The sequence below is a fragment of the Arvicola amphibius genome, chromosome 3 (assembly GCF_903992535.2).
Source record: "Arvicola amphibius chromosome 3, mArvAmp1.2, whole genome shotgun sequence".
Lineage (NCBI taxonomy): Eukaryota > Metazoa > Chordata > Mammalia > Rodentia > Cricetidae > Arvicola > Arvicola amphibius.
In genome coordinates, this window is record NC_052049.1 from 161,829,919 (window position 1) to 161,902,007 (window position 72,089).

General features: G+C 38.4%; 1 protein-coding gene across 7 annotated transcripts; it reads right to left on the reverse strand.

Moving 5' to 3' along the window:
- Positions 1-4,086: 4,086 nt before the first annotated feature.
- LOC119809031 (U2 snRNP associated SURP domain containing) lies at positions 4,087-59,342 on the reverse strand. 7 transcript variants are annotated; one of them, XM_038321694.1, is made up of 29 exons: positions 59,228-59,299; positions 54,748-54,877; positions 50,555-50,599; positions 48,413-48,544; positions 43,285-43,383; positions 41,095-41,209; positions 40,535-40,668; positions 39,531-39,598; positions 38,937-39,031; positions 38,823-38,858; positions 38,650-38,732; positions 37,531-37,696; positions 37,145-37,356; positions 36,166-36,209; positions 33,087-33,191; positions 31,559-31,625; positions 31,319-31,482; positions 29,318-29,480; positions 28,715-28,794; positions 26,448-26,535; positions 24,133-24,255; positions 20,870-21,026; positions 19,697-19,792; positions 18,884-18,950; positions 16,196-16,355; positions 10,090-10,200; positions 7,776-7,894; positions 6,336-6,512; positions 4,087-5,210 (listed from the first exon to the last, which is right to left on the reverse strand). In XM_038321694.1, exons 4-29 carry the CDS (start codon positions 48,542-48,544, stop codon positions 5,072-5,074), a joined length of 3,000 nt encoding a protein of 999 aa, XP_038177622.1. In that variant the 5' UTR covers positions 50,555-50,599; positions 54,748-54,877; positions 59,228-59,299; the 3' UTR covers positions 4,087-5,071. The 7 variants fall into 7 exon arrangements, with proteins under 7 accessions (XP_038177622.1, XP_038177620.1, XP_038177621.1 ...); XM_038321692.2 differs by lacking the exon at positions 54,748-54,877 and having other exon boundaries at positions 59,228-59,342; XM_038321693.2 differs by lacking the exon at positions 54,748-54,877 and having other exon boundaries at positions 38,826-38,858; positions 59,228-59,341.
- Positions 59,343-72,089: the final 12,747 nt, after the last annotated feature.

Below are 72,089 nucleotides of genomic sequence, written 5' to 3' on the forward strand. Positions count from 1 at the left end.
AGAACAAAATGTTATCCTGGGTTAATAGATTAAGAAGTGACCGATACTGTGCAACACACACCAAGAGACCACAGAGGTTAAGAAATGTTAACCAAATGTAGTGAATTTTTTTTTTAATTTTTAAAAACTGTTTAAGTGGTTTTGTTTTTGTTTTGTTTTACTTAAGCACAGGATGCTTCCACCATCACTTCCCAGGAATACTGACTATTCCTTTAGTACCACTACAGAGTCAGTCAGTCCTATGCCTCTGTGTAGATGTGACTGCACCACCAGCTCCCAGGGGACAATAAGGCACCACACACACCCTGACCTGACCCCACAGCCCAGGCTCTTCCTCCTCTTCTACTATGCTATCACGCCACACCAAGTTTTAAAGCCCCCAAATGAGGTTCTTTATTCTAAAACAATCTGACAACACTGTTAACTAAGATGAGGAAAACAACATTCAAAAACCAAATCAGCAATTCATCACCCCCCTGCTCTGTAGCAAAGTGAGTATCAAAGCAAGCTCTAAGCTTAGCAAGTTCTGAAAAGTTCCACTCCTTTCCACGAGCCAATAAACAGAACCAGAAAAGCATCTGAGCATGGTCATTAATATTAATCTACTGCAGTTTCAAAACAGTTTGCTTCCCAAGTACATTTTGCCAGGCTATGACGTATTGGTGTGAAATTACATCATACAAACCATTAGAGAGACCACAGAGCACACCACGTAGTACAAATGGTAAAGAATTTTAATTAAATGTTTTATATTTCACTTTCTAGATTAGTCAAACAGCAACAAAGCAGACTGTGGCTGTAAGGGGCAGGGCAGGGGGAGAGGGGAACTCAGTGGGTACAGAGTTTCAGTTTTGCCATGAAGGAGTTATATAGGTTGGTAGTACAACAATGTGAATATACCCAACACCAGCAACCTGTACATTTAAAAATGCTTAAGATGTCAAATATTGTCAAGAGCATTATCATAACTAAAACCTGAAAAAGGAACCAGTGAGTTTTCAGTGTGACGAAACCATGTTGATCTTAAAAATCAAAGCACATCAATAATTAACAAGTTGATATTTACAGTTTGGTGAATAGATGGCCATTATTTTATGCTGAAGTCTGATGTTTTCCTTGGTGAAATAAACAGAACTTTAACATAGAGAATAAGTGTATGAAATTTCCTAGTTAATAGGGAATCAGCTATCATGAAACTATCTGGTGAGAATGTAAGAGCATAAACGTCGCAGCTGTGTAGCTACAATGGACAGACATGGCTCCTCGCATCACCGTCTGCATGGGAGAAAGCTGATGAAAGCTAGGTTACCCTATAGGGCTCCCAGTAGAAAACTGTATGCAGAAAATTACATCAACAGTCTAAATTTACCACTGAAAACAATGTATTTTATTTAAGTAATTAAAAGTAAAAAAAAAAAGCAGTAAAAGTGAATTCCACGAGCTTTGTTTGCGACTGATCTTCCTGTGGCCGTCCATGGAGTCTGCCCCACTCAGGGCATCCCGCGGAGCCGCTTTCCTAGGTCACTCCACCTCTAGAAAACCGTCTTTTCTGCTATTTCAAATCACAGAGACACAACTTAGAAGACCCTGCTCAAGTTAGAAGAATAACAACTCTAAGCACAATTACATATGAAAGTGAGGACATTTTATCTACAAAACTATACAAATTACCATTATACACATAATTCATTTACATTGGAGATCCATGAGGTGGTACTGAATCAACAGAGGCATTGAAATTAACAATGGAACAAGGCTCACTTGGAACAGCAGCACATTCCCATCTCCTCGCCTATCATTACACTCCCCTGGGATTTATAGTCATGTATTAGCTAAATCCTAGAAAGTTGATACCAAAAACATGAAACAGCTGAAAAGATAAGAAACACTCCCTAAAATCTATCCCAAAACTGCACGAGATGTGGAAACACCAAACTTTGTTACTAATCACAAGACTCTTTAAACTTGCAGTCTTCACAATATCTGCGCTGAATTCTCTGCGGTAGAGCTTGTCCACAAAAAATCAAACAGGGAAACAAGAGCAAAAGGCTTATTTCTAAAAAGTATAAGTGGTACTGTTTATTTTTAAAAACAACTTTCTCTGCTAAAGAAATCACACTGCTGTGGTCATCAGAATAGGTTAAAGCACTTTGGCAGAGGTTTATCTGCCCTCATTTTTAACCATGACAAACTATTATCGTTCTGTAATTCTTCAGAACTTATACCACCATACAGCAAAAATGTATAGGATATTTCTAATAAACCTAAATTTGATCATGAACAAAATTTATTTAAAGTATTTTTAAGTACTCAAGAATATTAAAGAAGGGGGGATACATAGGTCAGAAGGAAGTATGTCCTCTGACACTCTTTAAATGGAATACAATTCTCAGGTTAAGACCACAGGAATGGTCTGCAATAAAGAAAATTGGGTCAGCATAGAGCAATTTCTACAAAATTTAGAAAAAAAAAAAAAAAAGCCAAAAATATTGTGAGCCAAATAAAAGGATCCTTTGGGATGAGGGCTTTCTGTCTGCCCCAGTACTTTAATCTCCAACTCCCTAGAGACAGAAACCCCCACATGCTGACTCACAGCAATACTGAAATACAATGCCAAAGAAAACCAAACACAATCCTTTTAAGTCACAGGTCTCTTTGGTAAGAAATCGACCACCATGTGACTTTCCACCTGCGTGCAGAGAAAAGTGAGACAGCATCGCCTTGGTAAGGGACCCGTTTTAGGTCCTTTGAAGGGATAGACCACAGAGGCTCTGCTCACACATGCAATTTAGTAGAGGACAACAGCTTTGTGCTACATAGCGGAACCATCTTTCCTGTAACTCAGATCGTTGTGAACATTTGAAGTCAGCTCACAGCAATTATGCTGTATGTTCTTTAGATATGAAAACTAAGCTATTAGGAAAAAATGTGCAGAACAGCTTACTTCTTGTAAGAACGTACCAGTTCCTAATCCCATGACACTTACAAGGAACATGTTTTTGAGATAGGCTCTGTGTCTTTTGCCCAAGCTGATATCAATTCCTGAGCTTATGATCATTGCGCCTCTATGCTGGGAACAGCTATGTGCCACCCAAATCCATTGTGAATTTTAACAGCTTATTCTAGATGTTTCCTCATAAAGTAAAACTGGAAATAACCTAGTTAATGCTATTTACAATTCAAGAAAACACAACTTAATATTTACATTTAAAAACTCCAGAAAATATTCTGTCAGGTCTAAGTAATTTCCCATCTACCCAAAAGGAAGTCAAGTCTATCTGCAGCAAAATTTAACTATAATAGCGATGGATGGCTCCATTGCAGTAGAAAACACTACAAATGAACACCCAAAACCAAGCTCAGGTTTTTTACTCAAAAAAGTAACTACCCATCATAACTTGCCTGAAAAAAAAAAGAAAACTACTTTCTGACCAATTATTTCTTGGCTTATCCAAAGACCCAGAGAAGAAAAATGTGTGCCTTCTCTAACAGCTGTATTTATTTATAAAGGTCTTTTAAGTATCAGCACCAAATGCTCACATAAATTATTCTAAGCAACTTTAAGGATTTAATATTTTCTAATAAAGTAGGTAAACAAAGGACTGAACAGTATTTTCATGCTAAGAACCACTAATGTCTAACAAGATGATTGGCTCGTTTCTAAAGCTGCTGTAGATGTGCTGGGAGAGGAAAACATGCCTTACTGCACAGCTGACCCAACTACTCCCCATCACGGGTCAGAAAGCCTTATTCTGTGATTAGGCAAAATTAAGTAAACAAGGTGAAAGGATTTTTAAAAGTAGGTTAAATAAAACAACCTGTTATTAGAGGAAAAACAAAACAACTAGCCACATAAATTCATAAATGAAACACTGAAAGCAAGACTGACAACTACAGTGTCCGTCTGAGTCCACGTCACCCTTTATTACGTTATAGTCACTGCAGTATTTGATCAACATTCACAAGTTTTCCTGTTTCTCCCTCAGACTGCAGCAAGTTCTTTCCTGTTTATAACAGAATTCAACTCTGCAAATGGTTTAAGTCAACTTTTTGCACCTTGAATTTACAAACCACTGAGTGTTAAAATTGCCTGAAAACCATTTAATTTTTATTGAAAGCTGTACTCCAAACCCAAACCTTCAAAACAGAAAAGCTGTTTCAAACAAATTTGTACAAATATCATGATACCAGTGTTTTAAAGATAACCCACAGACAATTATAAAAAGGCAACTATTATACAAAAGAATTGTATGGCAAATCTTTTTTATAAAATCTTTTATAAATAAACTTGCTTCATGATAGAAGATAAAAATTAAATCTACCCTAAAAATACATAATTGCTCAGAAGACGGGTCGAGTGCTTTTGAAATCATGTTGCTTCTTTGAAAAATGAAATTTTAATTGGGCAACAAATACCACATCATACCCACTCACTCAAGCCTTCTCACCTCTGGGTATGGAAACCTTCTTACGGGTTTTACTTTTGGTAACCACCTTAGTAAACATAAAACACTAGCTGCTTCAACACTGGACTTGTAAAGTGCACTAGGTGTAAGACAGCAATAGTGCCAAATTCACTTAGCAGGTCTTTAAGGGACTTGGTGTCACCAACTGGGCAAAAAAACAACATTATAGTTTTCTGTTCAGATTTTATTTGAAATCTAATTCAAATTGTCAAAGCTACAAAAGAGGGGAAGACATCTGTATTATGTGTCTAAGTCACAACATCCTAAAACAAAATACTACTACTGCCAGCAGATCCATTGTACACATTTCTGATGAAATTCATTAGCACAATAAAAATTTCATCTTGAGAAACAGCCACAACAAAAGTAATTTATACAATATAAAACAATGACAGGTCTACAGATGCAGTTACTCATGAGTTTACACATGCATTCACAAACAAACAAACAAACAAACAAACCCAGGAATGCTCTTTCATTAGAATTTTGTTTTTGTGTGTGTGGTTTTTTTTTTTTATTAAAAAAACAAACAAAAAACAAACAGACCATTCAGGCACAAAACAAACTTGCATTTCCAATAAGTGACAGTATCTTAAAAATATATGTCAGTGTTTGTTTTTCTTTGACTTTTTATGAGACCTGTGTGGAGACCGGGACTGGGATCTGGATTTCTTTCCTGATTTCTTAGGCGACCTAGACCGAGACCGCCTAGACCTTTTAGGCGTCCTTGAACCAGATGGCGACCTGAAGAAACAAACAAATAAGAACATTTGAGTACTTGCCTTCCAAAACTGCTTACATTCTTATATGGCTTAAAATAAACTTCAAGTGGGCATATAAGCCACTAATAAAAGAGCAAACTCAAATTTACTCTTACTGTAAACACACACAGATTTATTTTGCACTTACCATTCATGTGTAAATCACACATGATATAAAAAGTCAGATTTCTGAACTTTACTACCGCTCTACTCCGCTCTACTGAGAGTGTGTATCTTTAATAAGCTCCCTAAGTAACTAATACCCCCAAAATTTGAACCTGTAATCCACAAGATAAAGTTCAAGGTGGGAACTAAGGCATTCACACAACTTTAAAAGCACAGAAGCTGTGCATTCTGTAATTTTGTGTGTGGGGGGATTTCTTACTCAAGGTCATTTAAAACAACATAATTTGTTGTTTTTGAGACAGGGTCTCCCAGGTAGTGGGCTTAATGGCACCTGCCACCACATCTCACCCCAGTAATTTTGCTAAGTTTTGTTCATGAAGATTTTCCAAATAAAAAAATATATACACACACATACATATGAGTATGTGTAGTCTTGAAGAGGAGAAAGTCATCTATTACATAAAGACTGCAAAGAAAATGGTTACAATAATGAAATATTAGCATATATATTCAGGTGCAGCTCAAGAAAATTTCCCTCTGTAATATCAAATATATTTATGAACTACTTTTGTGGAATTAAAAGGCTTAAATAAAAGTATGAAAGTGTGTATTGAAGAGATGATCTAAATAGTATTCTATTTCCTTACCCACATACTTACTTCTGTGGGGAAGAGGTATTCCTTCTCTTCAGCTTTGACAAAATCTAAGGCTATTTATTACCCAGAAACAAAGATCAGAATGGAAAGTAACACCCCATCCCCAACAGTGGACATGAAAATCCTCGGCCAGCCTCTAACTGCTAGACTTCTTCTATACCTGAACTATGACAAAAACTGGAGTAGGAGCAAAAGAGATAATCCAAAACAATAATTTCTCTGGTTTTTTTGAAATCTTAACAAAAAGGGTAGGGGGCAACCACATCCTCTCCAAAGCTTGTAGAACACTGGTGACTGACCTGTAGCTAAGGGTGAGTTGCTCTTACCTTTTGGCTTTCTTGCTAGCATCTCTAGGAGAGTCTTTGTGAGATGACCTGGACCGGGAGCTTTCTTTATGAGATCTTTCTGACCGTTCTGAACGTTCTGATTTTGGAGACGGGGACTTCACTCGCCTGCCACTGCTACTCCGAGACGGGCTGGGAGAAGCACTGTGCCGTCTTTTCCTACAAGACACAGCACATAAACTCCATAAGTGACAACAAAGACTTAAGTATTCATTTTCATTTTTTACTGAATTAGCTACAAATGTTTCCCAGCTTACAATAACTTAACTCTCACTATTCATGCTAGTACTATTTTCCAGCAATAGTCAATGTCCTTTATTTTATAAACAAGTAAGTTTATGGGCAAAAGACAGTTTGCCCCCCCCCCCCAAAAATGAATTCAATTCATTTTTTTTCTGTAAAAAAGAGATCACTAGGAAGATGAAGAAAGTCTGGATAACAATGAAGTTTTTTTTTATGCTAACTTCTTAATGTGGTACTTTTACTGAACTTAGATGACCAATTAACTGGCTGTAGGTGAAGTAGAAGGGAAGAACTGAGAAGTAGAAGTGTTTTAACAGGTGGAGCAATTGGGTGAAAGATACATGGGGATTATTTGAACTATTCTTATAACTTTTGTGAAACCGAAATTGCATCAAAATAATAAGACAAAAAGGAGGCATTTCTTTGTTAACCAACCTGTACAATTTTGCTTTTAACAAGTATGGACAGAGTGATTGTGACAGGTTTCTCATTTGCAACCATTGGTTTTTACAACGTGGAAAACTTTGATCCTATTCACTGAAGCAACTGCTTCGCTACACTAGACATTTAAGAACTATAGAAGTAAGAACCTGGTCCAGGGAGGTGGTTCAGCAAGTAAGAACTCTTAACCTAAGTTTGACCCTTTGGAACCTACATGGCAGGAGAACCAACTCCCACAGTTCTCTTCTGACCTCCACAAGATGAGGGCAGATATATGCCCTAAAGAATAACACACACACTAAACAAATAAAATAAAAAGTAAATAAAAACTCAAAGAGGAAAAACTGGAACCAAGAACTTAACATGATGAGCAAGCCACTATGGCTTCTATACAATCTTCTTTCATGACGGGAAAAGATGCTTCCAGTGGAGTCGAGAGGCAAATAGAACAAGTTGTTTTGTAAGCCGTGGGGTTGATACCCAATAGTGTAATTGAATTCCTGCAATGAATTAATGCTAAGGATACCATATGAACCAAGTAAAGAGATGATGTCCTAATTAGTTAAGCCAAAAGGCAACTGCCACTCTCTCAGTTAATTCTGCCTCCTACAGGCAGAAGCCAAGTATGTTTACTATGAAAAGGCACTTCCAATTTGTGGCTACTTATGACAGAAACACTTTAAAACCTAACAGCACTCCCAATCTGAAACAAAGCAGAGTAACTACGACACGCCATACCTTTCTTTTCTTGTTGGAGTACATTCATCTTTCTCCTTCTTGTCTTTGGATCGGGATTCCAATTTTTCTTTATCTTTTTTGTCTCTTTCTCGTTCTCTTTCTAACTCTTTCTCCTTTTCCTGTTTTGTTTTTTAAAAGAAAATAATTATTTTTAAAAAATGTCAGTCTAGGCTATTCTATGTATCTAATCAGTTTCTCTAAATAGTAAGATATGATTTTCATTTTCGGAAAATATCTAGCCATTTCTTATATACCACATCATCATCATCGTCCCTGTTAGCAGCAAAATATTTCCTGAGTGCTCATCTCAGCCCAGACAAGAGTGACAATCTTCCGAATACTGAGTCACTCTGTGACCCTTCACCACACCGTCACTCTCAGTCTAGACACGGAAGCACAATGACCATGCCACACCATTAAGTCAGGAACTCAGTCTAAGAGCTGCTATCCCTTCATCCCTACCACATTAAAATAAGGGAAGGAGGTAGAGAGGGAGGGAGAGAGAAGTAGAAGGGGAGGGAGGGAGAGGAAGCAGAAGGGAGGGAGATGGGGAGGGTAAGGAAGGAAGAAATGAATCAGGAAAAGCTAGCAAGCAACATAACTGACCTTCCCATCACAGATTTCAAGAACCTAGTTATAAAAGCAATTCTGCCTGTATACAGCAGGTTCACTTAATAAAACACTCTTGCCAAAGACTTTATTATAAGTAATGATAAAAGGAAATTTAATCCTTACTTATAAACTAATTATATAATGATATAAACCAGAAAAATAACTTTATTCCTAACTGTCCTAACTGTCATTTCTCAATAAAATTCTAATTTCTATTAATAACAGAATAGTTAAAGTAGTGGCTAAAGATACTGAACCAACTTAGTTCTTTAGTAGCAGAAATAGAATTTATTTATAATCGGCATGCATCAAAAATGTTATATAACTGCTGCTTCCTATTTTTAAAAAGAAATTCTTATAACTAACCACTGGCAAACCCTTTCACAGAGGCAGACCAAAATTACTTTGTCTTGTGGGTATAAATAACCCTTGTAACAATGGCTCAACTGCACTGCTGCAATAAGAGGACCACACGGACAATACCTAGGTCAAGATACATAGCTGTGTTCTAGTAAACTTTATTTACAAACTGACAGAGATCATAGTTAACTGACCTTCAGCATATGCCTTCTAAAACCACAATCTTGTCTCCAATTAACACTCGTGGGATATAGAAGACTAAACTAGCAACTGACATATCTTTTAGTTTGTAGTCACTGAGATTCAGTGACTTCATGTAATCTTCAATGCAGACTATAACCAGTTACCATCACCAAAGGGACTCAAAAGGGTACAGACAACTAGTACCATTTTAAAAATAATCTCATTTATCCTTTTCCCAAGTACATCACAGAATATAAATCCAAAGAGATACAAAGGAGACCAACTTCTTAATGATACTCAGTATACACTTACATGAATGAAGATAAAATTATTTCTTGATTGACTATCCATTTTATAGAAACAATACTACAATTAATCTATTTTAAACATTCTGATTTAAAACTACAGAGCAACAATGATTGACTATACATTTTATAAAAACTATACTACAATTAATCTATTTTAAACATTCTGATTTAAAACTTACAGAGCAACAATAATAGCAATCCTACCTATGACCCATCAAGAGAAAACTCCAGTGGCACACAGCAGCGATGGCATAGGATTCCAGTCAGCACAGCTGTCCAGTCACTTCACTAGGCAGCTCCCTCCCACCATTTCTGTACCTATAAGCTCCTAGGGATGCCTTTTTCTTGTTTGATACTGTTACTATCACTGTAATGATGGCCAAGGTACAGGACAAAAAAATAGCAATTCCAAAGGAAGTCCTGGGCATTTCCATAGTTACCACATGGGGTTCTAGTTCTAGTGCTCTGTACACCCCTAATTCACTGAACCTAAAAAGCCCAGCACTCCCTGATGCCATAAGTATTCTACCCCTTACTACACCTTCCCAACAGCAGGACTTTCCAGCCCTCATCTTCACCTTCATTCATGTTACTTCCTAGGACTCCCGGTTCTTACTAGCATCAATGCAATGTCTTCCCATAGGATTTTCCAGTTAAGAAAGCACATTCTTAGCAAGATTAGATAGTTCATGGGTAGTGCCCAGAATAAAATATTTCTAACCATCATTCAATATTTAGACATTAAAGACTATTGTTTGCAATGTACTTCCCTTTAGTATGCTATGACCCTAATAGTCTACAGATAGGTAGGTAACTGTGGAAACGCTATTACTGAATAACATATTCCTTACTCGTTGCAACAATTTATCTCTGTAGTGCTCGACTTGTTCCTGGAAGCTCTGGCCTGGTTTTTTAGGTCTCTTTCCAGATTCCAATTCATCTTGAAACTTCATAACTTTGAGCTGTAAGATAAGACATTTTTAATAAGAATTTTCTAGAACACTTTCTCAAGTACTGCTTTTCTCCTACAGCAAAGCAGTGACCGGTTAGGACTCAGTCAAACTATAACCACAATAGAAAGTCTGTTAAACAAACCCTCTACACAAAATTCAAGCCATCAAACACAAACACAATATTCTCAACCTGGAGAGGATTAAACCATAGACTGTTCTACATCCTTAAGAACATACCTGTTAACCTAACCGTACCAGTGAATTTGATATCTAGTTCTCCAAATCAGAAAAAAAAAGTGAGTACAGGCAAGCACACTTGGAGCAAGATTTAAGAGTCAGCAAGACATAAACAGAAAACAGGTTAAAAGCAACAAGAAAAACAATGGTGGTGTTCTAGTTACAGCTCCTTAGAACAACATACACAGCTGCATGATATGAAAGCTCCACTCTATTTACAGCAGTGTAACCACGGACCATCAAAACACAGGTTAAACCATATTCAGATTGTACCTTTCAAGAAGAGTAAATACTGTTTTAAGATCAGAATTTCTTGCTCCATTTCTTAAAATGTATCCCTTGGAATATCCATTGTCTGTATTCTGTCAACTACATTTTAAATAAACGCTGATTGGCCAGTAGCCAGGCAAGAAGTATAGATGGGACAACCAGACAGGAAGTAGAGGTGGGTTAAGGAGAACAGGAGAATTCTGGGAAGAGGAAAGCCTATTTCTCTGCAGTTGTGAGCCCGCCACAGAAGAAGCAAGATGTGAATGCCTCGCTAAAAAAGGTATTCTTGTCTATGACTAGCATAGACAAGAATAATGGGCTAATATAAGTTATAAGAGTTAATAAGAAGCCTGAGCTAATGGGCTAATCAATTTATAGTTCATGTAGACCTCTGTGTGATTTCTTTGGGACTTAACGATCGCGGGAACGGGGCAGGACAGAAACTTCAGACAACAATACCCTAAGCTATTTTTATGATGTTTCCTGTAGCATGCTAGTAGACCACTTACATATTCATTCTAATATTTCTGGCTAATTCTATGCAAAAAAATCACAGATTCATACACACTTGCAATGGGTAGCAATCTGAAAGCCTACACCCACCATCACAACTCCCCTCAGAAAAATCCAAATATGTAAAATCAGTAACAGAAAAAGACAATATAAGAAAAAATGAGACTAATGTCACATTTTATTCTGAAGATTTAAATATTTTGACCAACCCTTACTCTCAGAGACAAAGTCTTACAATCTATTCCAGGCTGGTCTCAAACTGGTGACCCTGACCTTCCCGGTGCTGTGATTATAGGTATGCATCACCTTGCCTGAGTAAAACTTTTACAATTCTGTAAAAACTACTAAAAAAGATAAACGTGTGCCAGCGAGATGGCTCAGTGGGTAAAGGTGCCTGCTGCCACATCTGATGACCTGTTCCATCCCAGGGACCCACATGCTGAAAAGAGAGATCCAGTTGTTTTGACTTCCATTTGACTGCTGTGATATGCGCATGCGACACATAAAATAATAAACGTAATTTTAAAACTTTTTGAAGAGAATAAACTCATGATAAAACTTAAAGTAAGACACTAGGGTTGGAAGGATGGCTCACTGAGAAGATAAAGTGTCATGTGAGCCTGACCACCTGAGTTCAACCCCAGCAGCCATGTTTACCTGGATCTGTAATGCTAGTACTCCTACATGGCACAGACATGACAGAGTCACTGGGAAGTCTGCAGGTCACTTATCCTGGAGCATAAAGAATGGCAGAAATAGTAAGACCTGCCGCAGCAAGGAATAAGAGAACGGACTCCTGAAATTGTCCTGACTTCCACACAATGCACCTACTCTCTCCTCCTCCCACCACATCCCCTAGACAGACATACACCCACACATGCACACACACAGACACACATACACACTACAAAATTACTAAAATAAAAACTGTGAAAGCTTCCAGGAGCTTAAATATCCATGAAAATTTAAAAGGTAACAGTAGTCTCCCCTTCAACTAAGGGAAGGAAAGTGATGGGGAGCAGCACACGGACATCCCAGTAAAGAGAGCGTCTTAGCAGGCTAATATCTCACTCTACTTTATGTGTAGATATGCATTTGAACAGACTATATACTTAGTAAGGCATTTAGGAAATGAAGCCTATGCATTGGAAAAAGGTTCTAATCCTCTCCCTGCCCCACAAGTTAAAGAAGTATTGTCACAAAGTCTGAATTCATGACTGTATCTTCTAAATTCTTTGATTTTGTCCTTTTACTACCTAGTTCACTTCCATAGCAGTTTTATAAACAAGAGACTTAAGATTCTCTCCATCTTTTCCTTCAAACAAATCTTAAAATTAGTCTTTACACTTTTCATGTCTTAATGAATTATACATTTTAAAAGACGTCAGACACCAAATTGAGAGAAAAAGCAGGATGATGTAAATGCCTGAATTCACTACTGTATGACTCCTCCTCTAACCAAATTCTGTTGCATAGACTATAAAATGTTGGTAACTGGCTTAAAAACTAAGTTAAACAATAAACTGAATGTTTTGTTTTGAATAATAACTCAGTTCTTATTCCTTAGAGTGGCCAGCACCCTTGGTTTCTTTTTTGTTTTGTTTTTGTTTTTTGTTTTTCTTATAGTCTCTTACTGAAACCAGGAGCTCAACAATTAGAACAGGCTGGGTGACCAGGGAACTCTGCAACTTCTGCCTTATCCTCTCTGGTGATGCAACATCGCATGCACAGTACCAAGCCCGTATATTTACATGTGTTCTTGGAATCTAACTCAGGTCTTCAAATTTGCATGGTGAGCTCTGTAGAGACTGCACTGTCTTCCAGCCTATTTTATTTTGAGACAGAGTCTCACTATGCAGCCAAGCTAGAATCAAACTTGTAATCCCTGATCTCTGCCTTTTGAGTGCAAGGATCATAGGCATCAGCCACCACATTTGACTAAAATTATTATTTGAAATCATTATAAAATCCCACCTTAAGAGTTTCTGACACTAGGACCTAACTAAGGCCCAAACACAAGTTAAGATACCCATAAAAAAAAAAAAAAAATGACCACACTTCTCAACACAAAGGGAAACAGTCAGTGCAGATGCTACCCTGAGACAACAACCAGGCTCACATTCTCACTCCAACAGTCTTTTGTTAGGGACAAGCAGTAAAGGTTCCCCACCACCAAAGACTCCTTGGTCTTTGGCTTCCAGCATTCTACTCCCCATCCTCTGTTGACAGAACCTGGAAAAGCAAGCAGCACAGGAAAGATAGTACTAGCCTATCTTGTCAGCACAATACATGGTTATAGGTTTACATGTGTTTTTGTAGAGAATATTAGTATTGGAAAGCCACACGTCCATTGTTTGGGTTGTTTTTTTATTAATCACTGGTTTAAGGTTCAGCTGTTAGGCATTTTTATAAAGACACCACATTTGAGGAAAGAAGAAAAACTAGTATAAAACACAGTATATAGTAAAACTACCTAGAGAAACTAATTTAGAACTGTATCCTTTACTTAACAGTTCTCTAATAAAAGCACTGGATTTTAAGACCCCAAACTGATACTCAAAGGGACAGGGAAGCAAGGTAAGAAAGCATGGAAACAAAGTTTGTGAGACTTGAGTTTTGATTAATCTGCTACCCACTGTGAAACCAGTCCATGACTTAAATGTCCCAGAGTAACAGTGGAGAAGAATTTAGGTACTATCAAGATGAAGATCTACCTGCCTTTTAAACCTAGGATTTGGTTTATTTTCCAAATTCTGAGATAGGTGAGTATTATGAGAGCTGGAGAGATAATGAGTGAAATTTTAACAAAGGGATAGGTAGCAGACTATAAAAGATCACATACAGTGCACACACACAATATACACCACATATATACAAAACTTGAAAATAATAATGCTCATAAAACCCAGCTAACAAAGATACATTATGTGGTTTTCTTCTTTTTATATTAATAAGGAAACAGAACATTCTAAAAGAAGAATTAGGTAGTCTGTATTGGCATTTTTTAACATTTGTATGAGCGCAGACATGCCATGGCAATTCATGTGGAGGTCTGATTAGGATCTGTCCCTCCACCATGTATGTCATAACCATCAAACCCAGGCCATCAGCTTGGTGGTAAGCACCTATTCCCACTGAGTCATCCCCCTCCCCCAAGTTACAATACTGACATTGTAACTCCAATTATCAAGAAAATGTATTTTTATTGAATGCAGTCTTTTCTACACCCTACTCCCCAGTCCTGAGGATTGAACCACCAGTCTTTTACATGCTAAAACAACTACCCTAGCAGAGAACCACATGCCTCCTTCTCCACGCCCCCCACCAGACACCCAGTGTTGCTTTCTTTCTAATTTGAAAGTCTATCCAGGCTGTTCTTGAGCGCTCTAGGTAGCCCAGGTAAGTCTCGATTCATCCCCTTCCTGACCCAGGCTCCCAAGAGTCTGAGGTTACAAGCATGCACCACCATGTATAGCTCATTTTTACTCTTAGCAGCTATGCCAAATTAGGAAGAGATGCTCAGGAAGACAGAGGGAGTAGTAAGTTACAAAAGTGTCACAGAAGAAAAAGGTCCAATAGTGTGTTCACCTCTACACAACACCCCATTCCCCTAAAATTGTTAAGAGAACAAAGGAGTGTCCTATGGAGAAATTAATTAAATTACTAACTAAAAGCTTATCTCTACGTACTAACTAGAATCATGCTGATTTTGCACAGGGTTAAAACAAAATGTTTTCTTTGGTTTGGTCACTAGGGAAAGAGGTAGTGGGAAAGAATACGCCTCCAGTGATTATGTAGAAAAGTAAAAAGGAGATCTTCAAAATACAGCATGTATCATAAAAACTAAGATGCTGGCACATAGCAGGCATTCCACATTACTATTAAGTGGGTACTATGGATTGAGGACTCACATATTCTTTTCAAGTTCTAGACTAACTGACCATTTTGCTGGGAAAGTTTACCACCCTGAACACTCAATAATGCTTTTCTCCTCATGAGGTCCTGTCCCTCCCTGAGGATCTATAACAGTTAAAGGTTCTCACATGAAGGAGAGACTTCCCTGTAAATAAGCTCTTACCACTTAAGATCCCAAAGTAAACCTTATGAAAATTCATTGGGAGACGCACACATTCCAAGCACTGACTGACTGACTGATAGACAGACAGACAGACAGACAGACACAGACACACACACACACACACACACACACAAAATCACCAGTCATGAAAGTGTAAGATTGGTTGGAAACAAGAAGAGGCTCAATGGAAGTGTGGGGAGTGGAGGGGGCAAAAGAGGATAATGGGAGCTGAATATGATCAAAATACATTAAATCAATGCATGAGAATGTCATAAAACTCATTATATAGTTAATATATGCTAATAGAAACCATTTATTTTAAACTTCCCCAAATGCTTCTCTCCAACAAGTCCAAGCAGCCTGAGATACAAAACAAACAGCATTGTAAAAAAGAAAGGAGTAAGAGAGGAGGGCACAGTTTGCCTGAGATAGTTTGGGTTTGCCCACCTATTTTTTTTCTTAATGTTAAGACTCAGGCAATGTATACACTATACCCTATCATAAAACCTTTCAAAGAAACCACTATAATTAATAAAATGTAAACCTAAATTCAATGTGTCAGAAAATATTTTATTTTTACCTAGTTATATATGGTATGCATTCAAAATCGAATGGCTTTTCCTACTCCTTAGAAGTAGGCTTCTCAGAGGCTCTCCTGTATGCCATGTATTCAAACAGAGAACAAAATATACACATACACATCCAAATAAAATCATAAGAGATAAGCACGACGGGAAACAAATCTAGAGAGAAAAACAAGGCTAGCGTTGAGCAAAAGGGATACTTGAACTAAGAGGCAATGTTAACTCGTTTCCAAGCATAAAGAATGCTGTGCCAAGAGGAAGCTGACTTGGTGTTGAACGTTAAAAACCACTAAAGTAGTTTTCATTTGAATGCAATACAAACCTCAATTTCACGAAGCTTAGCTCGTTTTTCTTCACTCATTTCAGAGTATTTAGAGAACTTAGACTCAGTCATTTCTTCTCTGACAGGGTTAGAATACAAATGATGCTCTTCTGATTTGGAACTCTGAGTGTCTTCTTCATCTTCACTTTCTTCTTCTTGACTTTGGAAACAGAATACACTGCACGTCACAGCAGGGCAACAAAATACTGTATTTTACAGTTTGGGTATTTGTTTCTCATTGTCCTGGAACTTAAATGATACTGCAGAACAACAAAAACATTTTCTGCAAGTATTTGGTCAAATAATATTTTAGACAGTTATGAAAAACGTATCCTTCTGCAGAGAAAGTTGAGTTTCAATATAATATAATCATGCTTTTAATAAATTCTGAGGTAATGTTATCAGTGTGCTTTTCATTCTGCAACAGTCATCCAAGGAAATAAAATGAAAAACAAATGAGTGAGTGTTACATACACCTCAGTTCAGTAAACTCATGAAGGCTTGTGCATAAAAAGCCCAATGTTTAGCCCTCCTTCTGCAGAGTATACTCTAGACAATACATGATTTTGTCACACTCACCATAAAAACACGTAAGGGCCTCAATCCAACACATAAGGACCCCACCTGATTAGCACATTATACTAAAGCACCATATAAAGTTTGAGCATTAAAAAACTTCACCTAATATTATAGCTGATCCTGAAAGCTAACTCTTTATTCAGCTCTTGTTTTATTTATGTTTATAAAGTCTGTACTTTCTTTTATTTTATATTCATTTATTTACATCTATGAATATTTTGCCTGAATGTGTGTATATGTACCATGTGCATGCCTGCTGCCCATGGCCATCAGGAGAGGGTTTTAGAACCCCTGGAAATGAGTTAAGAATGGTTGTGGCCGGGTGGTGGTGGCACACGCCTTTAATCCCAGCACTCGGGAGGCAGAGGCAGGTGGATCTCTGAGTTCGAGACCAGCCTGGTCTACAAGAGCTAGTTCCAGGACAGGCTCTAGAAACTACAGGGAAACCCTGTCTCGAAAAAAAACCAAAAAACCAAAAAAAAAAAAAAAAGAATGGTTGTGAAACTCAATGCAGGTACTAGGAATCAAATCCAGGTCCTCTTCAAAAGTAACAAGTGCTATTAACCTCTGAGTCCTAGCTACCTGCTAAACTTTTATAAAAAAAATGGAATTTCAAAATTCTAAATCTGTACCAAATTCATTACAAATGCTACTATTTTTAGCATTTCATTCCATCTGCTACAAGTACTAATTTTAAACTCCACCTCAACTAAAAATGTAATAGTTTATTATTATATGAAGCAGCCCTCAGCAAAAAGACATTTCTGATCCAGCCACTAGAGAGTAGTAGTGAGCTGTAAGAAATGCTGAAGGACCAGGAAGCTTTGTGCAAATCGGTATTCCTCATCTGCACAAGCCTATGCTTATATTAACATGGGAGTTCTAAGAAAAATTAAAACCATGAATTCTACTTCAACTGACCCATGTTTCTAGCAATGATTACTTCAACATCAATACTAAAATATACTCATACAGTAACACAAAAATCAATTTTATGCCCCTAATGCTTTCAGAAAATGAACCTAACAATGTATCTGGCATCTCTGATGAACTTTCTACCCTTCACTGTAAATTGAAGAATTATTTGATCAGTACAGTATATAGTTATGCTCATATTTGAGATGTTGCTAATGTCAGAGTCATGAATATAAAAGTCAACAAAAACAGTTTCAAAGCAAACTAACTTGAATCATTCACACTATTATTCTTCAGTTCCTGAGACCTACTGCCACTGGATTGCCACACTTCTACTTTCTAATCATTACCAACTTACTCAGTCACACCAACAGAACTGTCAGTTTCCCCATGCCATCAAACTGTCTACAAACTACGGGCTGAGCACACTTCCTCGCTAGCCATCAGTCCAGTCCCTTTACCAAGTACATACAAATGCACATTCTGTGCTGGGACAACAAAAATATTTTCTTCTCCCATCTGAGAATAAAAGATTATAGTTTTTACAGAACAAAAAGTTCTTCCCAGAATAATCTTGATAGCAATTGTTCCTATTGCAAAACTCAATTATTCAAAGCAATGACTTTAAAAAGTATGAAGCTTCATAAAACTTATCATACAAACTTTACATTCTTACTACCACAATGTTAAAAGCAAAAATACTTCTGATGATTGCAAAAGAGAAAACGATCAAAAATCATCATTTCTTTATACTCATAAAGCCCACTTATTCTTACCTCTTCTGACATATTTTCATTTAAAATAACAAAATAGTTCTTAGCAATGCACTAGTCAAAAGAAAAGGAGTATAATCTTCCCACTTAACATTTTAAAAAATCACCTTTTTGTGGATCCAAAACAATATTTGATGACAAAGATTTGAAACAAATACAACAGATGAAATAATAGCTACAAGGCAGAAATGTATAGCCTCGGTTAGAAAACCCATCCATGTGAAACCTAGTGCAAAGACCAGAGACCAAAGTTCTTTATTCACTGGAAAAAAAAAAAAAAATGAAGACTAAAGGTGATTCTCTCACAAAGATTCGAAGGTGTAGTTATCCTCTTCACTATTATTTCAACTATAACTGTCAGTAAGAAAAAGGGGGTGTATATGTGCTGGGAACCGTGTGTGTGTGAAACTTAGATTCTTACTTTTGGTTTTCTTCTTCTTCTGATTCTTCATGCTGGTCAAATAGCTCCCACTTAGAAGTTGTCACAGCTGCAGAGGGAAAGGTAAATTAGCATTCTGCTACAGCACAGTAGAAGCCCAGCTTTAGAGCTGAAAGTTTATATTACAGAAGCTTTTATCTTCATCTTATTTTTTCATGTACTATACATCTTTTCTCATACCTACACTATCTATGCAAATTCAGAAATGATTAAAAGCACTGTCTGTATTGCTATGGTGAATGGCATGACTTATTTTATCACATCAACAAATACTAACAGACGGGTCCCAGTAAGTGTAAAGAGAAAGGCAAATGTAAACGAGATCTAAGAATCACTATGGGAGGTCAACACTCAGTTTCTAAAACAGATTTCCAAATGGATGCTGCTTCCCATCTACACTTTCTATAGAAACACCTCGGCCTGAAATGGTTATCATGATTTCTCTAATTGTACTCTCAAAGCTTCCAAATTGCAAGATCTAAAACAATTACTACAGGAGTAGTAAATCAATGAATTTCATTGAAATTCAATAAAGTCCAGTGAATGCTTATGACAGGCATGGTAGCACTGACTCTGAAGGTTGAAAACAAAGGTTTTACATACAGAGAAAATATACATAGGCAAATACAAAGGCACCAATAATTATTGTAAGAACTCAATTTTCTTCCCCCCTCAGCAAGCGCTGGGGATTCAACCCAGTGCCTTACACATGCTTAGGCAAGTACACTCACTACCAGTGAATACACCACTATCCCAGTACGCAACTGCAAAAAGCTCAGTATTTGATTTACTCACCTTGTGCTTCTAATTCAGATTCATCTACAGCCTCCCATTTTGATGGGGCAACTTTAAATATGGGTTCATTCTTCTTAGAGTCTTCAGTTGCATCCACTATTGAAAAGATCAGCTATATATTAGGGGATGACTCAAACGAATGGGCTTATCAAAAAGCTACTAAAAGTAAGTCCACATGTAGGAAAACACTGACAGCATCAAGGATTATAATTAACATATTTTTTTGCTTCAGACCCAATTTTAAGCAGTGCAAAGCTTTCTTTTACCCATAACAGACACAACCCAAGACCTCTAGTAAATGCCTGAGCCTATGAACACCTCAGAATTATGCTAACTGTTTTCTTATCCACACATAAACAAGGCACAGTAAAAAAGTAATAGAAACAATCATGGATGTACTCTGATACCTAAAACTTATGAATTTTTTTGGAACTGTCCATTTAATATTTGTAGACCAAAGTTAGCAGTGGGTAATTTTAAGCATGAATAGCAAGGCAGAAAATGGGCATAGAGGAATTACTGCACAGAAAATCAGGTAAAACACTTTAAGCATATGGAGCTGAGAGGAAGAAAAATAAGTAACACTTAAATCATTTTCTAAACTAACTAAAATGCCATACTTTGTCAACACTTTAATGTAATTTTTAGACAGGAGAAGAGACAACACTGAGCATCTGACATCATGACTATAATCAAACACAAAATGTTGCCCATAGCTTTAAGACAACTGAGACAGGGGGCTGGAGAGATGGCTCAGTGGTTAAGAGCATTATCTGCTCTTCCAAAGGTCCTGGGTTCAATTCCCAGCAACCACATGGTGGCTCACAACCATCTGTAATGAGGTCTAGTGCCCTCTTCTGGCCCTCAGGCATACACACAGACAGAATATTGTATACATAATAAATAAATATTTTTAAAAAAAGACAACTGAGACAAAAGAGGAAACCTGCTATTATTATAGAAGACTGGCAGTCTTAAAAAAGAAAGATGACTATAAGAAAGCCCTTTCCTTGCCACAGTGAAACATATTGCTAGATATCTGAGTTTCAAAATGTCAGAAAAGTAACTTGACACAGTCAGAAACTAAAACATTTCTCCAGAACATCATATGTGAAATTAAAGCATTCTGGCAATTAAACCTCTTAGTCTTAAATGTTTGAAATTGGAACTTACAAGGCACTCCATCCAGATCATCATCAAGACTTTTTATAGGGACTCCATCAAGATCATCAATGGGCGTAGCATCGATGGGAATCCCATCCACATCTTCTAGAGGCGCACCATCAAGCTCTTCCTCAATGGGAGCACCATCAAGATCATCTGGGACATCCTACAGAAACATGCACTACTGTAGTATTTTTTTGACTTGCTTAAGTCTCTCACTATTAGATTAACAAAATCCAATACTAATCAATGTGGCTGGAGCCAGACACAATGTAAACACACACTTTACTGTCCAGGCAAAGCAGCAATTATCTATACGTTTATATCTAATATGTACTAAGCGCTGTTATTGGTGCCAGGCAGCATGTGATGCAAGGATGAACAAAGTCAGGTCTGGTTCTTCAGTCAAAGAACTTAGTAAAGGCTTTTGTTGTTTAGAAAAGAACAGAGCAATAGATCAAAAGGGTGCATCACCATCTTATTACACTATAATAATTAAATTTTACTTAAAGAAGTCAGAAAGTACCCTGAAGTTACACTTAGACTGAGATCTGGTAACACAAGGTCCAGGAAGCACGTGTGCAAAGAACAGAGGCAGGAAGAACACTGCACCTGAAGAAACTAAGACAAGAGTTGAAGAAGATGGCAGAAGGAGTCAGGGAAATCTACGAAGGAAGAGAAAAACATCCTGGAAAAGAACAGAATCAAATACGTGTGCAGCTCAAAGTGTAGTCAAAAGCAATTTACTAACCTCACTAAAGGGTATTGCATACTGAGCCCTCAAATGCGGCTTCTCAGTAACACTACTACTGCAAAACCCCAAAAGGACAGCCAAACCTACAGGTGCACAGGCTACACCACAGCAACAGGAGAAAGAGGAAAGTCAAAGACTGCCCAAAGATCCTAAGTCCTTTACTAGGAAACTCAGATATTGATATAAATTAAAAGTCAGAAGAAACTTTGCCAAGTTTTCTTGTAAAACTAATGAATGATACAAACCAGGCCCTAAAGAAGAGTCAGCAGAGAGAAAAATTGTTAAGAAAGTTAACAATATGGATTTAAAAAATTAAAAATGAAAGCCTCAATGAATCAAATAAAATTACAGTAGTGAGTCAGCAAGACGGTATGGCAAGTGAGACACTTGCATCTAGGCTTCACAATCCGAGTTCAATCCCTGGACAAAGTAAGGTGAGCAAGAGAGGTTGACGAATGCTGATACGGCTTCTGGCCTCTCTTCGTGAACTATGGCAACTACACGCCCACCCACACTATAAAGTTAAAAAGCTTTTAAAAAAAATAAATTTTAAAAAAAAGGAGGTTGGTTTTTTGGTTTTTTTTTGTTTTGTTTTGTTTTTTAGTTGTAGGGGGGGCAGACTGGGGAGAGGGCTCAATGATAAAGAACACCTGCTCTTCCAAGAAACTCTGGGTTCAATTCTCAGCACACACAAGGTGGCTCACAACCATCAGCAATTTCAATTCCAGGGGATCTGATCCTTTTGTCTGATCTCCATGGGCACCACCAGGCATGCATGTGGTACACACGCACACATGCAGACAAAACACACATATGCATATAAATCTAAAGCAAAACAAAACAGTAGGAAGTATCACCAATACTCAACCAAACAGAACAAAGAATGTCAGGTATGGAGGACAAAGTGGATGAAATATTGACTCAAATATCATTAAGGAAAACAAATGAATAAACGATCAAGACCATAAACATCCAAGAACTCCAGGATATGGCCAAGAGGTCAAACCTAATCATCCCTGGGATGTAGAACAAATTGAGATAAGCACTAAAAATACAAGGGATTAATGGATTCAGTAAAATTTAGGAGTAGCAAATTTCACAAATACAGAAATTTTGAAACACAAAAGGTACTTGGAACCCCAACATGGTCAAGACAATAAAATACAAAGCAAAGTAGCAATAGGTAAGGGGAACATGCCAACTAAATCCACAAAGGCAGAAGCAGAGTAATATCTCTCAGCAACCCCAATTTAGGAGAGTAGAGAATGATATAAATCAAGTTCTGAAAGTAAACAACTGCCAACCATGCTATATCTGTCTTTTAAAACAGCAAATCTGTTTTTTAAACACTAAGAAATAAGAACATTTCAAGATAAGCATAAACCAAGGTAGTTCACAAGCACCATACCAGCACTGCAAAAGATATTTAAATGCTATATACAAAAAAAGAAGACAGTCTCAATCACAAGCACCAAGAATGAAAAAAATTTCAGGAAAGGATGAATAAACAAAGAAAAGATAGGAAAGAATTCATCATATCTAACCTGATAAACCAGCAAACCCTGCTCCTAACAGGGGAAAAACTCAAGAACAATAAAACAGAACAATGAACAATTAGGATTATAACAATTAGGAAACCTTTCTCAATAATAACCTTAAACATGAATGACCTCAACTCACCAACAGAGAGATTCATGTGTTACTACCAGAAATGAAAATGAAAGATTTATAACCATTTAGGAGGGAAAAAGGAAGAGAATGATGAACACAATTTGGTACCATCAGGCTGCATGATGTATGTTTACTTTTTAAGCTAACTTTAGAAGTTTTTATACAGAGATAATCCCCAACTCTTGATGGCTTGACTTACACTTTTTAAAAGTTTGCAACAGTGAAAGACAATACACATTCAGTAGTAACTGTACTTCAAAATTTGATCTTTTCTTAGGGTAGTGATACAGTGTGATGTTTTCATGATGTTGGGCAGTGGCACTTAGTTATGGTACCAGTCAACCATCTGATCATGTGGACAAACAATATCTAGTGTTTCGTTGCCATCATTTTTAAATACAGGTCTTCTGTAAGTTAAATGAGATACTAAATACTTTCTTTTAAACTGGGTTTCCTGTTAGATCATTTTAGCCTAGCTATAGGCTAATTTAAGCTCTATGAGATATTCAAAGTAGGCTAGGCTAAGCGGTCAGGTTCAGTCATATAGGTACAAGTATTCAATGTATCTTTAACTTAATAAAATTTATTTAGTTTATGAAGAACCCCTTGTAAGTTGAGGGGCTTCTGTGTATTATCTATATTCTACTAATAGATCACAGATCTCTTCATGCTAGAAAAAAAAAACCACCATCACATAAGAACATAACAATGAAATGAATATCCCTGTCATATCTCACATTGACTCCTAGGTTATTTAATGGAAAACAGAGGCACTTTTCACAAATAAATGTTATATATGTACATACCTCCCTTTCCCCAGAACAATTTTTAAGTACAGAATACCTACCTCTGTTTCCTTTTCTTCAATAATATTTACAAGTCCTAAGAAAATATTTTGAAGTTTGATCAAAAATGGCTCTGGGTAGATTGCCCAATCTTCCCATGCTCTGAAGCAAGTCATTACCCGTTGCTAAATAAACAGAAAACAGACAGTCAATGACAGCTGAGGTAGTATGTCCCAAATTCAGTTCATGAGGATAACCAATGTGATTTGCTGAATTTTCCTTTAAGTTGCTAGATCATTTTTCTTCAAATTAAAAAAATAATTATATATGTCATTTCCAAACTTTTTAAAGCAACGCTATAGAATAAAGACCTAAAAGACCTAAAGAATAAAGACCTAAAAATACTTGGGGGGGTACCACTTGTTTTTTAAATAAGACTCTTATGTTGTCTGTAGTGAATGTGAGCCACATTCTAAAACACAATTATCACAGTGCCTTCTGATAACTAGAAACCAAAGCAATCAAACTTTACCCTGAATGCATTTTGACCCAAAGATGTCTTGTTTAACACTATTCTTTACCTTTCCTATACTTTTCTATGAAGTATAACTTATAATCAAAATATAAGACTAAAAAAATTAATGGATTTGTTTGAATACTGTAGTGATTTAAATAGGTATAGCCCCCATAAGACTCATGTATTTGAATGCTTGGCACACAGGAAGTGGTATTATGGCCTTTTGGAGAAAGTGTGTCACTATAGAGGCAGGCTTTGAGGCCTTCTATGCTCAAGTTATGTCCAATGTAACACAAGTCTCCTTCAGCTGCCTGCACATCAAGACACAGAACTCTCAGCTCCTTCTTCAGCTCTTTCTTCTGCCTGCAAGCCACCATGCTTCCAGATGATAATGGACTAAATCTCTGAAACTATAAGCCAGGACGAATTAAATAATTTCCTTTCTAAGAGTTGCTATAATCATGGTACTTCTTCACAGCAATAAAACCTTAACTAAGACCAATATCTACATAATGAGGTCATGGGACAGCTTCCCAAACTAAAGAAATTTCTCAATGAAGTCTTCCCACAACAGTATATTCATTTATTCAATTACTACCTTGGGTGGGAAGAGCTTTGACTGGCCTTTTCCTAACATTGGTCTATAGCTTAAAGTTAAGGCTATTGATTTTTCTTTTAAGAGGTTATTTAAAACAAAAAAAATGAATAGGTTTTTTTTCCTTCAAAGCAGCTCATTAAAATTATTCCCAGCCTGTCTTACACCTGTACTCATGATTTAAACAAGAACAGTGTCCAGCACTCCTCATACTCCAAGAAATTTTAAATCTTCCACACAACTTCTGAAGATCAAATTTCCAGATCATTATCAAGGACATTCTCAAGCCACCTTATGCTCTCACGACTGCACAGCTAATGGTGGTTAGCGTCATGCACCCATCTGCAAACTGGGAAACCAGGGGTGTCTACTCTATTTCTATCGAGTTCTGCACCCAGACTCTGCTGTGAGGAACTGTGTCTCAAACGGCACTCTGCTTTCATAATGACGAACTTCACACTAGGGTACAGAGGGGCCTTTCTGCTCTGGTGACAATCTGTGGTAGGTGGCCAAAAAAATCTAATGAGTCTTCCTATTTTCTGGGGAAGGGAATACAGGCCAATGCTTCAAACCACCCTGAGATTCTGGAAGAAGTGGTTGGCTGCTGCCTTCCATGCTGTTCCAGATCCTCATCCCAGCTCTAGCACGGTACCTCAGCAGACACAAGGTCAAGTGGCCCCTCCAGGCCCCATGCCACAGTAGGTGGGGCCACACATGACAACCATCTGCTATATTGAAGCTATCAATGCCCTGAAGATACTTTCTACACAACCATGAATAACCAAAACGCATGTTCCTAATCCAGACAATTTATATATACCATTATAAAACACATGGTCTTCTGAATGTTCTGTGAGGAGGAAAAAAAATCAATATTAAAAATATTTAAATAAGACTTGAGGACCGAGTTCAGCTCCCAGCACCTACATCAATTGGTTCACAATTCTCTGTAACTCTGACTCCAGGGGGATCCTACACCTCTGACCTGGATACGCACCTGCACACATGTACACATATCCATACAGAAACACATACACATAATTAAAACTAATAAATCATTAAAGAAAAAAATTTAAACTAAGAATATTTAAATAATTAAAATAAAACTAAAAACTGTCTGACAATATAATATTTTAAAGAACTTTGAAGCACAATTTCAAAAAGACCAAGTCTTAAATATTTTATTTGTCTTACATTCTCTTATAGCCCTCTAATGCCCTCCTCCTCTATGACACACCAGGGCAAAAACAATAAAATATACATACCTTAAAATTTTCAGATTGTAAATGGCCTTGAATTGTACGATAAGTAGCATTGAGGTCTGAAAATATCTGACATAGCTTTGTTTCAAAACTGAAATTCAAACAATACATTCTTTAAAATAGAATTTGTTTAAAAACTCACATTCTCTTCAGCCTGCTAGCCAATGAAAACCTCTTCTGGTCTTAGGGATAAAGCAAATTAAGGAATGTAAAATACCAGTGTCCTTTAGCAAGCAATTTTATATCTAGGATGAATTTAGCCATCTGTCTCTCCTCTTTTGTGTCATACAATAGCAAACTTAAAAGTTAAGTGATGTATAGAAGGAAAAAAAAGTATTAGCAGAATTAAAAACTGGGCTCTCTTCCTGATCCCATTCCCTCTCTCACCTGCACAAGTACTCACAGACACATATGCATACATACCTAGTACAGGCTAACCTAGCACTTGTTATGTAGCCAAGGATAACCCTGAACTTATCCTCCCACCTCAACATTCCAAGTGATAGACACATACCACCTCATCTGATTTTATATAGTGCTAAGGACCAAACCCAAGAGTTTGGGGGCACACCAGGCAAGCACTCTACAAAATGCACTCCACCCATCCCTAGGTCATGACTTGTGGTTTCAAAGGATCACCTGGACAGAGAACAGACTGGGGGGATAGAAGAAAAACCAGTTAGGAGACTACTGCTGTAATTCAGATGAGACAATGGGAACACAGGCCAGCAGCCAGGAAAGTGGTGTCAGTCAGCTTCTGGATAGATTATAAAATATGTTTTTATCAATAAATAGTGTTATGGATAAGGTATGGTGTTAAAAAGAAAGGGGAGTCTGAGAGATTTCAAAGAGCTAAAAAGACTAAAATGCAAATCAGTCACCAATTTCTTCCTCACTATATAGCTTAGTTAGGATGACTTCAAGAGCTGCTGATCCTCCTGCCTCTGCCTCTGGACTGCCAGGATCATAGTGTGCACTACCGGTTTTAGGTGGTGCTGGAGATCAAACCCAGGGCTTCTTCATGTCAGGCAAGCACACAACCCTGAGTTACAATTCCCAGCCCGGGCCACAATTTTGAATTTCCTTTTAGAGTCAATTCCTTTCCCTGAGCCTGACTATTTAATAAACACAGACAGATGGGGAGCTCTGTGGAACTAAAGATTTACCTATGAATTACAATGCCCATTACAACTCCCTCCTGCTTTAGAAAACAAGAACAAGGAAAATCAATGAACAGAGCAGACAAGACAGCTAAGAGCACTAAGGTTCATTCTGATCCCACTAAGGACACGGCAGATCACAACTATGATCCCAGGGGATCTGACATCTTCTGGCCTACATGGGCACCAGACACACATGTGATGTACATAATACATGCAGGAAAAGTACTCATATGGAAAAAATAAAAATAAACCTTTTAAAAAAATAAATACAATGATTACCAAAAGAAAGTAAAGATGTTAAAGCTTTGGTTTCTTCTTTTACATAAGCCATTATTTATTATAATATTTATGTTTATTGTAAAGTAGCTAAATAGGCAAATTATATATTTTATTTTTTAAAAACATGCCACCTATTTGTCCTGTCAGTATTTAAGAATTAAAATATAATGCATGGTGGTTCATATTGTAATCTCAGCACCTGGAAGGTTAGGGCAAGAGGTTTGCCACAAGTTTAAGGTCAGTCTGGGCTACAGAATAAACTCTAAGCAATCTGGGTGAGAGTGAGACCCCATTTCAATTAAAAAAAAAAAAAAATCAAACAAGAGTGAGTTACATGGCTCAGTAGATAAAAACATTACTGTCAAGGAAGACAACTTGAGTTCAATCCCTGGACCCATGTGGTGGAAGGAGAGAATCAACTCCAAGTTGTTCTCTAACCTCTGCTTATAGGTCATGTTTCATGTTCACACATAAACACAAATGTCATTAAAAAGAAAAACTGAAAAAAGTTTTCAAAACAACTAATTTAGCTTACACTGATTTATTTCAATAAGCATAAGTTTATTTCTTTAAAAATACTACTAAATTTCTTTTAAATTGCATTTATTATTATTGCTATCATCATCATTATTATTGGTGTGAGGGTTGAAATCGGGGTCAGGGGAAAACTTTGTGCAGTCATTTCTTTCATTCAAACTTAGTTATCAGGTTTGCATGGCAAGCATCTTTAACCCGCTGAGCCATCTCACTGACCCCTAAAATTAATGAAGAATACTAACACAACAACCCTCCTTTTCTCAAGAGTTTTGGCTCGTATCTTATACTTACAATTTCCTGTAATATGAAGCATTGGCAACTTTGGCTGAAGAGTTGTACAAAACATCAGAAACCAAATATAACCTGGCAATCTGTAATACAAAATGAGACAAAAGGAAAACATTAGCCAATAGCATACCTTAAAAAAAAACTAAGCCGGGCAGTGGTGGCGCACGCCTTTAATCCCAGCACTCGGGAGGCAGAGGCAGACGGATCTCTGTGAGTTCGAGGCCAGCCTGGTCTACAAGAGCTAGGTCCAGGACAGGCTCTAAAAAAGCTGCAGAGAAACCCTATCTCGAAAAACCAAAAAAAAAAGAAAAAAAAAACAAAAAAACTGTACACTCATTCCTTGACAGTGAAAGAGGCTAAGTTTAGGTATAATTTAATAGTAAATGCTAATTATTACTATATGAGATCCGTCATTACAAACACAACTTTCGTAGTAATACAACCTGTTGATTTACCAACATTTCAACCAGTTTATCAGCCAAAAGAAAATATATAGAAAATAATTCATCAGTCAAACTCTTCATGTAAAAATAAGCTTATTCCAAGAAAAAAAGTCAACTATTACCCCCATTAACTAATGTTCAGAAAGAGAAGCCATTTAAATACCTTCTTGGGAAGAGGTGTCTTTAAGATGGACAACGACTCAGTAATGCAATCCACTATTTCTTCAGCAGCTTCAGCATTATTAAGACAGAAAACCATGGCATCTCCAATATCATTTTTTCTTGGAGTTAATCCTCGCAAGATTTCTTCTAATTTATCCCGCTGTCTGAATATAAGTTTTTCACTTATAATTATTTAAACATAACATTCCAAATGTCCCAATAACTACTGCTCACAGACTAGATGAAGTCTGTTTTTCTCTAATATATATATATATATATGTAATATATATATATTATATATATGTATGTATGTTTATGTTGTTACCATGTTTACCTCACAAAAACTAGTTTAAAATCCACTCAGATAAAATGGTTTTAAAGACACCACCACCCATCTACAATTTTTAAAGAACTTATATATAGAGCAGACATTTTTTCTAAAAGTAACAACATATTTTGTGACTTTTTAAAAACTTAAAATATGTAAATTTCAAATTATGGTCATTTAAAGTCTCCAAAAGTATTCTACTCTTACTCCCCCCCCATTAAAATAGAAACTGTTCAAGTTCTCCACAGCCTTCCTTTGGAAGAAGTATTACTTTAGCACTTCTACAAGGAACTAAGTAGGACTAGCCTTTTCTGTAAGGGAAACAATATTTTAGGTCCTGCAGTCCACATGGTCTCTGAAACACACTTCCTCTACTGCTATTATATATATTCCAAGGCAGCCTTACATACATATAAAGAAACAAGCACCATTGTGTTTCAATAAAACTTTATTTGGAAGGTAAGATGGCAAAGTAGGTAAAGGCACTTGCCTCCAAGCCTGATAACCTGTTTCATCCCTAAAACCCACAGTGAAAGGAAAGAGTCCTGCAAGTTGTCCCCTACCTAACCTCCACATGCATGCCACAAGTACACACACACATGTGCACACGCACACACACACAGACACACACACACACAAATAAGTAAATGTAATAAAAACTTTAACCTTCGTTTACAAAACAAGAAGATAGCTATATTTAGACTAAGGACTAGATCTGTAGCTAATGTAATGACCATAAACCTAAAGGAACAAATACACTCAACAACTATAAGACCCCACTGTGAGCAAATACCCTCACCAAAATGCACTGATGAAATGGGTATTAAGTTTTCCACACTGTGCATCAAGTATGTAACATTACACACTAAAATCTTTTAGCCAACGTTTTCCATGAGGTATGAAGAACTTCTAAACACTTAACATGTCTGTCTTTTAAAATGTAGTTAACTCATTATAACAGCTCAGAATGAGCACTAACTTTTTTTTGTAAGATTTAATTTTTATCTTATGTGTTTGAGTGTTTTACCTCCATGTATGTATATACATACACAACATGCATATCTGGTCTGTGCAGAGGCCAGAAGAAGACATTTGACCATAGAACTGAAGATACAGATGGTTGTTGGCCATCATGTAGATGCTGGGATCTGAACCCAGGCCCTCAGCAAGAGCAACAAGTGCTCTCATTAGGTGAGCCACCTCTCCCAGTGAACACTAATAATAATGTTTTCCTACCTGTCATCTCAGAACTACTACACACTATTAGTAGTATTTCCATAGTGCTATATAAAACTATAGAAATAGTAATGCCTGACCCCACTACACAGTCATTTTTTTTCTTTTATCTTGCACTCCGGCAAAAATTTTCTAGTAATTTAGTGTCTAGGTAATTTCTACAAGAACATTAAGTATTGCAATGCGAGAGAAAGAGCTCAACTATGTTTAAGAGATGATCACTAGTTTCATAAGGAAGAGGTCAAGGTAAACAGGATACACTCTTATTATTTAACATTATCTTTCTCCAAGATGTCTAAAATCATAAAACATGTTATTATTTAACACTGGCAAGTGAAAACACCATTTTATCATATGGCTGAAAGAGCTACAGCAAGACAACTAAAGTCAGCAACCAACAGAGCAAGTTCACTGAACACATAACAGAAAAGATCTTACTCTTCCTTGAGCGCTCCCTTCTTACTGGGTTCCTCCACAAAGGCTTCTGCCTCTTGCTCTTCTGACATCCCATGAAGGTAAGGATTTAATGGTGGTGGCCTCCAAAAAGATCCATTTTTGAACATACGAAAATCTTCTGTCCGCCATTTAGTTGGAGAATCTCCCTAACAATTATTAGAAAGCTATTAGAAAGCTCTAAAACTCAGAGTTAAAGTCAACAAAGTAACTGACCCTACTTACCTGCAGAATAGAATAAAGCTTCCACCTGTAGTAAACATGCGCTGGTGTCTGGTTTTCAAATAAGAACCTAAACAGAACAAGCAAAACAATAAACACCATATTCTTTAGGAGGGTGCTATCTACTTTAGTGTCTACATGAAACCAGCTACTTGTAAGCCTATGAGAGAGAGGCGGGGAGGGAGGGCAATTATCAATTAAATAAAACAAATGAGAAATATTATTTGCCCTCTTACTTCTAAAGACCAAAAGCAGAGTCCCTGGGGCATGGAGGTAGGGAAGGGGTCCTTTTATCTTCCATAATATTCACCTTCCCCGGCCCAGACTGCCTTAGAAACAAACACAAACACTCAGAATGACTGTTTTTATAATTTAAAAAAAAAATTTATTTGGCTGTTTCAGACAGGATCTCTCTATGTAGCCATGGCTGTCCTGGAACTCACTATATATACCAACAAGCTACCCTCCAACTCACAGATATCTGGCTCCCTTTGCCTCCAAAGAGCTAGGATTAAAGGTGTGGACCACCACGCCATAACTGGCATTATAAAACACAGGTCAGAGAATATTCTCAAATACTAGAGAGGTTTTCTCAGCATGTAACTTGAAAAGCCTTTACCCTATTTAATATAGTATAAAATCAATGTCTTAGGTAAAGTAATTCAGATGGTAAACAATTTCCTTTCAAACTACTTTGCCCAATTCTAGTTTACTTATGACTCTTTCACTGGAAAGCATAATGAAAGCTATTTTCCTCCAAGACAATGCTAAGAGCTAAATCTTTATGGTTTTAGAATTTTATTCCTGGGGGAAATACACACACACACACACACACACACACACACACTATTTGTGTGTGTGTATCATGTGCTCGTGCACATCACAGAACAAAAAACAGTCAATGCACAATTTTGGGGGATCTGCTCCATCTTCCTACCACATGGGTATTTTGAACTCAAGTTGTCAGTTTGGCAGCAAAAGCCCTTAACCCAATGAGCTGTCTCACTAGCCTATTCTTCGAACCTAGAAATATTTTTAATTTCAAGAAAGAAAGAAACAGAGTTAAAAGGCTTTAAAATACCCATTTGAGGGTTAGCAAAATATAGAATATAGACTTTAAAAGGAGCTGGGTATTGATTTTGCCTGTGACTCTCAATACTAAAGTAATAAGTACAGGGCAGTCTAGGCTACAGAATGAGATCATCTCACTCTGCCCCTCATCTGCCTCCAAAGTACTCTGAAGTCAGTCCCAAAAGACAAATGCGTTATGATTCTACACTTAAGAGATATGTAGAGTAGTCAATTTCACAGAAATACAAACAACAGTGTTTGTGAGGGGCTAGGAGGCCAGACAGATGGAGAGTTACTCTTAAATGCGTATAGAGTTTCAGATCTGGAAGGTGAAAAGATGTCTGGAAATGAACGGAAAAATAGCAATGCTGTAAAATAATGTGAACGTACTTAACGCCACTTAAAAACAGCTAATGCTAAACTTTGTTAAAGATTTATAACCATAATAAAAGAAGCACACCTGAACATAGGATTGTTGATTTCTCTGTTCATAATCATAGCTTCAAACATTGGCCCTTCACGCACAACAAATTCTATCATTCGGTGTATCAGAGCGAGCAAATTCCTACAACAACAACACAGTTAAAGAAAATGGATTCAGACATACCCCTATACAAAACTACACTTGATTTAAATTACTATAATGGTGCAGTTAAAAATAAATCATTCTGCTGACTAACAGAATTTAATACAAAAAAGTAACCTGGAGCACACATTAAAGGCCTTGTGCGTTAAGAGGGGATGGGGCAGTGAGGGTAGAGGAATGGGAAGGAAGGAGAGATGAAGGAGTATGGGAAGCCACAAGACAGCCTTATAGTAATAGACTGAATTTCCTAAATATCACTTAATATTATTTTCAAAATTCAAAAAAATTAAATTATAAATGACAAATAATTGGATAGCTGCAAATACATAAAATCAGCAAATTACAATTTGTATGTTACAGCCATCTAAAAATAGATACAATATTTTTTTAAAATAGTCCTTATATAGACACTTCACAATTATATTAAGATGTTGTAAACTAACTTTAACTTATAAAAATGCAAAACTATTTAACAAATTTAAGAACTGATTTAATAAAAGACCCACCCAAATTCCTGTGTTTCTAGTACACACATAACAGATGGAGTCTTTATTAAATCTGACCTTTAATGAGGCAACATCCCTTTGAAGCACACTTCAAAATTAGCTTAGAATTCCTAACGTGTACTTCTGCCTGCACAGAACCAACCAATGAAAAAAAGCCACGAGTCCTACACTTTACAGAACACGGGACACGGTGAGGTGCCCACTTCTGAAATGCTTATTCCAAAAAGATAAGAGCTACTGTTTATTACATCACTTTATTGGTTGCACTCATAGGAAGAATTCTATTTTTTAAATATGAAAATAAAATCTTTAATAAAAGATTCCAAACTAATTTCAGACCGACTACTAGGTCAGCAGAAACAACTCTGCTTACATATCCATAAGCTGCCCTTGACCTCCTTGTCACCAGTCCCTAAGTACAAAGTTGGCAAGTACAACTGGGAAGAGCAAAAGTATATTGGCTCTTGGTATAAGATACACATAAATTACATTTTGGGCATTCTTGGCTCAATTAAGTCCATGTAAAACTGCTAGAATATAAATATTGTTATAGAAGACAGATTTTTTTTTTGAGGGGCTCTATAATACTTGCTTCAAAGTACCTGACAGTGAAATAATCTTTTATACTGACTATATTTTCTACAGTTTTCAAACAAGCCTACTCAAATGGACACCAATATTTTTATATAGCAGAAAAAAATAATTTTAAAGGTCAAAAAATTATATGGAGGTTTAAATCTTTACAAAGGGGAAATTATTCATTTAGAACTATCAATTCAACTTCAAACTATTTAAAAAATCGTAACTTTAACTTAAAAATTCTCCTTCACAAAAAGTATTAACTGCTGTGTGGATATGCAGTACTGCTCCCGACTGAGAAGGAACTCAGCACCCACGCAGTATCTGGCACTGTTTAGAAAGGGGCCAGGCAGATATTATTAGTTCTAAAATCCCCACTGCTATAAGGCAAATTAAAACTCAGGGAAGTTTCAAGTGCAAATCATATTAAGGACTCAATTTACCATGTGGATAAACATTATAGACCCAGAGACGTCTATAAATGCAGTCAAAAACAACTTGACTTCAGCAATTTAAGGAACATGAAAAATGGTTTATCAAGTTTAAAATCAAATGATTCATTCTAATGGTAAGTCAAGACTTTTCAGCAAAATATATACACAAAATTTGCTTAAAAATAAGCTGAGTCACATATAAAATTACTGGACATATTTTTAAATGCTAAAAAAATACTTTCCCTGTGAACATTTTAACAGTGGAAAAATAACCCACTATAGTTTCAAACAGGCTTGTAACTGATTAAAAAAAAAATCTATCTTTATAAAATTACAAGTTTAAAGAAAATTAAAATATTTCATAACTATTTAAAATCAAAATCTGACAATTAGTTGTTGCTGTCTTGGAATCAAGAGTAAAACGTAATCATACTCTTCCCTTAAGGATTATGTAATTTTCTTATTTGAAAAATAACTTTTTAAAAAAACAAAACAGTGTAGTACAAAAACGTTATATTTTAAAGTGCATTATTTTATTTTTAAACAGTAATTATCTTATTCTGAGCAACCACAATTAAAAAAAAGTCTCTCAGTTATAATAAAACCACAGTTATCGGAGTCGATCGTACCAATGTCTGGTCAAAAACTGTATACTTTCCCAATCCATCCCATGATGTTTTCCTGGTCCCCCGCTGCCGCAGACAGTTCAGCTGGTGTTGCTCACCAAGGCCAATGTCAAAGAGAATTTGGAATTCTTTTGTGTTCATTTATTATTCAACCAGTGTTGTGTTCCTGTGTTTGGGAAAAGGCTGAGCTTGACTGAGCAAGAGCATACCTACAGCATGATTGTTCTTCATTAGCAATGTATTAAAAAAAGAAAAAAGGGGAAGAAAAAGATCCAAACACCTTTGTTATCATGACTAAAAAAATCCTAATATGTCTAGTGTCCATGAAGACAATTGAATTTCTTCTCAAATCAAGTACAAAAAAAATACAACCGCACCTCCAATAAAATCTAAAGCTAAGACTATATATTAAATGCAAATAATCCAGAAACTAAGAGAAAAGTAATAGATTGGTTCAAATTGTAACAATATCTAAAATTTAAGACACATTTTATTTAAAATGCCTATTTTTCCCTTCACAATAGTTTTAAATTACCAGAACAACAATTCCACATTAATCTACTATTTAAACATTCTAACTTCTAAAGCTATTTAGCTCTCTAAAGTGATAACAATATAAACAAAAGAAAAGATGACATAAAATTGCAAAGTGTACTAGACTCATTTAATTTATACGCATCCCCCAAAAGCACTGGGAAGGAACCATTGCTCAGTCAAGATATTACCTTTTCCTCAACACCATTTCTTTTCAATTCAGAAGGGGATATTGTCTATATTTAGATCAGTAATAATAAAGAAAAACATGTACCTTTCTGTTGGGATAACCACTTTGACTATGGCTTGCGACAGAGTCTGTATATGAAGTCACATCAGATAATAAACATAGAATATGTGAGTATTGTTAACAAGTAACAAGCAAAAATATACATAATGCATTGAAAACACTACACATCTAATCACAAGTTCTGCAGGCTATCACTGCATCGGAAGTAATCAAACACTACGCAATTACATAAATGCAAATGGATGTGTTCACAGTGAACAATTAATGTTCACCAAATGCAAAGAATCAGAACATTCCTGCCAGAATGCACATCAATGCACTGAATAGGTACTACACTGAGAATTATCAGATAAAGATTCTAATTTGTGAAATAATTAACTGTTTGCCTCTGACCATACAGTTTGCTACTTTGTTCCCAAGCCTTTAAAACCAGCCCTGTGATTTCAAGTGTAATTAACTTGTAACAGAACCAACAAATTCTTACAACTTGAAATTAAGTTGGTTTTATGTTTAATAAAGAAAAATGCTCACCCTTTGCTTTTACTAGATTAGTTAACTATTTCTGAAATACCATATATGCTGTTATATAGTCTACTACCTCAAAAACTTGAAAGCTAAGTTAGTTTGCTGCCATCTAAACAATTTAACTATTTAGGTGTTTTTTTTTCTATTTAAAAAAAAATCTCTTAACCAAATAAAAACTAGCATGTTCTTAGAACAAAGAAAATTCAAACACTGAATTCAAGCAAACCTGAATAAACACTGGATGGGGGAGGGGCTTACTGAGTGGTCAAAAAGGAATTGTAGCCACCAATAAAAATATGACCTAATGATTCAATATAGGGTTTCCATGGACTAAGGCAGGGAACATATTTACTTATTTTTTTTTTTTATGAGTTGCCAGAGTAACACACATAATTCTATAAAATTGTTGAAAAGAAATACTACCACAGATTTAGTATTTACATATTAGATGCAGCTCTATGTACATTTTTTAAATTACCTTCTCGAAATCCTCCTTGTTTTTAGGTGGTGGTAACATGGGCGCATTGGGGTTTTTTAATCGCTCTCTAGGCTGCGCATTAAAAGGCAGTCCGGATGGAGGTGGGGGAAGTGTGTGTTCCATCATAGAAGGCGGAATGTATATTGGATGCGGAGGAATAGGTACAGCTTTACCCCAACCTAACTTCATTTCAAAAGACATAATCATTTTCCCTACAAAAGAAAAAAGTTACTTAGACAAACCTCCAGAAAAGAAAGCATTTCTGGTAACTTAAATTAAATTTCCTTAATAGGCTTTCAAATTTGATCTAAATTCGAAGTACAATTTTATGAATAATCTACAGCAAAGAAATATCTAAATTCTAAAGATGGACCACAGAACTTTACCATTTAAATTTTTTAGAGCTCTTTCAGCATCTCTTCTATTCATAAAAGCCACAAAGCCACAATTTCTTTCTCTTGCTCTTTCTTCATCAGTTCTAGGCCACATAATTTTTACACTAGCTAATGGTCCAAATCTTCCAAATTCTTGGCACAGCATTTCTTCATTCATCTATTAAAAGATGGGAGTGTTTGGTTATGTAACACAAAGGAAGGGAGGGGCAAAAATTCTATGCAGTTCAGAAAGCAAAATCATTTTTACAGAGTAAAAAGCAACATATTAATGCTACAGTGTTACATTCAAATACTAGAAACTCAAAACAGGTGAAACCCTGTCCAACCACAGCATCTGCATTATTTTCATATTAGAAGTCTTCTATTTTATTTAAATAAGTAGCTAGGGTTTAGGGTCTTAGAGCTACTGAAACCAAAGTCAAGTCTGAATTCTCTTCTTGTTTGAAGATCCTGGAATCTACAAATCTGTTTGGCAGCAGTGGTATATCTATACATTGAGCAGCATTTCAAGCAGGAGTGGGGAGTGCACCTGTCGATAATGGAAGGAAAACCAGAGTGCACAGCTTTCCTGTCTCTAGTGCCCATCTACAGGGTGATCAAGAACAGAATCAGAAAACAGTACATACACAGCAGGGTCAAAAGTATAATTTTTTTTCAACAAAATATTTCATCTAACCTACCATATTCCCCAAAACATACTAATCAAACCGAGCAGAAAAACATTAAAACATTGAAGCCAGTGTGGTATCATATGCTGCAAAAAGCAGAGGGGAGTGGGAAACAGGAAGAGCCCAAGCTCCAGTTAAAGCAGGAAAACAATGCAAAAAGGGAAAGCACAAGGAGGCAAAAAGGAACTCCGTAAGAAAGCAAGCCATACATCCGAAAAGGTGCCTCAAAGAACACAGTCTAATTACTAAAAGGGAAGACATGTCTTCAAGAATGTACAGGAAACAATTTGGATATAACCGGTTAAGTCCCAAGTTTACAAAACAATTATTAAATAATAATTCCATCACCTTTGTCAGCTTCACAACCTAAATTTTAGCTTCCTAACTGTCTAACAATAAAAATAAACATAAGCCAACACTCGCTTTATTTTACTTATATTACCTGTGGATTAATGTTTCCAAGGTATAAATTAGTAGTACTTGGATCTCCTACATCATGCGAGCCAGGTGCATAATCATCAAGAACTAAAACAAGGGAGAAAAAAAAAATTATACCCTGTGAAATACAAAGCTGAAACAATTTCTATTAAGTGAAAAAGCAAAAAACTGTATTACCACCAGATGATCGATTTCTTCTTGAAGGCACATCCACTGAAAGAAAAAAAAAACAACTGTTAGATTTTAAGATAATAAATCATAAATATGTACATTAAAATAAACATCACTTACTAGAACGCCGCTGACCATCAGAATCTGACTGAGGAGGTTCAAATCGACTTAACCTGCCCTTTGTTTTATGTCTCTCATCACGTTCTTCCTGAATTCTGTTGAAAATATTTATAGTCAACTTAGCGTAAGCCACATTCATATTTGGTAACAAGAGCTTATCTAAGTAACATCTTCAAATAACTGAATGTATTTGTATTACCAGTATAACCAAGACCAGTGAGCCCATCAAATTGCAAGACAGGAACAAGTACATATCTACAAGTCCACACTGAACAATGATGCCTCTTTTGGGGCGAAAAGAAAATTCAACATGAAGCTACTGCTTACATTTTTGCTCTTAATAGATTTGATGACCTCTAACCTAGTGAATAACTAGGATTCCAGATAAGAAATAAACCAATTGCATTAAATCTACACATTACAAGCAGCAATGGACACTGACCAAATGCTAGTTGACTCTCAAGCACGTTATCATGTATTGTTGCTAAAGCAAGCTCACTTGCAAGCCAGCTGATAATAACTAGTATACATACCGACATCTCTAATTATCAGTCCACTAGGCCTATCATAGAGAATTCTCCATATAAAACTTACTGTTTTAGTTCTTCTTTGAAAAGTTCCAAATTGCTTTTTTTCTTTTCTTTCTCCCCTTTCTTCAGTGGCTATGAAGAATATAAGTTATAGTTGAAACAAAGAAAACTAAACAAATTTATGGTTTATTTTGGCAGTGATAAAAATCTTGTATAATTGCAAAATAGCAATTTTTGAAAAACTGTGAATATACTAAGAGTCCACCTAATTATATAAATCTGAAGCAAATTTTAAGGCATGTGAATTACATAGCAATAAAGCTGTTACATTTTAATTGCTTCCAGTGCTATCTTAACAACCACTCAAGAAAAAAAATCAATTACATCACTATTTAATGTATCATATTTAATTAACTAAATGTGGCTCCAAGTGACTTGATCCCACATATATCAACCTATTGTCCTCTGTAAAACTCCTATTTCCAATGAATAAAAAACTCTATGATGAGAAATTAAAAGATATATCAGTTCTGACAGTAATCCCCAAGGTCTAAAACCATCCTAAAAAACATGTACATGTTGCTAATAATTTTAGGTTCTTAGTTCAGAACTGTTTTAAAAGAATATTACCCTACATTTACAACAAGATTTTTGACTTGCAATATATAATATGAATACAGTATCAAATATTCAACGAGTACTATTGCTATGTCCTAACCTAATCTACCACTCTCATCTCCATGAGTTACTGAGTTAGACAACATCAAAACTCAACACCTACTCCAAGACTTATAAACCATAAAAAAAAAAATTTCTTACAGAGAATACACTCAAAATACTAATGACAATGCCAGTTTCTAAAATGAATGCTCGATTATTAATAATTACTTACAGAGCCGGGCGGTGGTGGCGCACGCCTTTAATCCCAGCACTCGGGAGGCAGAGGCAGGTGGATCTCTGAGTTCGAGGCCAGCCTGGTCTACAAGAGCTAGTTCCAGGATAGGCTTCAAAGCTACAGAGAAACCCTGTCTCGAAAAACCAAAAAAAAAAAAAAAAATAATTACTTACAGGTTTTTTTGTTTCAATCACAAGAAGAGATGGTGGCCTTTCATTGGATGACTGATTTGGAGGATTTTTTTGATCTGCAAATCTTGAAGATGGCTTATAGATTTTACCTCTTTTTTCATCTGTTTCGTGTTCATCTGAAATTTAAAATGCTAAGTTGTAAAACTAATTTCATATAATTTTTGTTTTTGCTATTTTTATTTAAGAAGAAAATTAAGATTTTTTAATATTAAGATTTGAATGTGAAATTAAATTTATATTATTACCACTCTACCACCCGCAGTTTAATCCTTTATAGCAAAACTATGAAAGATTAAATTTTCTGCAATATAATCTGCTTTTCTTTAAAGCTTGGCACTAAATTTTTTTTATTAACTGCTTCATACAGTCCTGTTAATCACATTCAGTATCTTTTCATTACTCCATATTTGGGGATTTATTTTGCTACTTAATTTAACCACTAGGTGGTGCTAATAGAAAAAGAAATGTGAAACTCCAGTCTTCCATAACTAATGTGTTGCTGCGCCATCCAAGCTTTGTTCAGTCTAGATCTCTGGACTTACCTTTAGCTGCATTAACAACCCCGCCTCGAACAAATGTTTTCACTTTATTACCATCACTTCCTTCAAAAGCAGCGAGAAATTCCTCATAAATTTCAGCAGCTGCCTTTTCATCCTCCTAAATACATAACCAGATATTAGTGACATAAAAATTGCTGTGTGGATGTGACTTGTTTTTTTGGCTTTGGTTTTAGACAAGATTTCACTATGTAACCCAGGCAGACCTGAACTCAATATGCAGACCAGACTAGTCTTGAACAGAGATCTGCCCGCTTTCACCTACCAAATGCTAGGATAAAAGACAAATGCCACTATGTAGAAAGACAGCTCAGCAAAGAGCAATGGCTCTTCTTCCTGAGGACCTAGGTTCCAGTACCCACATGACAGCTCACAACCATCTATAACTCCAGTCCTCGGGGATCAACTCCCTCTTCTGACGTCTATGGGACCAGGCACACAAAGGGCACAAAAATATACAAGCAGGAAAAACACCCATACACATAAAAGAGAAAAACAAAACGAAATTACATACTCAAAGCCTCTTCTTTCCCAAGTAATTCTAATATCTCCAACTTGGTAGACTTTGGATATTACCAAAAATTATATGCTAGATATTTAAAACATAAGGCTTTGCTCCTTTACTTGAAATTTAGAGAAGCAGAAAGTAACTCACCACATATGGGTAAACAAGTAAATGTATTTAAAGACAGTTCAAGAGTCAAACTGTAAAAGAAATGACTGAATAAAAACATATTAACCTATTAATAATTAAGAAGTCCTCCAAAGTATGATGACTTAATTCATCAAATATAAAAATTTCATTCTCAAATAACCGAAGATACAATAGAAGCAAAGACACAGTGCTTATTTCTAACCTGGCATTAAAGAAAAAACTAGAAGAACTAACCTTCTCAGCTATACATCATCTAAATGTCCCATATATATAAATAAGAATACCAGGCTGGGTATGGTCGTGCATGCCTATTACTTCAGAGGTAAAAGCAGGAAGACAGAGTTCCTGACCAGCCTGAGCTGCATAGCGAGAATCTACCTCAAAAACCCAAATCAAACAGAAGAGTAGAACAAATCAAGAAAGAAATACATCCAATATCAAGTAGAAAATTGTACTCAAGAAAGGGTAAATAAAGGAGTAGTAGCTAGTGTCAGAAGGAGATACATGGACTTTCCCATAAATGAAACTGCATAACAACTATTTGAAAAGAGATAAAATGAAATCAATTCTTTGTGTTATATGTCAGGAAAAACTGCATAACGATTAAAATTTCTTAAAAATGCAAACAACCCTAGAATTCATTGGGATTCTCCTAAGAATGCAGATTCTATAAGAAAATACAGGGAAATTCTTCTATAAGCCAGAAATGGAAAAGTAAGGAAAAGAATTTGGTTAATAACAAGAAATCATGAGGGAGACTGGCAACTGACTATAACAACAGATTTTACAAGAATAAACCAGAAGAAAAATAAAAAATGCAATGGAAGGAGGCTACTCAACTGCATTCCCACTGAAAGAACTGCAGAGTCAACACTACACTGAGGTATTATTTCCACACTACAGACTGGCAAAGACCCCGTCAATAGGATTCACCACATTCAAGTGTATAGGCTGGGGCCCTCACTTTTACCAAAATAACATTCACTCCAACAATCTCCGCTTTCAGGAGTTCCAAAAGAAAAAAAAAAAGGTACCTATTCATAAAAAGCATTTGTACTATAATATCCAAAGAGCAAAACCACAAATCCCTCAATAGGCTTTTAAATGAACAAAGTATTATAAAGCTACAAAAGCCATAAAAATGTAGACTTTTTCTATCCTACAAGTAGTCACAAAGATAACATTTGGTTAAAAAGGTAAATGGAGTTAAGTACTCTCACTCTACAGCATGTTATTTCAAGGGAAATGGGACGATACAGTATATACACACCCACTCACACTTTGACAAAAAGAACACATCAAAAGATAACTAATCATCACACAGAGATCTAGATCAGAGGACAGGCAAAGAAGCTGAGCTCATCTGAACATCCCTCTGTGTGTGTGTGTGTGTGTGTGTGTGTGTGTGTGTGTGTGTAGTTGCAAACATCTAAGAAGTAGAACTCTTCAGGAGACATGGCTTCTACTGCTCCCTTACACAATCATTTCCAAGTATAACCTAAATACACTTCAAACATTACCTTTTTCTTCAGTTCCTCTTGTTCCTTTTTACTTAAAGTTCGCTTTGCTGTGCTCATTTTTCCAATACTGAATGCTTTAAGCTTGTTTTCTAGAAGAGGCTATGAAAAGAAACAAAAAGATTGTCTTTACATACAAATTTTAACATTACCTATGAATTTAACACATTTGAATTGACAACCAAGTCTTTAAAAGAGTTACTGTTTTAAAGTATCAATGCAAAGAAAAGCTAGGGTTACTCCAAGCAGATGCTATCTCAGGCTGGGTCTGTAAATACCCACTCATTGAGGAATGTTATTTCCTAACTCGAAGTCAGTAAGAGGCACAAAGCTTTTTTAAGCAGAAAAAGAGATTAAAATAACAAAGAAACAGAAATCAAAGTGTAGTTGTTTTTTTTACTCTTTGGGGGCCCACCACGCAGCTACCAAATAAACACACAGAGACTTATTCTTAGTTATGAATGCCCGCCTTTAGCCTGGCTTATTTCTAGTCATCTTTTCTAACAAATTATTCAGCTTCTCTTTAACTATGTTTTGCCTCTGTGCTTTTACCTTTCTTTATTCTATACCTTTCTTTCCTTCTTCCTCCATGGCCCCTGGTGCCCTCTTCTCCTTTCCCACTCTTCGCTCTCCTTTCCTAGATTTCTATTTATTCTCTCTGCCCACCAGCCCCACCTATTTCTCTCTCCTGCCTAGCTACTGGTCATTCAATTCTTTATTAGATCAAAAGGGCAGGCAAAGTTAAATAAATGTAAGAAAAAAGAATGCAACACATCTTTGCATCATTAAACTAAAAAAATATTCTACATCATAAACAAATAACACATCTTAAACTAAGATTCCACAATACCAAGGCTTAAACAAAAACAAAAGCATAGAGGGAAAATATAGACATCTCCAGGCAAAAGCAGCAATGACAGAAAACAGATCAAGTGAGAGGGCCATAAATTTCCACTCTCTGGAAGCCATCTGTAGGTTCCAATTCAGGTATAACAAATCACATCACACCCTTTTATAACCTGACTAAGCACCTTATTTATCAAAAATATTGGTATTAACAAAATTTCACTTTTTTGCTGGGAATATACCATCTACTACAAATTTCAGTTGTCAGTATACATAAAACTCTATCAATAATTTTTGAACAACAAATGAGCAATCTGAAAATCAAAAATCTCCATACCACAAGTGGAAGGTTCCATACCTGATCTCAAGGAACAGGTTGCAGTCAAAAGCTAGGTGAAAATACTGTGTAACAAATTACCTTTGGGCTGTATGTATAAGATATATACAAAACAGAGATGGATTTTATGTTTAGCCTTTAGTCCTATGACCAAGATACCTCAGGAATAAGAAAATATTCAAAAGGCAAAATCTAAAAATAAAATAAAATAAATAAAATTCCAAAATCTAAAACACTTCATATGCTAAGCAGACGAGTTACTCAACTGTTATAAGAACACCGTATCTGGCAGCACTAACACCCAGTGGGTTTAAAAAGGAAAAAGTGGAAGTCATCCTTCCCTCCTCCATCCTTTCGTTTGCCCACTGACATCTCCACACCCACAGGCTCCAGATATGGAAGAGGGTGGGAGGTGCCTCTGCCTGATAAATGAAGCTCTCACCCCTCAAAGAAGCTTCTTTTTACAGCAGTCAGAGATCACCACAGAAAACTACAATTGTTCAAAATATAGGGAACAACTGTCTGTAAGGTGCCCAAACCCAAGGAATATACCTAAAACACAACTGGAGGAAGAGACTTCAGAGCCAGAGACCAGCAAGTCTGTTTTGAGATTATCTCCTAAAAATAAATGAAGCCACACCCATGATACCTTAACAATCTGGCTGCCTAAACAGACTCGAATAATAACACCAACAACAGACATCTTAAGTGGAAGAAGGAAATCTCCAGGGGCCCTACCTCTCTAGAGAAGACAGGAAGCTAAAGACTGCTGAGAGGGAAAATTAGGTTTCCCCAGGAATGAGGTCCACAACCAGTTATACAATACCAAGAGATCAGCGCTGAAATCACATACACATAAGCAACACTAAAACCAACTCGGCAAGTGGCATGTGTAAAACAGTAATAATCAAGGAAAAAGGGGACATGAATTTGAGAAGGAGCCAGGAGGTGGGGACACCGGGGGGTTAGAGGGAGGAAAGGGGAAATAATGTAATTTTACATTAATTAAAATTTCAAAAATCAAGAAAAGAGCAAAAAGTTGGGAGGGAAGGGAGATGTGAGAGGAGTTGAAAAGGGAAGAATGGAGACTGGATTGGATCAAAACATATATACATATAAAATTCTCGGTTTTTAAGAGAAAACATTTTTTAAAACTTTCGTACATTTTATTTATTTTTGTGTTTGCATGTGACAGACAGAGTGCATGCACCAAAGCATGTGTGTAAAGGCCAAAGAACTTAAGAAAGCTGGCTCTCTTCATCCACCATGTAGGTCCCAAGGAGCAAACTTGGGTGCATCAGGTTTGGTGACAAGTATCCTTACAACCTGAGCCACCTAGCCAGTCCGAGGGAACAGTATTTTAATAAAGCCTTCATATGTACAATTTAGAAGCAGATGCCTTCTGAAATCTGGTTTAAATAGTCGATAGACCTTCAGTTGTTCCATGCTACTCATTTGATTCACAAACTTAAAAGGTAGGATTGTTAATTAAATACAAGCTAAAATACTGAAATCTGAAGTATTTCTCTTCCTTATTAAAATGAAAAGTTAAATAACTAAATTACTTTGAAAATTCGTATAGAAGAGAAACATTGAGGCCACTTACTAAAGTTACATTAAAAGCCCTCTGGGAAAGATAAGCAGTTAATAATACAAAAGACAATCAATCAAGCAATCCCTCTCAAGATTTTTACTTATTTTATGAATGCTTGCATATCTGCATGTGCACTACATGTGTGCCTGGTGCACAGTGAGATCAGAAGAGAGTGTCAGATCCCCTGGAACTATATAGATGGTTGTGAGCCACCTGTGGGATACTAGGAACTAAACCTGGGTCCTTGGCAAAAAGAGGCAAGTGCTCTTAACCATACAGCCATCTCTCCAGCCTCAAAAGTCAATTTTTAAAACAGATTCAAATGTCATCTTTTCCTCAAAAATGAAAGAAAACTGTCCTGCCATCATTCAAGATCATTGGAGTTGGCTTAAAAGGTTTAAACAAATAAAAATTACACAAAAATTCAAGGAAAAAACCACAATTTTAAGAAACAAAATTTGTGGCTGGGAATGGTGGCATATGCTTTTTATCCCACCCAGCACTCGGGAGGCAAAGGCAGGCAGATCTGAGTTCGAGGCCAGCCTGATTGACAGAGCAAGTTCCAGGACAGTCAGGACTACAGAAAAACCCTGTCTTGAACCTGCCCCCCCCGGGGGGAGGGGTAGAAGAAGGAAGAAAGGGAAGGAACGAACAAAATACAAGATTTGTGTGCTTAAACTATTAATATCCTAACAGCTACATTTTGGTATCCAGAACAGAAAATGTCAAAGAAAATTACTGAGTGTTTCTCAAAGAAACACTACAATCATTTATGTAAAAGTTACGTTTTTTTTTTCTGAAATAAAAATACTGGGATAATATGCTATTTTAAGATGTATTCCTATGAAATGTATCTCAGAAAGGTAAAAATATATTTATGCTTAAAAGAATTAGAAATATATGATCAGGCCGGATGTTTCAGAGCAAGTCTTTAATCCCAGCACTGTGGAGGCAAAGTCAAGAAGATCTCCTGAATTCGAGGCCATCCTAGTCCACGCTGAGAGTTCTAGTACATAAAGGACTGCATAGAGATCTAGATCCTGTCTTTTTTTAAAAAGTAAAAAAAGTTCTAGGCGGTGGTGGCACACGTCTTTAATCCCAGCACTTAGGAAGCAGAGGCAGGTAGATCTCTTTGAGTTCAAGGCCAGCCTAGTCTACAGAGTGAGTTCCAGGACAGGCTCCAAAGCCATAGAGCAACCATGTCTCAAAGGACAAAGAAAAAAAAGAAAAAGAAAAAAAAAAGCATGATCAAGGTTTAAGGTTTAATGCTGGCTGATGACGACTTAATATCTTCTGAACTTTTTCAAGAGAAAAATTAAGTTGTACACTTTTAAAAAATAGTGACAGGAATTGAATATAGGGCCTCATACATGCTAGACAACTATGCCACCACTAACTTAAATACCTACCTCAAGAAAAATTACTTTAAATAGATATTTAAGAACTAAAAGACCCAGGGATGTTTTGTAGTAAAGAACCCATTTCTCAAGGGCAAAGGAGATAACTCAGTCAGTGCAATGTCTACATCAATGAGAATCTATATATGGATCCCCAGAACCTATGCAAAAAGCCAGTGGTAGTGGCTATGGGTCTATATAACCCAGCACTGTGTGTCTGAGGCTCAACAGTTAGCCAGGCTTGCAGAATGGGAGTGGAGCTCTAGATTCAGTGAGGAACGTTGGTTCACAATATACAAGGTGGAGAGACTGAGAAAGATGCCCAGTGTTGACCACTGGCTTCTACTTGCACCTACGCGCATATACACGTATACACACGCAGACGAGAACCTCTGAGTTCCTGATTGTCCCAGAACTCCACTTACCCAAATGACTAATATCTAGTCCTATTTGTTTTCAGAGAGAACATAAGCTCTTAGAACACAAGGACTGCATCTTTTAATATTGTGTATATGTTCACGTTGTGGGCAGGTGGTATACACACCAATGCATGTCTGTGGAGGTTAGAGAACAACTTTGTAAAGTCATTTCTCTCCATCCACCTATGCATGGGTTCTAGGGATCTAACCTGGGTCTAGGCTTGCACAGCCAGCACCTTTACCTACTGAACAATTTCACAAGGTCAAGGACTGTCTTAATTGGCTGAATATGCCTAGTAGCTTAATAAACATGACAATAACCACTTTATAGTTAATGTTTACTTTCCAAATAAAATTAAACATCTTCAATGAAACATCTAATATAAACTACATATTTTTCTTTAAATAAATTGGAGTTTATTGTTAATAAAAATATTAATTTCAAATACTATAAAATGAAACAAGTACAAACCATCATACTCAGTCAAGGACAAAGTAAAAGTGTTAGCCATCCTTTGTCACCTTTAGCAATACTCACTCTTGAAAGATTCTGATGAGGAGAATCACAAAGGCTCTCACGGGCACTTTCATTCCTATAATTGTGTTTTCTTGGGCTTTTAGGTCGTGTTCGACTTGGCATATCACTATCTGAGGGTCCAGATGCATCCATCTTCAGATAAAGTTTTAAAAATGGTTTCAAAAATAACATCATAGTACTAAAAACTAGAATTAATCCAAAGTGTCTATAAATTGACAAATTTCACTAGGTTATCTAAAAACACATTATTAACAACATCATGTTATAAGTAAATTCCTTACGAGTTTTTCAAAAACTCTGACTTGCCCTTGAAAGCTCAAATATTATATTGGAAACATTTGTTACTCTTGAAGTAACAGGTTCTCTCCTTCTCTTTCAAGAGAATAACCTGTCAAATACCCAAGTCAGATAACAAGTTTATACGGCAGGCATTCCATGAAGTAAGAATGGTACTTTATAGAGTAGTTTACTCAGTCGCCCTTACTACAAACGTCATATGCTAGGAAGTAGCAGACTTTATATATACTTGTTTCATCACAGAGGATATAAAAATGAAAGACCCACACGAGTTGAGTCTTAAGAATTTTACAACTTTACTAAAAACAATACTTTTTTGAGTCAAGGTCTGTTAAAATTGTGGGTCAGCTTCAACTTCGTGATTCACAATCTTCCTTCCTGCTTGATCCTGGGGTTACAGGCATAGCCCCCACCCAGGCTCACCCTCTAAAACATTTTAAAATACCCTACTTTACTGTATATGATAGGAATGAATACAAGCTTATTTTAGAATCACTTCCTTGATTCATGCTAATGTGCCAATAGTTTGCCTACCAGTTGTTTCTGCACCATCAGGGAAAATGTCAACACAAACAGAAAGGCAAATAATGCCTTGGCATTTTTACAAAAGGCTTTTTATTGGGGCCTACATGAAGCATGGGGGGAGGGCACATGTGCACTGTTCGTTCTTGAATCTAGAATCCAAAGGTTGGTGTCAAGTATCTTCCCTAGTCCCTTGCCACCTTATTATTTGAGGCAAGGTCTCCCACTGAACCTACAAATCAACAGTTCACAGAAGCTGGCTAGCCAGAGTACTCCAGGGATCCATCCACCTGTCTGTCTACCCAGGACAAAGGTTAAATGAAACAGAAACCACCATGCCCAGCTTTCACAGATACTGTAACGAGCACTTTACTTACTGAGCCATCTCCCAATGCCCCTATTATAAAATAGCTCTGAGTTCACATACTCCCAAAAGGTTCTCAACAGCTTGAAGGAGGTGCCTGCACACCATATTTTGAATATTGCTATAACATGGGAAAAAATAGCCACTGCAGTATTCAAAATGCCAAAAAGGTTTAATAAAAAAGGCATGTACCAACTAAGAAAACAAATATGTCTACCTTTCTATAGTGGAACATTATATCATGAGAAAGAACTGATCAGCACTCTCTATGCCAGCTGATTTTCAGGGATTTTGAGAGGCAGGTACAATGTGCAGCAAGAAAAGGGTGTATATAATGTAATCATTATGTAAACAAATACATTTATAAGCACAATAAAAGGTAAAAATACATGTCAAGTTTCTAATGCAATATGAGGTGCTATGAGACAATGTTCTGGTACCCTGTAAAGATTTTTATTTGTATTTTAATAAAATGCTGACTGGCCAGGCAGGAAGTATAGATGGGGCAACCAGACAGGAAGTAGAGGAGATGCGATGAGAACAGGAGAATATTGGGAAGAGGAAAGGTCCAGTCTGCAGTCGTCACCCAGACACAGAGGAAGCAAGATGAGAATGCCTCGCTGATAAAAGGTACCAAACCACATGGCTAACATAGACAAGAATAATGGGCTAATGTAAGTTATAAGAATTAATAAGAAGCCTGAGCTAATAGGCCAACCAGTTTATGCAGACCTCTGTGTGTTTCTTTGGGAATGAACGGCTGTGGGACCAGGTGAGAAAGAAATCTAAGTCAACAATGAAGAAGTTTGTTTTTTAAAAAAGAAAAAAAACACAAAGGCAGACACAATTAAATGTTCACACAACATAATTGTATTCATTTGCCGTGTAACTCATACATATATATAAAGAAAAATTGTATTTTTTAAGGAAAAACAAAAAATGCTATCTTTTATACTTACATGCGCATCTGAAGATCCAGATGAATGCACATCTGATGATCGGCTCTACAAGTATCAAAACAACAAAAGCAAATATTTAAAGGATCAGAAAGTCTTTCACCATTGTTTCTAATGCTGCAGAGGTTTAATCTTCCCTAGCTTTTAGCTACTGCTTTTCAGCTAATGAAACTGCACAATACAATTGCATTCTGCCTTACAAAAAAGTTGTGATCTAGGCAAATGTGTTGAGTAAATTCTTTAAAAATAAAAATGCATATTTTCCAAATACATGGCACAAATGCAAATGAAAAAAATTGAAATGTAACTACCTTTTCAAAGTAAAGCCTGCAGACCTAACCACTATTTATAACAAAACATTTATACAAAGGCTTCTCCCAAGTCCTAACACTAACACTGCCAGGGCAGCACTTCTTCGCAAATCTCCCTTCCTTTTTCTAGTCGCTCAGAGTAAACATAAATAATGATTTGTATCAGCAAGAAAACACATGCTTTAACCTTCACCGCTTAGTAGAAGGTACAATATTCACTGCAGAACTAGTTCAAGGAAAGGAAAATCTTATCAAATCACCATTTTCAACTTGCTATAAGAGAGCTGCTCCTGCCAGGCTGCTATAGAGCATCCATTTAGTCCCTGCACTAAGGAGGCAGAGACAGGAGGATCTGAGTTTGAGGCCAGCCTGGTCTTCAGAGTTTGAGGCCAAACTCTAGGTAACTCAAGGCTATACAGCGAGACCCTGTCTCAGAGAAAGAGCAAGTCAGTGAGAGAAGTGGGCTATTTCTAATGAAACATGCCAGGAGGCTAACTTAAGGCACAGCAGAAAAATGTCTTTAAATACTACCATTTTTTAAAAGAAATCAACAGTTAAAATTTCACATTACTTTTTTCTTAACACATTTCAGAGTATATAAGGTGTTGAGTATTGTTTTAATTACCTCATCTACAACATTTTCTTCTCTAAAATCCACTAAACTGAGCCTTAAGCAAAAATGCGTAAAAGGCAGCAGACATTGCGATCCCTCCCACCTTCATCTTTCTATCTATGGTTTGTCCTCAATTTTTATTGTGCCCTCCCTGTAAATCTTATTCTCTTAGCTAGCTTTTCTCAAAAGTAAAGATGATGTGGTGTGTCGGGGTAGTTACCATCTAAACTATGTAAAACACATCTTGGTATCTGTAGCCATCTGGAAATTACAAAATCCAAAATAACAAATACCTATTTTTACAAAAGGGGAATTCAGCCAAGAGGGTAAAGGAAAGCAACTGCTTTCCAAAACACTAGTACTAATCACTAGAAAACAAAAATAAATGCAACAGTAACAAGAAATAGAAAATCTTCAGAAATTATTTTTAGAATTTTTTTTAGAAAAAATACAAATTTTATGAAAAAATTCATTCATTCAAATAACCCTCTGAAGACTCATTCCTGGACAAGAAGTATTAAATTATTAAAAATTCATCTACTACTAAAACCATATTAAAATTATTCAAAATTATTTATGTGTAACACGACTTTATTCAACAGCTGAAAATCCTACAGAGAACCCTCTGCAGTAGCACGGGAGCTGCCAAGGTAACCCTGAGGTTCCTTAGCAGCTGCGGTTTGAGGAAAGCAGCTAAACCAGCATCTCCTTAATCTGTGTGCTATAACCAAACGGCCTTTTCTAGGGTTTAATCTTTCTTTTTTCATTTCTAAGATTTAAAAATAAAAGCCACCATATACTGTTTTAAATCTCTTCAGTCTGCCAGACATTTGTAATCTAGTCATCAAGACTGTCGCCTAGGGCCACCGAGACAGCAAGTAAAGGTGCCTACCACCAAGTCTGATGACTTGAGTTCAATCCCTGCGATCCACATGGTGAGAATGAACCAGCTGTGGTCCTCTCCCCACAAGTAAAAACAAAATGTAACACCAAAAATTAGAAAGAGCTATCACTTAAATAACTGTTCATCAAGTTAGTAAATAATCTCAAAATCAAAGGTAGCCAATTCAAAAGTCAGCTACAATGTGCTGACTTGTAAATAAAGCAGTAACAGTAGGACCTGAGATGATGAATCAACTGATTTCAACTAAGGTAAGGTGTCAATATTTACTGCAAACCTTTTACCAAAGATATGCTGCTTAGTTACCCAGCATTCAGATCAGAGTAATGTTATGATTAAAGATATGCAAATTGAGGTTCGTGAGACTTTTACTTTATGTGCATGGTATATGTGTGTGTGTTACGAAGGGCAAATAACAACGCATAGAAAGAAGTTAGTTCTCTCCTTCTACCACCTGAGTCTCAGGGATTGAATCCACGCGGTCAGACTTGACAGTAAACACCTTTACCTGCTGAGCCATTTCCCTGGCCTAGACACTAATTTAAAGAAAAGACAGTTGAAACAATATGGTTATACCACAAGAGTACCTGTGGCCAGGCAAATCTTAACCTGGCAGGAAAAGGAAGCTTGCCAGAAAAACTTCTAGGAAAGGATATGAAGATATTTGAAGTAATCCCTCATAAAGCCAGCAATGCAATAACCTCTAATCTCTGACCCTCCAACCTTCAAATTCTTTCTAATTGTATTTTGGAACAACTCTCCTAAAAAACTTTTCAACTCTCTAATTTTATTTCCTATATTCAAACCTCTCCAGAATTTAGTCCAATCATTATCTGTCCAGTCTTGTACCTTTTATTCTCCCCATGGAAGAGCACTGAAGACTACCTGGACTGATCATTCAACAATTCATTTCCCAATCATTTACTGTCTTCATTTTCCCCAGTTCTTTCTAATAGCCCAAAACACAATCTTCTCAGCTCTGCTCACTATTCAAAGCAATCAATCAAATTCGACTAAGTTCTGGACAGCTCCCCATCTCCACTCAAGCAGGTATCATTTCCTTACTTTCAGACACTTCTGACAGCTCTGCCCTGTTCTGTGAACTCTCTCCTGCTATACTGCATGCTCCCTCAAACTCTAATTTCTTATTTGAAATGGTGTGCCTCAGCATCACACTCAAAAATCAGGCAAGAGAAAGAGCTTCAATATAACAGTTGACTTATTATACCCAGTCTACACAAGTACACCTAGACCTCACACCACTCTGTCCGCTCATTAATAAGTGGCTATTCAAGCCAAACCAAGGTTTCCACTTAAAACACAACAAAAACATGCACAATGTGAAGGTTGGAGGGATGGTTCAGTGGTTAAAGAGCACTGACTACTCTTACAGAGGACCTGGGTTCAATTCTGAGCACCTACACAGTTGCTCACAATCATCTGTAACCCCAGTTCCAAGGGATCCAAAGCCTTTTTCTGGTCTCTCTGAGTACCAGACACACACATAGTCCACAGACATACATGTAGGCAAAACACCCATACACATAAAATAGTATTTTTTAAAAGCTTTAAGAACATTAAAACATTCTGTATAATTATTTACTCATACTCATAAATGCTATCAATATAGGAAACACTTAAATAAAAATTTTAATGTCTCTAAATTTTCTTAAAAGTTGAACAGATGTCTTAACAATATTCTTAACAACCATTCTTAACAATATTCTTAACAATAATCTCAAGTGTTATTGACCTTCAAAACTTATTTCTGGGGTTGAAGGTGTGCACTCAATGTGTAAAAGACCCTAGGATCAATTCCCAGTGACAACTCAGTTAAGAGGAAATATGCAAGATTAATTTTTTTATTTTAAAATTCCACAACAAAATTTTTATTATTTATTTCAAAAGTGATGCTCTTTGTAAAAAAGGAAGTCTTCAACTCGTACACCAAATGATCTCGTCATTCATCTGCCACTATGATAAATGTATTTTCTAATGTTTATTTTCCAAGGGTTTCAGAAATAAAAGCCAAAAGAATTAAAAGAAAGGCCTTTAGAAAACAAATCAGTCCAGTGTGGGTCCAGAGCCCTTAGGGGTCAAACAGCCCATTAACAGCAATGCCAGTTCCAGGGGACTGATGCCTTCCTCTGACCTCCTTGGACATCAGACACAAACATGATGTATATACACTATTACACTCTGGCAAAACACAAAATACAATAAATATATCTAAAATTAAGTCTAAAACATACTCATCAAAAAATGTGAATTCAGAGACTAGAGATGTAACTCCATTAGGAGAGTGTTTGCCAAGCATGCACAGCCCCTGGGTTTGATCCCCAATACTTTATACACCAGAGGTGACACATGCCTGTATTCCCAGCACTCAGGAGGTGAAGACAGAAAGACGGTAGTGTGCAACAATTCCCTCCAAAGTAAGCCTCCGTGTTGGAGAGAAGATCTTCAGACACAACATTCTAAAGGGAGGTGAACATTCCATCCTGCAAGGAAGCTCAGAAAATAAACAATCCAAAAGCTTCAGGAAGTCCCTGAAACTAATCAGGTACTCTAAACTCCTACCTTTTCAAGGGAATTAAGTACTGAATACTCCTGAAAGACACTCTCAGACCAAAGTGACCTGAAAGAGAACAGTTAAGCCACCCAGAAGACTCTCAGACAAGCTGAGTTATCTGGAAAAAGCTCAGATCAATTGCAAACAGCTGCTTTTAAGTCATTTCTGCTCCTGTAAATGACACCTCACCTATGCTCCTGTAAGTAACCCCATAAAACACAGTGCTTCACCAAGGTGGACTTTGCTGGTATCCTTACTTTGGTCTGCCTGTCAGTTCCCTATCTGGAGTAAGTAGACACTGGTTCACATCTCCCCAGAAAGTGTTACACAAGAGATGATTTTTTAAAAACAAAAAAAGAAAAAAAAAGAAAAGGGTACTGGGGCAGTCGAAATGGCTTACCTTGTAAGGGTGTTTGCTGCCAAGCCTGGCAATCCCAAGTTTGATCTCCAGGACCCAAGTGACGGAGGAAAAGAACCAATTCCTTCAAGCTATCCTCTGACCTTAGACCATGCCCACACATAAACACCCACAATAAATGCATTTTTAAAAAAAGCAAATGGGTACTGTCACCGCCAGAGTTAAATTATCATTCTCTTCAAACCCTCATTTGTAGAATATGCAAACAAAATAAGGTCAAATAGCATTTTTTTTTTCTTTTCTGAAACGGGTAATCTGTGTAGTCTTGGCTGTTCTGAAACTTTGCTCTGTAGATCAGGCTGGCCTCAAATTCAGAGATCCACATACCTCTGCCTCCTAAGTGCTGAAAATTAAAGGAATGGACCACTACCACCCAACAAAATAACAAATTTTTAATAAACTATTTTAATGGTTAGCAGTATCTTAGGTTAACAACATAGGTTCTCTCTGCCCTCGGAAACAAATCTATAATGGCTCCAAAACCCCCCCTGAAACCAAGCAATACTTTACAAAAATAGGGTGGGAAATGCAATAAGAAATGTCTATTCATTCCTAAAATATGTACTCAATATCTACCAGAAGATATTAAAATGAAAAGTAAAGAACAATTACATAAAGTGTAGATCACTTGACTATAAATCCATAAAATTAATTTTAAAGCTCTAGTGGTTTGTGTATTTTGTAATTAAGAGAGACACTAAGGGGACCAAAAACATGGCTTGACTATAAATACATAAAGTTAATTTTAAAACTCTAGTGGTTTGTGTATTTTGTAATTAAGAGAGACACTAAGGGGGCCAAAAACATGGCTCAGAGATTATAGGCACTTGCCACACAGCCTGGAAACCTGAGCTTGATCCTCAGAACTCAGGGTCCTCTGACTTTCACATATGCATTGTAGTATGTACTACTAACCAGGCCTGACTCTGCTTGGCTTCTGAGACCAGACCAGATCAGGTACGGAGAGATGGCCCAGCAGTTAAAAGTGCTGCCTGCTCTTCCAAAGCTCCTGCGTTCAACTCCCAGCAACCACCTGGTGGCTCACAACCATCTGTAATGAGATCTGGTGCCCTCTTGAGGAAGAGACCTGGTCAGTCATCCTCATCAACTTAGATTATGAAACCCAATACGTGCTGCCTGTGCACACTTCAGCATTACCAGGACATAAATTTCTATTTCATATTTCAATTGTGGCGTGAGGGTTCAAACACAGACGCTTCTTGAAAAAGCGAGAGAAAGAAACTAAGAAACTTCACCATTGTCAATGGCAAAAGACCTGTATCACATACAAAGTTGACATTTCTTTTTTTTTGGGGGGGGGGGATTTTGAGACAGGGTTTCTCTGTAGGTTTTGGTGCCGGTCCTAGAACTAGCTCTTGTACACCAGGGTGGCCTTGAACTCACAAAGATCCGCCTGCCTCTGCCTCCAAGTACTGGAATTAAATGTATGCGCCACCACCAACCGGCTGACATTTCTTCAATATCTAGGAATACTGATGGAAATACCAAAGAACATGAAACAGAAATATCTACTTACTTGACATACACTGTGGAATATAAATACCTATTATTTCAGAGAAAGAAATCAAGTCATATGAAAGGCTGGAAATCCCAAATACTGTAGGACTAGCCAAAATGATCTTATGATCTAATAAAGTCTGAATCTATATTCGAAATTTAAAAACAGCAACTTGAGCAGTTATTATGATAGCTGATTTAAGAATCACAGGACCAATGTGTATCCTGACATTTTGAAAATCAAGCGCTATTTCCTTTAAAAGGAAAAGGGAGTTGGAAATGGTTAACATATACCTATAATCCCAACTCTGGGAACATGGAGGGAAGGAGAAACAGGACGCTGAAGGTTATAGTGCAAGCTCAAGCCTGGGCTACATGAGACCCTGTCTCAAAAACCTAGCAGCCAGGTGTGGTGGCACGCGCCTTTAATCCCAGCACTCTGGAGGCAGAGACTGGCGGATCTCTGTGAGTTTGAGGCCAGCCTGGTCTGCCTAGCGGAGCAAGTTCCACAACAGCCAGAGCTACACAGAGAAACCCTGTCTTTAAAAAAGAAAAAAAAAAAAACTGTAATAAGATAAGTTGAGGCTCTAGAGATTAAGCAATGTGCCTAAATATTATCACAAATATATTTAATTACAAAGTCAGGATTTGAATCCAAATGTCTTGTTTGTTTTCAAAACCTGTAACCTTGCCACTCAATCACAGCACTTCCACACTGGTGGAGAAACCATGGCAAAAGTCTGAACCTTGCAGACACCAGTAAAAAACCTGTTAGCAACACCTAAAGGACTATAAGCTGAAAAAGGTGCTAAGAGAAAAATCAACAAGCTACTTAATACTTAAAAGGAACAGCTCCACATTCATGGCCATGAGAAGTATTCTTTTAGAAGGAAGTCTGAACACATACATACTTTGAAAAGTTTTCAATATATCCAGGCCTCAAGTGGGGGATACTTAATACTCTGAGAATAAAAACCAGAGCATTTATGGAAGAGGCTGGCTTTAACAACAGCCCACCAATAGTGAGAAGCTGTTTTTGTCATGGGTCTGAATGAAGGCTGGCAGCTTGAGGTACCCCTTTCTTCACCTTCTCCCCAAGAAAGGTGAGGAGGGGAAATCTACTTGAAAGGAAACTTACAGTAAAGGTTTGGTGTAAGACATCCAAAACTGCCCCCCCACAGCTTCACCTAACTAAAGAACATCTAGTAAGTCCATTGCTATTTGCAAAGTAAATACGGGGCAGTCATTCAGCGAAATGGCAAAAACCAACAGCAAGTATTCAACGTGCTGTTTTCTCAAATGAAACAGCAAATGTAAGACTCTCTTTTCTGTAAACTTAATGACCTAGTAATTGATAATCACACACTTTTAAGTCCCTAGACTCCTTAAAGTGTTACCCAACTTGGTGTCTGTGCATCTAATGCCTCACAACTGCTTTATAGCAGTACTTACTTATCACCTTTAATGCTAAGTTGGGGGATGAGAATCTCAAAGCAAAGTAATACAGAAAAAAAAATTTAAAAAAAAAAAAAACGATTAAACGCCTTGGCCAAGATGGCAACTAATACCAGATATTCCACAGCCTTCCTATCAAACGACTTTCACAGCTCAACCGTTTCCCCAGCAGTGCACTGGGCTCCCGGTAAACTCAAATGAGAGGTACTATTTATTGGGCACTTTCCAGTTCTACGGTAGTTTTCCTTCCCAGCAGAAACCCCACACAGCGATGGAGACCCCAAGTCTGCGGCCCTCAAGAGTGGTGCTCACTTTCCACTTCCTGAGAAGTGATGGAAAAGCCACATGTGGAGCCCCAAGGCACAGAGTGCGGCTCCCTCCGCACGTCCCACCCCGAAGCCCCCACTTGCGACCGTGCTGGCTAATTTCCTCCAAGGTATGAGAGAAACTGAGTAAGGCCAGAAGCAAGTGAGACCCAAAATAAAGAAGGTGAGGGTGAAGGAGAGGAACAGACACTTAAGATCGGGTACATTCCCGCCTCTCCCAGGCGCTAGCCCGCGGCCTCCGTGCGCAGCAAGCTGCGACACAAGGACACCGAACCGATATTTCAACCGCTTGTCTGACCCCCCCCAAAGCCAAAAGAGGGGCGAACCCCGCTCGCCACCGCCCCCAGGCACGTTAGTGTGGGACTGGATCCCGGCCGGGACGGACGGACGCGCGCTCTCAGGCCTCTCAACCTGCGCACCTTGGTGCAGCGGTGCCAGGCCCACAGTGGCGACCAGGCCTTAGGCCCTCGCCCCAAAGAGCTCTCTCGAAGGCCACAGATTTCTGGAGGGCCCAGAGCACAGGGAAAGACCCGAAGACTGACGGAGATCTCTAAGAAACTACCTTTGAACTGGCCTTCTGAGATCCGCCTGGCGTTTTGTCGGCCATCTTGAGCTTTGCTCCTCCTTCAGCGGAGGCAGCAGCGCGGGTGAGTCGAACACCGAAAGAGCAGATCGCAGCGGAGCCCGCCAGAGACCTGCCAGGCTGGAGAGCCGAGTGCCGAAATCAAGAACTCAGCCGCGCCGTCGTACAGCGTGACTTCCGCGTCGCGTCGCGTCGCGCGCCCCGCCCACTCCTCCCGTCTTCCGGTGAACTGCGGCGTCTGGTTACGTTACGCGGCAGGGGAATTTAGGGAAATCTCCTTGACCCGACTTTCAAGGCCAACTGATAGTTCAGGCCTTTTCTTTCTCCAGCCAACCGGCGTTCGAGGCGAGCGGGTTCTACTTCCTGGGGCGGGAAGGAAGCTGCTCCTTAAAAGAATTGCGGTAGCCGCGTGGGCGGAGCTTCTCGGCTCAGAAAAGAACTAAATCTGTCGGTCCGGACACTTGTTTGCGCCACGGCCCCTCGGGAGTTCAGATTTGCAGTCTGCTCACGTTAAAATGGTGAGCAGTGACCTAGTGTTGGGACTGCAGAGTTGAGAAGAGGCATTTGGCCCAACCTGAGAGTAATCGGATTAGAAACTGTTTTAGGACGTCTGAGTATGGTACCTGCTGAGACTGAAAGGGGGGGAAAAAAGTCGCGAATAGAGACAGTGTTCTAAATCGAGCGTATGTGCAAATTTTATTTTTTTTATTTATTGTTAAATTCGTAGTGCAGGCACGCCATAACAACCGCGGTGAGGTTAGAGGATAATTTGCAGATCGGGATCCGGGGATCGAGCTCAGGTGGACGGGTTTCCTTTTACCCTCGGAGCCATCTGACTGCCAGTGTGTCTATTTCTTCGGAGCACAGTCACAAAAGCTGCGCAGCAGAAGATGGCTTTAACTGCTGCTTCTCTTGTCTCAGCCTGGGGTCCTGGAGTTAACAGTCTTAGGCCACCACACCCCTGGTTTTTGGTTGCTTTTGATTTGTTGGTTGTTTTATTTTTTTTTTTTTCTCGGTTTTTCGAGACAACGTTTCTCTTTATAACAGTCCTGACTGTCCTGTCCTGGAACTCACTTTGTAGACCAGGCTGCTCAAACTCACAGAGATAGCCTGCCTCTGCCTCCCAAGGGATTAAAGACATCTGGCCTGTTTTCTTTGTTTTGGTTTGTCGAGACAGAGTTTCTCTGAGCCCTAGCTGTCTTGACGTTAACTTTGTAGACCTTACTGGCTTCGAGCTCAGAGATACAGCCTCTGTGAGCAAAGGAACTAAAAGTGTGCAGTTGAGCTTGTCATTCTTTGAGAGTTGGTTTTTGTTCGAGACAGGGTTTCTCTGTAGCTTTGGAGCCTGTCCTGGAACTAGCTCTTGTAGACCAGGCTGGTCTCAAACTCAAAGAGATCCGCCTGCCTCTGCCTCCCGAGTGCTGGGATTAAAGGCGTGCACTGCCGCCACCCGGCCTCTTTGAGAGTTCTTAATCAGGCTCAGGATTCAAAGGGAAGCTTGCTTGAGATCAGTCTGGAATCAAGTGGGAAAATGGAAAGGTATCCGGGTAGAAATAGTTGAAGTGAAAGCCTTATGGAATATGTCAGTACCATTCATTGTACAGGTCACCATATAATTGTCAAGTTGACCAGGAGTAGGGAGGAGATAGGAACAAGTTCACATAGGACGCCCGGGTAAGATCTGCCTGCCTCTGCTTCCTGAGTGCTGGGATTAAAGGCGTGCACCACCATTACCCCACAAACTCTGCTGTTTTTAATATATAAAAGCCTGCACAGCGTTGTGACTTAACAAAAACAGGCAAATATAACACTGTACAAAAATTGAGAATAGCCGGGCGGTGGTGGCGTACGCCTTTAATCCCAGCACTCGGGAGGCAGAGGCAGACAGATCTCTGTGAGTTCGAGACCAGCCTGGTCTACAAGAGCTAGTTCCAGGACAGGCTCCAAAGCCACAGAGAAACCCTGTCTCGAAAAAAGAAAAAAAATTGAGAATAAGGGCAGCAAACAAGGAGATACTTTGAAAGTAACCCTTGCCCGGCAGATGTGACACACACCTTTAATCCCAGAATAAGGGAGGCAGATCTCTGTGAGTTCAAAGCCAACCTGGTCTACAAGAGCTAGTTCCAGGATAGGCTCCAAAGCTACAGAGAAACCCTGTCTTGAAACCACCCCCCCCAAAAAAAGAAAGAAAGAAAGAAACCCTGTACATAATTGATGCTGAAGAAAGGACCAGTAAGGGAGGGAGCTGAAAGAAAATTAGCTCAGAGTGTGGGAATGGGGTGAGGAGATGGCTGGCAGATTCGCAGAGGTTGAATTTTGTCTTTTGGTTGATGGGGATATGGTGAAGGGGGGGAGGGTCAGAGAAGCACTTAGAATAGGAGGCTATTTGTTGGACCCTCTAACAGGATCAATAGAATCTGGTGCCAGGCACTGAGGGGTAAACCAGCAGGGCAGTAAGGGTAGAAGCCATAATAATAGCAAGCCAATGATTAGAAAGTAACAGTTGCCACAAATGAAAGGACAGGAGAATGCTGTTCTGTACCTTGCAGCCCAACTGAATTTATTTCCATCTCAGATCCTATCTCTTCAGTTCTGAGCCTCTTCTCTCAGTCTGACCCTCACCCGTAATTGAAATGCAGTTAATGTTTTACTCTCATTAAAGATACCACTTCCTTTGGGAAGGTTTACAGACTTCCCTCTCCAGCCAAGCCTATTGGAAACCTGTTTCTGTTTCCATGGGAACCCGTACTTTTCCAGCTAGAATTTACCACATTAGATCTTAATTGTTTCATTTAGGATTAGAAAGTGAAATAATGCCCAGGCGTGGTGGCAGGTGGATCTCTGAGTTGAGGCCAATCTGGTCTACAAAGTCAGTTCTAAGACAGCCATCACTACACTGAGAAACCCTGTCTCTGGGGGAAAAGAAAGAAAGTAAAAATGATCGCCTGAGCAGAGGAAGACTGGGGAGTTCTGGCAGTTCCACCAGCTGCCTTGACTATATGAATATATGCAGCTCCTCAGTCAAACTCCCAAACCCCTAGTTTTGAAAATACTTTTTACTTTAGAAAATCACAACCAGTCAAACTGCAGGGTTGTGGAGCCCATTCTCAATAAATAATCTTCAAAACACTCACCTAAGGCTTTGGGAACACTGCAAGAGAGCAGGCAGAATGATTGTAAGAGCCAGAGGATCTGGGTTTGGCTGTGAGGTTGTAATGTCAGAAACTACACCCACGGTCTCACAGTGACTGCCCTGAGCAGGATGGCACCAATGGACATGCCAAACTGGACAGAGAAGCTCACAAAGCCTGAATCCTACACAAAGAACTACAGGTGGCTGAGAAAAGCTGGGAACGGGAGAGGTGGTTTTCCCAGGGAAGAACACTCATCTCTGAAAATGTACATGCAAGTGACATTTTGCAGACCAAACAGGATGTGTGTGTGTGTGTGTGTGTGTGTGTAATATATGCATATATTCATATGGTAACTGAAAAATTGAGGCCATGGTTTTGAAGGGGAGCTGAAAAGGGCATGTGGGAGGACTTTGAGAAAAAGAAAGGAAAGGTTTTGTTCTAATCTTCCTAAAATCAAAATAATTTGTATTAAATATTCACCCCAACATATTAAAAAAGAATTCAGAACCAGGCGATATTGGCACACGCCTTTAATCCCAGCACTTGGGAGGCAGAGGCAGGTGGATTTCTGTGAGTTTGAGACCAGCCTGGTCTACAAGAGCTAGTTCCAGGACAGGCTCCAAAGCAACACAGAGAAACCTTGTCTCCAAAAACAAAAACGAACAAAAAGAATGCAGAGTAAGGCCCAGGGCAACTTGTACAAATGTGTCCTAATAGAAATAAGACATGGGTCTTCATTAAGACTAATAAGTCAGCCAGGTAGTGGATGGCGCACACCTTTAATCCTAGTTCTTAGGAGGCAGAGGCAGGCAGATCTCTGAGCTCAAGAATAGCCTGGTCTACAGAGTGAGTTCCAGGACAGCAAGGATTACTTGTTTAACAGAGAAACACTGTCTCAAAAAGCAAACAAACAAAAAGACCAACTGAGTCTATTAAAACTTTGAAATCGCCTGGTGGTGGTGGCACATGCCTTTAATCCCAGCATTCGGGAGGCAGAGGCAGGCTGATCTCTGTGAGTCTGAGGCCAGCCTGGTCTACAAGAGCTAGTTCCAGGACAGCTTAGTGCATTTAAATCATGTCATCTTGGCCTGGTTATTCAAACTACAAACTCAGGAGACTGACTCATTAAATTATCCCAAGTAGACTCATACATGAACCTCAAATACAGAATTTGATTACTGTTAACCAGGGGCTGCACATGAGTAAAAAGCATTGTGCAATTCTCTGCACTTAGCATTGCTGCTCTAAACAGGGCTGTGTGAAGATGACCTGAGCCAAAGAAACAAATACAGAAGCTCCTACTCTGGACCTGTAAGAATCAGCACTGTGGAAGGCAGGGCGAGAAGGCAGGTAGAAGCAGATACAGTTTCCTATTGCTGCTATAACAAATAACCACCAAGTCTGGTTTATTAGCAATACAAATTTACCATCTTACTGTTGTGGATGTCAGAAGTCTAAAAAGTGTGGGCAGACCTGGGTTCATTTTGAGGGTTCTGGAGGAGAATTTATCCCTTGCCTTTTCCAGCTTCTGAATGAAGTTCACCTACACTCCTCAGCTAGTGGCCCAATTCTCCAGCTTCAAAGCCAGCAGTACAGCATTTTCTAACACATATCTTATCCTTAAATCCCCTCTAAGTTTGTGCCTCCCTCTTTAAGGGTATCTTTGTGAACCCAGGATCACTGTGACGATCCAGGATCATCTAAAGGGACTTGTCCAGCCACGAAGTCCTCTTAGCATGTATGCTAGAATATTTGCATGTTCTGGGGACCATTTGAAGAGCCCTGCTCTAGTCTACAACAGCTATAGTGAAATCTCCGTATCTATATTTTGTCCCTGGCAGCCGTGGCATTTGAACCCTAACCAGGGAACTAACATGGAATGGTCCTAATCAATATGGTTATCTCTAGTCATCTAGGTTCTGAAATCATTACTAGAAAACTAGTGGGTGTAGCGCCTGCACTACGGGACGGTTTCGCGAGCTGGGAAAGGGGCTAGAGATTTAAACACATACACACAGACAGAGACATGGGGACATGGGTCATTCTTGAATCAAGAATGCCCACTTTATTGTGCTCAGGGGCATCTTATACAGGGCTCTGGCCACTCCCCAGCTCTCAGGATATTTCAGCTGCAGACTCATCAGAACCCACTCTCCTGCCGTCAGGGTCTGTGCTCAGAGCAGCTGCAGGCTGCTCAGAGCTGAGGAAAACAAGTTGTTTATAAGAAACTCGGGGTCTGGTGGTCCACAGTCCCCAACAAGTGGGTCAAAGATGTGTTCCAGGGAAGATGAGAAAAGACAGGCTGGTGTCATCAAAGGGCCTATTGGGATCAAAAGGACACAAGATGGTAAGAGTGTTGGAGTTGAAGTCCAAGGTACACTCACTGCTGTATCTGAAAGGCCTCGACCAGGCTAAGTACCACATAGAGAAGCAATAAGCATGTGTTAATTTACAGATTAAATCAGTACCAGAGATGGGTCTGAGGAAGCACAGGTAGAGCTGGGGAGAAATGTGGTAATGGGCATTGCTGAATCTCAAGGAATGCCGGTTCAGTATATGTTTGCATCTCTGGGAGCTGGAGACATGGCTCAAAGTTAAGAACAATGACTGCTCTTCCAGAGAACCTGGGTTCAGTTCCTAGCATCCACATGGCCATTCACAACCTTCTGTAACTCCAGTTTTAGGGATCTGATGCCCTCTACTGGCCTCTGTGGGCCATGCACATGGCTCACAGACATCACACAGGCAAAATATTCACTCATACACATAAATAAAATCTTGTAAAAAAATTTTTTAAGATTGCATCTCTAAGCAGGTAAAGGCACTTGGTGCTGAGCCTGGTGACCTGGACTGATCCCTGAAACCCACCTGATAGAAGACAACCAACTCCTCTCAAGCTGAGGCATGTTCATATGCACATATAAAAAACACATACATACATACATACATACATACATGTAATAAAATTATAATTTCATCTCTGAGAGCTGGGGATGTGGCCCAGTTGGTAGAGTGCTTGCTTAGCATGCACAAAGTCCTGAGTTCAACCCCCCAGCCCCACAGAAACCAGGTACTTTAAGCATATGCCTATAATCCCAGCACTTGGGAAGCGAAAGCAGGGGGATCAGAAGTTCAAGACTAGGCTGGGCTACATGAGACCCTACCTAAAACAAACAACAAAGGGGAAGTATATGTAAGGAGTGAATCACAGAACTTGATACAAACCTTCCAGAGAAAGATGGAGACCTTGACACCTTACTATTTTTAAAAGGTCAAATAATGCTAATTTGAAACAATTGAAAGTCTCCATATATGATGTGGGAGATTCTTCTGTTTGTGTTGATTTCATTGGTTAATAAAGAAACTGCCTTGGCCCATTTGATAGGCCAGCCCTTAGGTGGGTAGAGTAGACAGAACAGAATGCTGGGAAGAAGGCAGTGAGGCAGACGCTTCAGGCAGTCGCCATGCTTCTCCCCTCCAAGACAGACGCAGGTTAAGATCTCTCCTGGTAAGCGACCACCTCGTGGTGCTACAGATTACTAAATATGGGTTAAAGGAAGATGTGAGAACTAACCAATAAGAGGCTGAAACTAATGGGCCAGGCAGTGTTTAAAAGAATACAGTTTCTGTGTAATTATTTCAGATGCGGCGGGACGGAGCCCCGCCACTCTATCTACACATATACAAACAGTACAGATCTTCTCATCAATTTACAACTTTTTTTTCACTCTGAGAATGGTGGGATTTCTACATAGACAGGCTATATGGACTTCGAGTGCTGCCTTACCACCTAGTGTCATTGCTAAGGGCAGAGAAAATAAATCACCCATTTTCAAGACAGGGCCTCTCTGTGTAGCCCTGGCTGTCCCTGAACTCATTCTATAGGCTGCCTCGAACTCAGAGATCTGCCTGCCTGCCTCTGCTTCCCAAGTGCAGGGATCAAAGATGTGCACCACCACCACCCGGTTCTCTTTCTTAAAATGGAGACTCACTATTTAGACCAGTCTGGCCTTGAACTCAAGGAGATCTGCCTGACTCTGTCTCCCAAGCACTGAGATTAAAGGCGTGAGTCACCACCCCAGCACCCCAGCAGGTTTTCTGTGAAAACCCCAGGAACCTCTTGACATGCTCATCATTATAAGTCTGAATCATTCTAATAACCTACCCTTGTCGGCCAAGCTTTCAGTGAGTTAACTGGGTCTGTTCTGAGGCTGGAAAAATAAATGTGCTTAAAGGAAAATAACTCAGAGGGGAGGTTAGATGTGTGATGTTACAAGAAAAAAAAGAGAACGAAAACCACACCAGCACAGGTGTTTATTTAGAAACGTCTGTAAGATAGTCAGGGTAGCAGTTAGGTGAGAGAACACCAGGGATGCCCCAGCAGTGGGGCCTGTCCTACATCTCCACCGGCTACATCCAGCAAGGTAGCCCTGTTTCTTGAGGGAGCAGAGGCTCTGGGAGGAGACAACTGCCTTCAGGCTGCCAGCCGTCATTCTCCCGTTTTCATCCCTACACAAAGGAAGTTTGTGAAATCAAGTCAGTTGCTCGTGTTAGTCTTCTGTAGTATAAACGTATCCAGAAGGTTCTCTGTGGAATAAACAAAGACTCAAGGATGGGAAGTGGTGGTGAGCCAAAATTAACCATAGACTGTATGAAAAACAGGTATCAGACAGACGGCAGACATTTTTCCTATTTGTAGAGATGCTTTTGGGCGCAGTAAGGTGTGGTGATATTTTGTTTATGATCCAATGAATAACCGATGGCCTGAGAACTGCATTAACTCTTTCAGACTATAATCATACTTCTAAAAAAGAATTCGCAAAATGCAGAATCAATTCAGAAAAATCAGAAAAACACAACAACATGGTGGCTTACATGTATGTGGTGATATTTTGTTTATGCTCTAACAAATAAAACTGCCTGAGTATCGGAGCATAGAGTTAGCCTCATTAGTTAGCCATAGAGACCAGGCAGTGGTGGCTCACACCTTTAATCCCAGTATCTGAGAGACACACGCCTTTAATCCCAGCACTAAGGAGGTGGAGACAGGAAGGGGCATGGCTGGGCCAAGAGAAGAATATAAGGTGGGAGGAGACAGGAGCTCATTGCACTCACTCTGTGCAGGCAGACTGAGGAGGCAGCCTGAGGACAGGATCACCCCTTTGGTCTGAGCATTGGTAGAGATAAGAACTTCTAGTGGCTGCCGCTCTGCTTCTCTAATCCTCCAGCTTTCACTCCCTGAGAGCTGATAGTTTTTATTATTCAGGACTAATTAGAATTGATGCTACAGTAAGGTTTAACTTGATTGTGGTGAAAACACATAATAAAATTTATCATCTTAACTTTCCTTTTCTAAATATATTTTTTCGTTACCAGTCACATGTATATGTGTGTGTACGCCAGGACAGGTATCTGTGGAGATGCTCAGTCTTCTGTGAGCTGCTGGTATGGATTCTGGGAATTGAACCCAAGTCCTCTGGAGGAGCATCCATTGCTCTTAACTGCTGAGCCACTCCTCCAGCTCCCTCATTTTAACTAAGTGGCCATGAGTAATTCCATATTGTTGTGTAATTATCACCACTATTCGTCTCCAGACCTTTTCCTCCTTCTCTTTTCCTATTCAGTCAAGACCATGGTAAGGTGCTATGGTGCACAGCTACTCAGGGAGCTGAACCAAACAGAATGCCTACACCGAGGAGCTTGAGATCAGCCTGGCAGCATAGCAAGATACCATGTTTAAAAAAAATAAGTCAGCAAGGTAGCTTAGTGGGTAAAAGTGTCAGTGATCTGAGATTCATCCCTGGGATCCACAGTGGAATCAGCTCCTGAGAGCTGCTCTCTGACCTCTACACACACTTCATGACATGCAGGCATATAATGATAAAAGTTAGCTAATTAAAACCAAGTCTCTGTTCCCTATTCCCATCAGCCCCTGGCAGCCACCACTTAGCCTTGGTATCTACACAATCACTGTAGACATCACATGTAAGTAGATTCTTACAATAGTCATTTATTATTATTATTATTATTATTATTATTATTATTATTATTATTATTATCATTTGTAACCAGAGACTGCTCTTTTGTTTCCCGGCTGCACAGACCTGAAATAATCACACAAAAACTATATTAATTAGTTAACACTGCTTGGCCTATTAGTTCAGGCTTCTTATTAACTAACTCTTACATCTTAAATTAACCCATTTCTATTAATCTGTTTATTGGCACGAGGCTGTGGCTTACTGATAAGGATCTGACGACTGTCTCCTACTGTCTCCTTCAGCAGCTACGGGTGTCTCCTTGAAGCTGCCTACTTTCTCCCTATATCTCTTCCAGCCTGGCTATATGCTGCCCTTCTATAGGCTGAAGCAGCTTCTTTATTAACCAATGGTAATAAAGCATATTCAGAGCATACAGAGGGGAATCTCACATCATCTCCCCTTTTCTGTCTCAACAAAAAGGAAAGTTTTAATTTTAACATAGTAAAATTATATATACAAAACAGTTATCAAGCAAGAATTATAGTTACAATACTTAGTCCATTTACATTTGGCAAATTACAGAAAAGACTCTATCATCTATCCTATCTTTGTGAGTCTAAAGTTGTATATCTAATTTATATTTTATCATAACTATAGAAAATTATCACTATCTGTCTTCAACTCTTCAAAGACCATAGAAGGATATAATTTTACCTAAATAAACAGGAAGTGTAATCAAGCAACTTCTAAATCTCTAGAACTGACAGACATCTCGCTGCATGGACAGTCACCCAAAGTTCCTCTGCAACACTGGGCCATCCATCTTCAGCCTACAGGCCCATAGTATCTGGCAGACATTTTAGTGAAGCAGGAAATTTGAAGATCTATTCTGCTTTGTAATGGCAAAGTTCATCGGTTGCTTTCTTCTGTGTCCTGCAGAATGTTTGGCAGTTTCTTCTATGAAGTAGGAACCCTGAAGGACCATCCATCTTTTGGCAAGTTTTATGTGTTGCACATTCCTTTCCAGAGTTGAGCTGGTCAGTGTGGCTCCTACCCAGCAGTCTCAGAGCTGGCAGTAAAAGAACCTCTGCTATATTGAAAGACTGAGAGAGGCATAGCCAGCATCCAGGGCTGCTGCAAACACAGCACTTACCACTTGAAAATGCTCCTTGTCAGAAAAGGATTATCAGATATGCAATAAAGACAGACTAAGATAAAAATAAACCTCTGAACGGGTCACAGAATGTCTTAAAAATGTACATATGTTTGGGAGAAGAAAAGAGTATAGACAGTTACAAAAAGAAATAATAATTATATATAATAATAAAATTATATTAGTAATTATATTATTATTATTATTTTAGTTGAGTCAAACTCCTAATCTTTAGCCTAGGCTGGCCTCAAGCTTTGGACATTTCTCCTATCTCAGTTCCTTCTGCAAAAACTACAGGTATGGGATATCTGCTTTTTGGTGATTGAATTATTTTACTTAGCAGAATATCCTCAAGGTCCATCCATGTTATACTGTATAAATGGCAAATATCTCTCTGTCTCTCTTTCTCTCTCTCTGTCTCTCTCTGTCTGTCTGTCTCTGTCTCTGTCTCATGTGGGACTTTGAATTATGGCCACTAATCCAAAGAATGCTGTGTGGGATGGGCTTGAGATGCCACAACATGTCAAAGTGAGGGGGTCTTCCCGAACGATGTGTAAACCGTGCAGTCGCATCCGGAAAAGTATGGAAGTGCAAAAAAAAAAAAAAAAAAGCATCTGTAGATAAAAATGCAGTACACATGACAGGTGGCCCCGATGGCCTCCAACCTAGATTAGCCCCTTATTTGATTCCCTTCTCTTGACTGGTGCTTCAACCTGATGACTTGCCTCTAACAAACAGACCACAACAACAGTGACAGGCTGTTCTTCCAAGATCAGCTTGGCTTCTTAAGCTGGCTTCTTGTCCCCCGCTCCCCCCCCCCCCCCTTGCTCTAATGCAGCCAGTTCCTGTTCCTGTGCTCCTATTGAGAGGCCCATGGAGCAAAACCCTGAAGGAAGGCTCAGGCCAAACGTCAGAGACCAAACGAAGCTGCCTGACCAATTGCCTGTGAGGAGCTCTGCCCTGTCCGCAGGGGTCTCAGCAGACCCGCAGAAAACCAGACCAGCTGGCAGCCTGACGCCAGCCTGCATAAGGAAGCCCTCCCTCATCAGAGCCAATTCAGCCCTGAAGTAGAAGGAATGCTTATTGTTTGGCACTAATAAAATGCTGGGTAATTTGTTATGCAACAAATCGCCTGATGTAATGTAGCAGGTATATTTGTGAACACATTCGCGCAGTTTATTCCTTTTAACGCTGGAAACTCCTTGTCTCTAGGGAAGAAAACAAGAATCTGGGACTTGGGTGGCGGGACATACACTCTCTCACTGTAGGCCTTCTTCGCTGTTTATTTTGGGATATGTCATTGCGTCAGATGAAGACAAAAGCCACATTTAAGTAATTAGATAACGGGAAACAATTACTGTTGGTTATGTGTTGATCTGCAGTCATCGATTCTCAGGGTATTCCTGAACTGGGGTGTGCGTGTGTGTGTGTGTGTGTGTGTGTGTGTGTGTGTGTGTGTGTTTTACCTCCATTTTCCATAATTCTAGTGTTTCATTCTCTTTTGCTTTTGAGATAATGACAGTGTAGCCCACATTGGCCTTGAACTCACAACCCTACCCGTCTCAGACACTAGAATTCTGGGATTACAGGCAGATACTACTATGCCTGGATCACTGTTCATAATTCTTTTTTTCTTAAGAGAATTTTATTAAAGAAAATGGGTTATTTGTCCTATAGAGTCAGATGAGGTCTTTTTCCTTTAATGTAGAATGTTTCATGTACAGGAGCCATGCTCATGTCCCTGTATCATCCAGACCTAGCTCCTGTACCGCCTGAGCAAGCCCAATGACTAGACCGCATCCGCATCCCCATCACCAGCTGCAGTGGTGCTGGAAGCAGGAGACCCCCACACAGGCCCATTTGGAAGACTGTCGGGGAATGGTTTGCCAGCTGAATCATGGGATTTTTATTTTAAAATTTGTATTTCTACATGACAGCTTTAGGACACTGATTTTTCGAGTTTTTTAAATATTTCCGCGTGTATTTTGTCGGCACATGTGTATGTGCACCACTTGTGCCTTAGGAGGCCAGAAGAACACATCAAATTCTCTTGAATTCGGAGTTACAAACCGTTGTAAGCTGGGAACAGCACCCAGGTCCTCTGCAAGGGCAGCAAGTGCTCTAACCACCGAGCCTCTCCATCCCACATAATTCTTCATAATATTATTAGCATTCTTCAATAAACAAAAATTCCAAAGGCCCATTATTGCAACTCTCCTTCCTTCCTTCTTTCCTTCTTTCCTTCCTTCCTTCCTTCCTTCCTTCCTTCCTTCCTTCCTTCCTTCCTTTCTTTGTTTTGCATCTGCTTACGTTCACTGTCCACAAAGAAATCTTTTCAGGCTTTCCCTTGGGCACCTTTCCCATGGCTGCACCTGAAGATTCCCTCCTTCCCCTTTTCTTAGGCAACATGGATAAGCACCTTCCTTTCCTCTCTCTTTTCGGCTGGTTCCTAGTGCTCCAGCCACATCTGGAGTTCCAGCTCTTCCACTGGGTTTCCTGTCTGGCCCTTCCTGTGTGACTAACTCCTATGGGAACTTGCAGCAAACTCTTCCAATATCCTTAGCCCACTCTTG

What these genes read in the sequence shown, in the direction of transcription:
- LOC119809031 (XM_038321692.2), bottom strand. Translation starts at nt 59,272, where the DNA reads ATGGCCGACAAAACGCCAGGCGGATCTCAGAAGGCCAGTTCAAAG. An exon ending in TGATTGAAACAAAAAAACCT is followed by an intron (nt 39,599 to 40,534) that starts GTAAGTAATTAT and finishes TATTCTTCATAG; the next exon opens with CCACTGAAGAAAGGGGAGAA. An exon ending in GCTTCATATTACAGGAAATT is followed by an intron (nt 26,536 to 28,714) that starts GTAAGTATAAGA and finishes TTTGAATTTCAG; the next exon opens with TTTTGAAACAAAGCTATGTC.